Source organism: Cajanus cajan, chromosome 4, assembly GCF_000230855.2.
Source record: "Cajanus cajan strain Asha chromosome 4, NIPB_CcT2T_4, whole genome shotgun sequence".
NCBI classification, from domain to species: domain Eukaryota; kingdom Viridiplantae; phylum Streptophyta; class Magnoliopsida; order Fabales; family Fabaceae; genus Cajanus; species Cajanus cajan.
In genome coordinates, this window is record NC_138520.1 from 56,949,811 (window position 1) to 57,021,581 (window position 71,771).

General features: G+C 37.7%; 5 protein-coding genes across 6 annotated transcripts; 4 read left to right on the plus strand and 1 right to left on the minus strand.

Annotated features, from left to right (window-relative positions):
• Positions 1–10,651: 10,651 nt before the first annotated feature.
• Positions 10,652–11,452, plus strand: LOC145957381 (uncharacterized). The gene is made up of 2 exons (XM_083073629.1): positions 10,652–11,046; positions 11,128–11,452. Exons 1-2 carry the CDS (start codon positions 10,652–10,654, stop codon positions 11,450–11,452), a joined length of 720 nt encoding a protein of 239 aa, XP_082929755.1.
• A 6,173-nt stretch (positions 11,453–17,625) lies between these two features.
• On the plus strand, positions 17,626–20,442 carry LOC109812872 (PPPDE putative thiol peptidase family protein). Of its 2 annotated transcripts, none has more exons than XM_020376938.3 (5): positions 17,626–17,751; positions 18,422–18,520; positions 18,649–18,746; positions 19,170–19,486; positions 19,865–20,442. In XM_020376938.3, exons 2-5 carry the CDS (start codon positions 18,512–18,514, stop codon positions 20,269–20,271), a joined length of 831 nt encoding a protein of 276 aa, XP_020232527.1. In that variant the 5' UTR covers positions 17,626–17,751; positions 18,422–18,511; the 3' UTR covers positions 20,272–20,442. The 2 variants fall into 2 exon arrangements, with proteins under 2 accessions (XP_020232527.1, XP_020232526.1); XM_020376937.3 differs by lacking the exon at positions 17,626–17,751 and adding an exon at positions 17,758–17,918.
• A 3,046-nt stretch (positions 20,443–23,488) lies between these two features.
• LOC109812864 (EamA-like transporter family) lies at positions 23,489–28,427 on the plus strand. Its single transcript, XM_020376928.3, has 4 exons — positions 23,489–23,645; positions 24,006–24,694; positions 24,789–25,209; positions 27,678–28,427. The coding sequence occupies exons 2-4, from the start codon at positions 24,116–24,118 to the stop codon at positions 27,992–27,994; spliced, it is 1,317 nt and encodes a 438-aa protein (XP_020232517.1). The 5' UTR covers positions 23,489–23,645; positions 24,006–24,115; the 3' UTR covers positions 27,995–28,427.
• A 1,294-nt stretch (positions 28,428–29,721) lies between these two features.
• LOC109812867 (putative receptor protein kinase ZmPK1) lies at positions 29,722–32,590 on the minus strand. Its single transcript, XM_020376931.3, has 2 exons — positions 30,058–32,590; positions 29,722–29,935 (listed from the first exon to the last, which is right to left on the minus strand). The coding sequence occupies exon 1, from the start codon at positions 32,444–32,446 to the stop codon at positions 30,068–30,070; it is 2,379 nt and encodes a 792-aa protein (XP_020232520.1). The 5' UTR covers positions 32,447–32,590; the 3' UTR covers positions 29,722–29,935; positions 30,058–30,067.
• Positions 32,591–59,244: 26,654 nt separating this feature from the next.
• LOC145957382 (uncharacterized) lies at positions 59,245–60,380 on the plus strand. Its single transcript, XM_083073630.1, has 4 exons — positions 59,245–59,581; positions 59,663–59,853; positions 59,950–60,052; positions 60,112–60,380. Exons 1-4 carry the CDS (start codon positions 59,245–59,247, stop codon positions 60,378–60,380), a joined length of 900 nt encoding a protein of 299 aa, XP_082929756.1.
• The last annotated feature ends 11,391 nt before the right edge of the window (positions 60,381–71,771 follow it).

The following is a 71,771-nucleotide window of genomic DNA, read 5'->3' on the forward strand; positions in this document are numbered from 1 at the left end:
ATTTTAACCTCATTTATGCTTATTCAAACAGGGTTAAATAATGCGGCCTAGAAATTTATTGTAAGCGAGAAAAGAAGCAATAAGAAATGAATAAAGAATGATTTTATTATAATCATAATGGAAACATGTGCCCTATCGAGGCTCGGGGGTCGGGCTGTCCCCGAGGAGTAATCTCTAATAGTCATCAGATCTATACATCCCTATTGGAAGGAGAAGAGCACTTGATGACGACGACCGGCCTTGACGCTTGTGAACCGGCCTTCCTAAAGATCTGGCTTAAAGAACGTCGAGAAGGATCTTGGTTCCTCTTCGTCCTTTGATCTTTATTAGGGTTGTATCCTAACCCTTGTTTCCCCGGATTATCTTTGATAATGGGTAGCTCTGGAGTCCCTTGGGAATCCTTGCCAAGTCCTTGTCCTGGCAAGTATCCATTCTTGGTGAGCATATGGGCTACCTTCTTCATTTCTCGGGGAAACGTTTCAACATTGGCAATCTCCAATGCTTGGAAGGCGGTTTCTAAAGCTTCCTCAGCTGCATCCACATAAGGTATGGCAGATGGCTTGCTGATGAGTATGTCATCTTCAGCTTGTACAGTCACCAGCTTGTCATCTACTATGAACTTGACTTTCTGGTGGAGCGTAGAAGGAACAGCTTTCGCATCATGAATCCAAGGTCGGCCGAGGAGACAGCTGTATGCAGGAGTAATGTCCATCACTTGGAATTCGACATTAAAGATAGTGGGTCCAATTTGGATTGGAAGATTGATTTCTCCCACCACTTCTCTTTTAGAACCGTCGAAGGCTCGAACGATCATGTTGCTCGGGCGCATTTGGACTCCCTTGATTGCCACTTGATCAAGCGTTCTTTTGGGCATCACATTCAAGGAAGATCCGTTGTCTACCAAGACTTTTGCGATGTGATACTCCTTGCACTTTACAGAGATGTGCAAGGGCTTGTTGTGATTTGGTCCCTCGGCGGGGATCTCTTCATCGGTGAAAGTGAGGTGATCATTAGCCGTGATGTGACTAACAATCCCCTCAAACTTGTCTTGGGAGATGGTATGCGACACATATGCCTCGTTCAAAACTTTCAACAGAGCTTGCCGATGCGGTTCGGAGCTTAGGATCAACGACAACAGCGTAATCTTTGCTGGCGTCCTATGAAGTTGATCCACGATGGAGTACTCGCTTTGTCGGATAAACTTTAACAGCTCGTCTGTCTCCTCCTCGGATTCTTTTTCCTCGGTTTTCTTTTCTTCTTTTTCTTTATTCTTGGGGGCTTTATCATGAAGATCTTCGGGAGTGTAGATCCTGCCACTCCTAGTCATGCCCCCAAGTCCAGCGATGTTGGAAATATCGCTGTCGGCAGAAGAATGGATGTCGTATATCCATGGCACAGCCTTATTTGATTCGTAGGGAAAAGGCCTTGGAGCGATGATCCTTAACGGCGTCGGACATTCCCCTTTGTTTGTCTTGATTACCAACAACGGAGTTGACGTATGCTCGCTTGGCGCGGTTGTTGGTTTGCATTTAATTACCAATGGCGTGCGATCCATTCTGAACATACGCATCGATTAATTCTTTCTTTTTATTAATGTTTATTAATAAATTACTTGGAGAGATGTATGCAAATGAATGACTATGAAATGCAAAGGCAATTGAGAGATTTCATAAATCAAAGCTCGATTTTATTGATCATAGAAAGTGTACAACTTATCATACAATGCTTTGAAGCAATTTTTTACAATATGAGAAAAGCCGATAAAAACCCACAGGCGGGTTCATTTTTCTCCTCCATTCGTCTTCGGCTTCCTCTACATGGCGTGCCATTGCTTCAACTTGCGTATGGACCGCTTGGCTCATATCATCACTGATCTTCTGAGCGTCCTTCGCCTTTTGAATATGATAGTTGATCATGGCCTGCAGCTCATTAAGCTCATCTTCGGCTCGATCCTTCTCCTCTTGGAGTCTAGCCATCTGTGCTAGTCCCTCCTTTTCCTTCTTGCGGAAATCGGAAAGGCTTGCGGTTTGTTGTTGAGCAACTTCCCGCCATTGTTGTGCGTCGGATCGAGTCAAAAGCAGATCGTCTTGCATGTCCTTGATCAACTGTGCCTGCTTTGCATGCTCGGCTTCAAGGCGTGCTATTTTTGTGTTGACTTCTTGGAGTTGACTACTCGGTTCAACCTTTGGCATTTTGGATGCCCGAGTAGCCTCCTCATTGAGGTTAGCACACTCATCCTTGAGCCGCTCTATCTCGTGGTCCTTCTTCTTGCATTGCCTTTGTAGACCATCGATGACGAAACTGGATTCTTCATTTTTCTCTTCAAGAACTCTCATTTGAGCTCCCATAATTTCCAGCTTCTTGGTCAAGGCGTCGACTTGTTCTTGCATTAACCTCCTTGTGGTTGCGGTTGCGCAAGAGGTGGATGGTTGAGACACCCCCCTCTCGATCCTCCATATCTCGTAGTCGGTGGAGGCGGATACCCGAGGCTTTCCAAGCTCTCGATCTCCCTCATAGATTGGTTTCTCCCACGCTCTAATGACAGCGTGCATATCCCTCTGATGCTCGGAATCAAAGGAGAAACACAACCCTCCAAGCTCCTCTTTAGTAGGAATAATTTGAGTCCTCATTAGTTGTCTCATAACCAATCTAGGTGAGTAGGCTATGCAACCTCTGAGGCCCATCAATGGTATGCTTGGATAACTGCCGCATCTTGTCAATACATTACTTGGACGGAACCAAGGACAAACCCACGTGAAGTGCTCAATACTCCACTGTTCCATCTCTTCCTTCCACTCGGAAGCATATCGGCGGCATACGGGGATCTTCGAAAAACTCCTCAGCGGATCGGGCAAGGTCCCCATGTGACTAGAAGCATAGAAGTGTGTGATGCCCCACACATACAACAAAGAGGTGCAACATCGAATAGTCTTCCCTTGCTTCTGCTGAGATAGGTTGACAGAAAGCAAGGTGTCAGCAAGAATGGCAGGCACGGGACTCTTCATGTGTACGTCCCAAGCGAAGAAAGCGTCCATGGCAGCGTGGTCCACTGTGTTAGCGTGAAAGGGGAATAAGATCGTCCCAAACACGGCTAACGCTAGAGTCTTGTTGAAAGCTAACCAATCTCCCTCATCAGCCAAGGAGGAAAGGTGGTCTTCAATCATAGCAAGCTTCCAACCCCTGATACTGCCGTTCCCCACTAAAGCAGATGATCGTGATGGCAGTTTGACTTGAGTTGCGACCCTCTCTACGGCCACATGATTTTCATGGAAGATATAGACCCCGGCTGATTTGGGCCATCGAAGCATGAGCTCGTACTCCTCGAGAGTAGGAACTAAGTCAAACTGAGGGAACTCGAAACAATGCAGATCGAGACTCCAAAAATGGACCAATGCTCTCAGAAAAGCTGGATCCACACAAATCTTCATCAAGTCGAGGACTCGTCCATAAGATTTTTCGAACTCCAAACGAGCCTCTCGCGGCATCAAGGAACAGAGGTGATCCAACCTCTCGGCACGGTACAATAAGAAGTCCACTTTCTTCAATTGCCCTTGTATTCCCCTAGATCCCTCCATAATCTACAATAAAATGCATGATATGAAATGGTGATGTTGAATATGCATGCATAGTGTTTATTTAACTAAGCATTATCATGTTTTCGGGATATTCCTAAAATGATGCATGATATTGCTTGGTTTGGATAAATAACCCTTTTTTTTCTTCTTTTTTTTTTTTGGGTATTTTGTTTTTTGTATTTTTTTGGGTGAAAAGGGAAACTACCTATATGAATGTGATGAAGGTAGATGTTAACACCATGTAATGGAAGATTCTTATTCCTATTTATTCTTATTTTAAAAAGGAATGTTGTATGTTTAAAGAAATGCAATGTATGCTCAAACAATGTCACATAAACAATGCACAAACAATTCACTCATCCACGAACAGTCACGAGCGAATCACGAGGTAGGGGTATCCTGCAGAAAAGTGCATATTCAAGGAGGTTCTAACTGTTCTCACTGGTCTGAGGCCCCCAAGGTGCCCCCATTATAGGGACCCAATTCCTCTTGTCGTAAGTCGATGGAAAGCTCCAACGCACTGTCGGACTTGAGTTCATGGTTATCACCTTGAGTGATGCTTTCCGACAACGGTCTACGGGCACCTATAGACCCATTCGACAACCGGTCGTACTAACATCCACTCCCTATGGCTTACCACTCATGCCCCCAGGTATAGAGGGAACTGTTGTGTGCAAAGGTTCGTGTGCAGTTTGTATTTCAAACAATTGCGAGAATTTAAAAATACAACAGTTATTAAAGCCAAATAGATAAAGCATGTTATCATACAAGTAAGGGGTAATAAAGTAATTTTAAACTATTATTTTGAAAAGAATCCATCACTAAATGGGATTGACTCTCGAGGCTTCCCCAGTGGAGTCGCCATCTGTCGCCACCCGCCGAAAGGGACCTTGGCAATCGCGACGATGGTTGGACTCTTTTTAAAGTTTTGAAAAGTGGTGGATTGATAGAACGACTTATTCTCAAACTGAGACCTTGTCGAGCTACCAATTTTATTAAATGATTCACCAATCCATATTAATCCCAAGCGGGACCCTCTATGGATTAGTGGTTTTCGCAAAAATTAGGGTTCTTGGAGTCGCCACCAATATTTTACTCAAAACATTGGAAAAAGATTTAAGGCAATTGATTTTATAAATCAACTTTGGCCATTACAACCAGAGTTGGGTAAGGGAGTCGGTTACGTGTGGGGAAGGTGTTAGCACCCCCACAGCGCCCCATTAGGGTTCCCTATGACGGATTATTTATTAAATAATAGCGCAAAATTACTAAATTACCCCTATTTATTATAAGCGATTGTAAATTAAATATCTACATGATGATAAATTTAAATATGCAACAATCAGAAAGCGGTAAAAGAAGGGATTTTTAGAAAAGAAACCTCTTGAAGCGTGCTTTTTATATATCAATGAAGTCTAGGAGGCTTTTTGGCACTCCCTCCCTCTACAAGCTCGCTCGCTCCTTCCTAAAAAATAATTTTTGACTATGGAAATCCAAAAGATTTCCCTTCGACTAAGTTCGAATCTCCAAGCTAAATGCTTGGAATTCCAGAACTTCGTCGGATCGACTCCCAGAGAGATTTCTAGGGCAGAACACTGCTCAAAAACCCCAGAATACTCAAGGAGGGAGTCAAAACTGTGTGGAAAAGTGTGGAATGACGTCCAAATGACGTCCTATTTATAGGGATGAGGCGCAGTACGGCCCCTGGGTTCAATACGGCCCGTATTGAGTTTTTGTACTTCAATACGGCCGTATTGAATTCAGTACGGCCGTATTGAAATACAGAAACTTCAATACGGCCGTATTGGTTTCAGTACGGCCGTATTGTAGTACAAAATGTGCAGTACGGCCGTACTGAACTCCAAGGAGGCCGTATTGAGCTCCAAACCTCCCACTTTCTTATTTTTGGCTACTCTAAGACCTCTAAACCTACAGATAGTCATCCTATGGTCTTCTGGGAGTCCTTCTGGCTGACTTTCCTTTGATCTTTGAGAGTCTTCGAGTCTTATTTCCGACTCGGACAATTTTAGGGGTCTACACTCGGCACACCGAGATGACGTGGCTTAACCGCCAATAACCTTCAGACAATAACCAAACAACAGTTACACGGTTACACGAGGACAACAACAGGTAATAATATAAGCAGTACATGACATGGGAGAAGGAGAACTAACTTGATCGTCGGAGTCCTTTTTGCAGGTACATCCGAGGACCTCAAGAAGAAGATTGGAGATCGCAAAGAGAATTGAACCTGGGGAAGAAGGCATCCCATACCAAAAGACGAGTTGATATCGGTGACATCGGTAAGAACACAAAGTTTTATATATTAAATAGTTGGCGGCCAAAAAATTGTCAAGGCCAAAAGCTTATAACCCCTCGGTTAAAAATTTACCAAGTTCCCTTGTGATAATCATGACTCCTCGGCCAAAAGCTTATTAATCAATTTTTATTCTCATTTATTTATTCAATAATAAATTAAGCTCCATTTGAAAGCACACTTTGTCACTTTGGCCTTCGATGCCTTGGCCTCACCTAACTTCTCTTGAAAATTGCTTACTAAGTCATGCAGTTCTGCGCGCTCGGCCTTAAGCTTGTCAAGTTCAGCAGAAAACTCTTTATTTTTGTTGAGAGCCAAGGCAAGGGCAACTTCCAAATTCTTCAAGCTGGTGCAAAGCTTGTCCGTCTCAATGATCGGTTCCATGAAGAAGGTTTGAGCTATTGCCATGGAACGACTCATCAACTCACACAAGAGAGACCACTTTGTCAACGAGTTCTCTTGAGACAAAAAGTTACGACCTTCTGGGGAAATGAACCCTTGGTCGAAGACTTCACGAGTATTGATCGTCGGCTTCAACAAACTGCTCGAAGCCAAAGGAGGTGGCAAGGTGCATGGACCAATAAAGGAAGGGGTCAAATGTTTCTGTTTCTTAGCCCTCATTTCAGCCTCAACCTCGGTCTCCATGCATTCAGTGGTTTTACGCTTAGGGCCCTTGCCCTTATCTTTTGAAGGATTCTTCTTCTCAGCCCAAGGAGGGACCACATCCACCAAAGGCTCAACAAGACGAACCCCGATTGTAGGAGTAGTAGCAGCGGCCTCAGCCTTGGCACGTTCTTTTCGGACTTGGCGGAAGGAAGGGACATTGGCACCAAAAGAAGCCATAATACTTACGAAAATGAAGAGATGCCTCACATTAATGGAAAGACAACACTGTCAGAAAAGGCAACAAAATGACATACTTGCCCTCTAGGATTTCTCACACGAAGCGACGCACTTGTCTTTTAGGTTTTTTTCACTTTTTATTAATTAATAATTATTAAAAAGTTTTGAAATCCCGGGGGCATGTATACTAGATAAAGGTATGAGTACTAAGTCAAATATAAGAAAAGGACTGAGGACTCCTCGATATGATTATACCGAAGAGTCCTCGACTCATTACAATAACCTACTTAACCTGTTTATTACGGATAAGCACTAATGGATCCTCTTATGGGCCTACATATGGGCCTAGGCCCATTAAAGTTAGTATAAATAAGTGTGATTAGTGACAAAGAAAAGTACTTTTTCATAATTACGAGTTTAATTAGCATTGATATCTTTGAGACCGAGGACTGACTTAAGCATTGGAGTGCCTTTTGCAGGTACCCCTCTCTTTCCCTAGGACACATCATGGAAGACGAAAACCCGGCAAGAGTAGCAAAATTACCGGAGTACCCTCGTGCAGGTACATAATTGAATCTATTTAATTATTTTTTTTCATATTACTAAAATGCAAAAGGTGATTTTGATATGGTTATTTATTACAAACTTTTTGTTAAATTGACTCTTCTACTATACTCATTGTTACATGTGAGGTAGAGAGTGTCACATGCTTAATTATCTCACTATTTTGAATTTAAGTGCTCATTTTTTAATTTAATCATTTTTATTTTATTTTACTTTTGTTTTTTTTTTTATGATGAGGCTCATTTTCACTAGTGTAAATAATCACCTTAATAATTTAATTATAGGTGCAATTAAATCCTTTTAATTATTCTTTTTCTATATTACTAAAATGTAAAAGGTGATTTTGATATGATTATTTATGTACAAACTTTTTATTAAATTAATAATCTATTATACTTATTGTTACAAGTGAGATAAAGAGTGTCACATGCTTAATTATCTCACTACTTTGAACATAGTTATACACTTTTTTAATTTTATCATTTCTATTTTATTTATTATTATTATTTTATAAAAAGACTCATTTTTACTAGTGTAAATAATCATTTTAATAATTTAATTATAAGTATAATTAAATCCTTTTAATTAATTTTTTCATATTACTTGTACTAACCGTACTTCGCACCCGGGCTCCGAGCCCGGATCAGCAACAAAAAACAATCCCGGGAACGCGCTGCGCGACGTCAGCCCGGTATTTGAGCAAATCACACTCGAACCCGAGGATCTCGCCCCGGACCTAATCCGCCCTTCAACTATATCATATCATAACATACCTTATCTCAAGCCCAAGGCCCAAGGCAAATCTAAACCACCCTAAGGTACGTGCATTATATATATGAGACTATTATTCATGCAAACCCTAACTTTGGCATCAGAGTCTCTTTTGCAGGTACGTCCCCCATCTTGGAGCACCAATACATCAAGTAAAGGAGGCTCATCGATCTTACTGGACAGATCACCCCTACGACCAAATTCTGGTAAGAACATTTGGCGCCCACCGTGGGGCCGATCAAGACAGCTCTTATCGGCCACCTGTACGGTCCCTACCAGAAACCGTACCAGACAAGCACTCAATCACCATGAACGGCGACGATACAACCTTAAGAAGCCCGACCAGCAAAGTCGACCTACAAACCTCACACGCAGAAAACTCAAGAGCTCGCATTCAAACTCGATGGCGACACCCTGATCGCCCCTCCGACCCTCAACTCGACCCCAGCGGGATCGCGCGAGATGAGGCAGGCCAGGAAGCGGGGTCAACTCCCCTAAGCCGATTAGTCGGTACAATCGTAGGAGGCTTCGCAGGAGGCGGCGCCAGCAGCTCGTCCCGGAAAAAACACCTGCGCAAGGTCAACCGCGTACACTCCGCCACCGACGCTTTATGCCGGAACTCGCCGGTGATAACTTTCACCTACGATGACTATGCCGGGGTCAGCCGAAATCAAGACGATCCCATGGTCATAGCTGTGGCATTGGCCAATTGGGAAGTTCGCAAGACTTTGGTCGACCAAGGAAGCTCGGCCAACATCCTATACTGGCCAACATTCCTCAGGTTAGACATCCCCCACTCTCTCATACAACCTCATACCGAACCTCTAGTCGGTTTTGCAGGGACAAGCATTCACACTCGGGGATATGTAGACCTACTGACGACTTTCGGAGCACCCCCGGTTTCCAGACAGGTCTTGGTACGATACCTACTCGTGGAAGCCGACACCTCCTATAACGTCATCATCGGCAGACCAACCCTAAATCAGCTCGGGACGGTGGTGTCCACTCCACACCTCACCATGAAATTTCTAGGGCACGATGGGAAGATCATCTCCATCAGAGCAAATCAACAGGTAGCGCGACAATGCTACGCAGAAAGCCTGGAAACCGTTTCACCGAGCGAACAGCGCAAGAACGACCTTATCGCTCTGGCTCACACCGACCACGAAGAAATCACCGATCTCGACCCGAGATCCGACGCTCATGACGAACGACCCAGCCCCGTCGATGAGCTCGACGACCTTCAAATCGGGAAACTCCCCGGACAGACCACAAAGATCAGCCGGCAAATAACCCATGAACTACGACAGCAACTCTAAGCGGAGATCCTCAAGAACGCCGACCTCTTCGCCTGGTCTAGCGCTGACATGCCCGGTATAGACGCCGACTTCATCTGCCACAGATTAGCAATACACAAGGAGGCAAAACCAGTCGCCCAGAGAAAGAGGAAGGTCGGTGGCGAAAGACGGGAAGCCGTCATCGTCGAAACGCAGAAGTTGCTCAACGCCGGCTTCATCCGTGAAGTCAGGTACACCACATGGCTGGAAAACGTGGTCTTAGTAAAGAAGCACTCGGGAAAGTGGCGTATGTGCGTCGACTATACCGACCTCAACAAAGCATGCCCCAAGGACTCATACCCCTTGCCGAGCATCGAAAGGTTAGTCGACGGAGCCTCCGGACATACCCTCCTCGGCTTCCTTGACGCTTACTCCGGGTACAACTAGATAATGATGTACCCGCCTGATGAGGTGCACACGTCCTTCATCACTGACCACGCCAACTACTGTTACCGGGTGATGCCCTTCAGCCTCAAAAATGCGGGAGCAACATACCAACGGCTGATGGACAAAGTATTCCACCACCAAATTGGACGAAACTTAGAAGTTTATGTGGAAGACATGGTGGTTAAGACCATCTCAGCAACGGACCACGCCTCCGATCTCGCCGAGGTGTTCGCCCAGATCAGGAAGCACAACATGCGCCTCAACCCGGAGAAGTGTGTCTTCGGCGTCCAGGGGGGTAAGTTCCTCGGGTTCATGATCACCAGCAGAGGAATCGAGGCCAACCCCGAGAGAAGTGCAAAGCCATCATACAAATGCAAAGCCCATAAACGATAAAAGAGGTTCAACGCTTGTCCGGACGGCTAGTCTCGCTATCCCGCTTCATCCCCAAACTTGTAGAGAAAGCAGGGCCAATCTTTACCCTGCTAAAGAAGCCAAAAAACTTCCTTTGGACAGATCAATGCGAAGAAGCTTTCCAAAGCTTCAAAAACTTCCTCACAACTCTGCCAGTCTTACAGAGGCCGGATCACAATACCGACCTCCTTCTCTACCTGGCGGTGGCAGAAAACGCCATCAGCGCTGTCATTGTACAAGAACACCAAAAGACACAGACGCCCATCTACTTCATCAGCTGAGTCCTCCAAGACGCGAAAAGAAGGTACCAGATGATCGAGAAACTGGCGTTGGCACTGGTCACCGCAGCCCGGCAACTCTGACCCTACTTCCAGAGCCACCAGGTGGTAGTTAAAACTGACTACCCCACCAAACAAATCCTACGAAAACTTGAGCTCGCCGAACGTATGATTGCCTGGTCGATAGAACTGTCCGAGTTCGGCATCCAGTACGAAAGCCGTGGACCCCTGAAAGCCCAGTGCTTAGCCAATTTCGTAGCCGAGCTCACGCCAGCTACTACTGAGGAATCCCAGGCATGGACCCTACATGTTGACGGGTCCTTCAACTCCAAAGGTGGGGGTGCAGGCATCATTCTGGAAGGGCCAAACCAAGTCACCCTGGAGCAATCCCTCAAGTTCAGCTTCAAAGTAACCAATAACCAGGCAGAGTACGAGGCGCTCCTCGCCGGACTAAGGTTAGCCCACGATCTCGGAGCTCGAAGGGTGAACTGCAACAGCGACTCGAAACTCATGGTGGAACAGCTCAGTGGGACATACCAGGCAAAAGACACCCTTCTACAGCGGTACTTCCACACCGCATCCCAACAGATCTCGTCCTTCGATGAATTCTCCATAAAACATGTACCACGAGAATAAAATGCCAGAGCAGACCTCCTATCAAAACTCGCCAGCACCAAAAGGCCCGGTCAACACCGAACCATCATCCAGGAAACTCTGCACTCACCTAGCCTGGATGACAAAATCGTCAACGTCAACGACAATGAAGAACTGGGATGGATGGCAGATATCTGGAACTACCTGAAAGAGGGCACCCTGCCCAAAGACAAAGACGAAGCACGAAAGGTGAGAATGAGATCATCCAAATTCATCATCATCGATGATGAATTATTCAAACGTGGGATTTCCACTCCGCTGCTCAAATGCCTGACCACGTCTCAAGCAGCCTACGTCGTCAAGGAAATCCACTAGGGGGTATGCGGAATGCACTCTGGAGCACGCTCAATGGCAGCCAGGGTACTCCGAGCTGGATACTACTGGCCCACTCTAAAGTCGGACTGCCAAAGCTACATCCAGAAATGCAAGGAGTGCCAACAATTTGGCAACGTGCACCGACAACCCCCTGAGGCCCTTCACCACATGATGTCAGCATGGCCTTTCTCCCAATGGGGAATGGACATCCCCGGGCCTTTCCCCCCCGCGAAGGGCCAATTGAAATTCCTCCTGGTAGCAATCGACTATTTCACCAAGTGGATTGAGGCATGCCCACTCGCCAAAATCACCACTGAGAACGTGCGGAAATTCACATTGAAAAACATTGTTTGCAGATTCGGGATTCCCCATGCCATCGTCACCGACAATGGGCGACAGTTCATCGCAGAAGAATTCGAGGACTTCCTCCGAGAGCTCGGAGTCAAGCACTTCCCGACCTTGGTGGTCATCCTCCGAGAACTCAAAAAACGGCTGGGGAACGCAAAAGGGCAGTGGCCCGACATGCTTCCCAGCATCCTTTGGGCATATCACTGCACCCCCCAGTCAACCACGCAAGAAACACCTTACAGGCTAACTTACGGGGCCGACGCAATGATCCCAGTCGAAGTCGGACAAACGTCCCACCGACGCCAAGTCTTCAACAACGAGCAAAACAACCACGAACTGGCAACCGACCTCGACTTGTTGGACGAGCTCTGAGACGAAGCCCAAATTCATGAAGAGGCCTGCAAACTCTGAGCTTCCCGAAGATACAATTCCCGGGTGAGACCCCGTTCTTTCCGAACAGGCGACCTGGTATGGCGACTACTGGGAGAAGCACGAAAAGACATGTCGGATGGGAAGCTCGCACCCACTTGGGACGGCCCTTTTCGAGTCGCAGAAAACCTGGAAAACGGAGCCTACCGATTAGAGGAGCTCAGCGGAAGGCCCATACCGCGAACTTGGAATGCCACCCATTACTTCAGTTAAGTCTTGTAGAAATAAACGGTGCACTCTTTTCCCACCTCAGGAAAAACATATTGGCTGAGAGGGTTTTTAACGAGGCACACAGTTTCTGTCAATAAAATGACTCACTCCTTTTTACTCGCACTCTCTTACTTTCATAACCTCATCACGTCCATTAGAGATCGAGAACGAACCTCGTGACGTTTATTAGAGGTCGAGAACGAACCTCATTACATTCATTAGAGGTCGAAAACGAATCTCACTACAGAGGTCGAGAACGAATCTCATTACATTTATTAGAGGTCGAAAAAGAACCTCATCACGTCCATCAAAGGTCGAGAACGAACCTCATTACATTTATTAGAGGTCGAAAACGAACCTCATCACGTCCATGAGAGGTCGAGAACGAACCTTATTACATTTATCAGAGGTCGAAAACGAACCTCATTACGCCCATCAGAGGTCGAGAACGAACCTCATTACGTTTATTAGAGGTCGAAAACAAACCTCGTTACGTCTATTAGAGGGCTACAACGAACCTCGTGACACTCATTAGAGGTCGATAACGAACCTCGCCGCAGTTATTAAAAGTCGAAAATAAACCTGACCACGATTACTAGAAGCTGGGTACAAACCCCGACACGCTCACCCGAGGTTGAATTCGAACCCTGACATCACGAAAGACAAGCCCAAACGCCTGAAACATGCCTTCAAACAAAAAGACAACTTCGAGTCTCGGCACAACCAATTCAAGGTGAAATACCAAAACCAAACACAGGTGCAGAATAACGCTCACATGTACAAAAGTCATGATTCATACATAAACACAGATACAAAAGATTATGCACAACAAAATTGTCCTATACAGAGGCGTTGTCGCTAGAACTCTCCTCGACATCGTCCTCCCGGACTAACTGTTCGAAGCGAACAACCTTTTCCAAATGCATGTCGGAAAAGTCGAACCCTGGCGCGAGAAACCTAGCCTGCCGAGCAGCCTTGAGGAAGCCCCTCTTGTGTTCCACCACGGCGGAACGCTCAACTTCCTCAAGCCTCCTCTTCAACGCTGCATTCTCGGCCTCCAGAGCCGAAAGACTTGCACTCTGGGCGGCCACTTCCTCCTCCTTACTACTGAGGACCACCTCGTCGCGAAGACGCTCCTCGGTCACGGATACCAGCTCGCCCTTCAAGAAAGCTACCTCCTCCTTCAAGGAGCGAATCTGGCTAGCATAACCATCATTACTGCGCAGAGCGGTCCCCAACGATTGCCGGACCTCGGCAAGATCCCCCCGGGTCGCCTGGAGCTCGGCCCCCTGCATCTTCGCCTCAGACAGGGCAACAACCAAAACCTTATTCTCCTCCACCAAAGGCTGCATCCGGTCTCTCAGCTTCGCTAGATTCTACTGCCGTGACCACTTGTGCTTCCAGTAATCCACAATGGTTGTGCCCCTCTGCAGGAAGATCTGAGCGGCATCAAAAGTCCCCATAGGCCCGGCAGACTCGAGCATCGCCTGGTCGGCCGCGCTCAGTGACCCCCTCGGAAAAAATTTATCGGGTGTCAACGAAGCACTCCACAAGGAGTCAATCTCCTCCGACGCGCTCAGATGCTCCAATCGCGTCGGGGAACCCTCCTGCGCGTAGCGTACGCAAGATAGGGACATTTTGGAGGCCCCCTCGCCGCCGGTGCAGAGGCCGGGACCCCAGAGCTAGGACCCTCCCCACGAAGACCGACCGAAGTAGAAGTAGGAGCCCCGGCTCTGCCCCAGGGACATCGGCCCCCGCTGCTGTCGACCTCGGAACTCTCAGAACCTCGGTGGCCCTGCCCACCTGCAAAAGAAGTATAAAAAAAGGTATAAGTCCCGCAAAACGACGGACAACCCAGAAATAGCAAATCAAAAGGTCGCAAACACTAACGTGTAAACGAAGTACCAAACACTCACCCTCCAAATCCCTTTCCCTGTGCGCCGAACGCTCGAGCGACAGGATGAGCTTGCAGTCTAGCGGGCGAGGAAGCGCTTTCAAAGCATCAACAGCAGCCGTCTCCGACGGCATCAGCTGCGAGAAGTCCACCCCATGAAATCCAGATGGGTCATGGCACCAGTAGAAGGGAAACGTCGGCAGCCCGCCAAAGTAGAACCCCCCATCCTCCAAAGGGTCGACATCGACAAGAGTAACCTGGAAAAACTCTTGCCTATAGTTTTTATACGATTGGGAATAAGGGGTGAACAAACCCCCCTCCTTACCCCCATTCAAAGAAAGAGTCCCATACGGCGGGGCACTCGCCTTCAATTGGTAGAAAGAGAGGAAAACCCGAAGGGACACCTCCATCCCTAGAATCGTGCATAAAACCTCGAACGCCCTCAAAAAGCCCCAATTGTTGGGATGCAACTGACTGGGGGCCGCATTAACGTAGTTCAAAAAGTCGCATTTGAACTGCGTGAAAGGAAGGCAGACACCCAAGTCCCTGAAAAAACTCTGATACACATAAAAGGAAGGAGAACCAACGGACCTCTTCATATACACACCTTCACTAGCCGAACAAGGCTCCAATCGGATCATTTGAGAAATAGAAGGGTCACAAATCCTATGCGTCTCCCAGAGCGCATCAACCTCCAAACTCGAGTCAAAAACGCTTGCAAACTTGGCCATTTCGCGTTTTACCCATTCGTAGCCAGGGACACCCAACTCTAAGTCCCCGGGCGGAGGCACCTCCTTTCCCTCAGCGGCGCCCCTTCCGGTAACCACCGCCTTACCGCGTGCTTTACCCCTAGCAGGGCAGAAGAACCAGCGCCATGACTACCAGCCATCAAGAAAGACAAAGGAAACAGAGGCGGAGAACAAGCGAAGACGAAGCGTGCACAAGAAGTTGAAGGACGCAAAAAGAGTAAAATGAAAAGGAGAAGAGGCGCGAGAAAAAGCAAAACCTCTCCCCAAAATTCAAAACGGCTAGGTCACGTGTCGACCAAAGGGCATGCCTGATGGTATATTAATTGCAAACCATCATCGCGTAACCATCACTTCCTTTAGTGCGTCACTTGCACGGTTCCAGAAATGAACAGTCGCGACACATTGGCACCTCCCCAGCGTATGTGAAAAGCCACTGGCGAGCCCGGTCTCAGCTCCTTGACCTACGGTCTTTGGAGCTCGGGGGGCTAGTGTACTAACCGTACTTCGCACCCGGGCTCCGAGCCCGGATCAGCAACACAAAACAACCCCGGGAACGCGTTGCGCGACGTCAGCCCGGTATTTGAGCAAATCACACTCGAACCCGAGGATCTCGCCTCGGACCGGATCCGCCCTTCAACTATATCATATCATAACATACCTTATCTCAGGCCCAAGGCCCAAGACAAATCTAAACCACCCTAAGGTACGTGCATTATATATATGAGACTATTATTCATGCAAACCCTAACTTTGGCATCAGAGTCTCTCTTGCAGATACCTCCCCCATCTTGGAGCACCAATACATCAAGCAAAGGAGGTTCACCGATCTTACTGGACGGATCACCCCTACGACCAAATTCCGGTAAGAACATTACTAAAATGAAAAAGGTGATTTTGATTGGTTATAAATAATTTAATTATAAAAAACTCTTAAAAATATTTTTATGATAAAAATTTATTTTTATATATAGAAGTTTATATCAATTTTTAATTATAAGAAATAATAGCTGTTTGTTATAAATTTAAAGCATTTAAGTCGGTGATACAAATATTCTTATCGCTTATAAATAATTTAATTATTTAAAATAAGTTATATATCAGAAAAACAGTAAGTAAATTGAATAGAAAAATTAAAAAAAATTTAATTCTAAAATATTCTCATCGGAATTTTTTTATAGTTATTATTTATTATTTATCAATATAATGACAAAGATTTTTATTTAAAATAAATAATTTAATTATTAAATTAATAGTCAAGTACAAGCATAAAAAAAAATCAATAGTTAAAAATAAATAAATTTTAATCTATACTAATATGTATAAAGAAATATTTTTTTTAACAATTACCTTTAATTCATATTTGATAAATTAATATATTCATTAGTAATGTTGAGATATTTTTTACTTTTATTTAGTTAAAAATATTTAAAAATTATTAATATTTATTGAATCAACTGATATGTAATTTTTAAATTTTAAGATTTTGAATTCAAATCATGATAATTTAATTAATTTTTAATATTATTTTTTATTATTTAAAAATTTAAAAATAAGATAATCTAAAAATTATTTACATTAAAATGAGATATTTCCTATATAACAGGTATGGATTTATTAACTACTTTTAACCGTTCAAATTCTTGATTCTTAATTATCTATATTAATATATAAATTGATTTAATAACTATCTTTATTTTCACATTTTGTTAATCAATATATTTTTTAATTTTAAAAATTAGAAAAAAAATGAATTTCTTTTATCAAATTCAAAACTTTGAAACTAATAAAGGTCACGGCGAGACGAGCCGTTTCTAATTAACGATAGGTGTCAAGTGGAAGTGCAGTGATGTATGCAGCTGAGGCATCCTAACAGACCGGTAGACTTGAACCTTGTTCCTACATGATCCGATCAATTGGATCAGGCACTCGCCATCTATTTTCATTGTTCAACTCTTTGACAACATGAAAAAACCAAAAACTCTGCCCCTTCTCTCTATCTATCCAAGGGATGGAAGGGCAGGTACATTGGGAACGTAGATAATTGTAACTATATACATATAAAATGACAGCAATAGAATGCCAATCTTCAGGCTTTATTTGTAAAGTCTCTATTCACAACATCAATTATACTAAATACTTTTATTACTTAATTTTATTTTATCTTTAATAAAAATATAAAATACTTCGACTTCATTAATTATTATTTAACTAGAGAAATCGATATACTTTATCTCTAACCATTATATAGATAATTACATTTAATCACATTATATATATATATATAGATTATCTTTTATTCATAAATAATTACTGCATAACAAATAGATAAGAATGTAAAAAAAAAAAAATGGAGACGAAAATTTTTGAAATTTAAAAATAAAATATAAACACTATCTCACTAGTTATGACGTAATGTCAAACGTGCTTGCGGGCCATGCCGCGTTGCAAGATACATTAACAAAATTCAAATTGGAAACAGAAAAAAAAATGAATAAATAAATAAATTTGTTGGCCAAAAAACGTGGATGTGAAATTAGCGGTGGTAGGTTCTAGAAAGTCCTGGAGGCTTACGGCAAGGTAAAATGTGGTGTTCGCAGAGAATCTAGATCTCTGATACAATACAATAACAATAATTCCTCTCTTTGTTATTATATAAAGACTTCTCTGAGGTTAGTTTCTTGTGCAGCGGAACCATACTCTCTTATATTCTAATCTTCTGCGTTGCTTCGTCTTTCTCTCTCCTTGTAACCTCTCTCCTTTCTGGGATTGTTGTGTTTGTTACGACCCCCCCGTGGTTTATGAATTGATTCTGATCTTAGGAGAGATTTTTCTTAAGGTACCGCTTGAATTCGGGGTGCCTATGTTGTGTTGGATCTGCAAATGTTTGAAAGTTTGAATTTTGGGGTTGGGTTCTCAATTGGGTCGTACCACATTTTGGAAAAAAAAAAACTAATTTTTTTGGGAGAGGGAACAGGAGGTCAGATTGTGAAAATTTTTAGGCGTGTTTTGGGAAAAGGGTCGTATGTAGATGTTGGATTGTTGTTTTGTTGTTTTATTTTTATGAAATGTTTTTTATTCAGTTTCTCTTTGTTGGGATATGATTCTCTGTTTGACAACGATTCATTTGTTTTGGAGTGTGGTTTAATATGGTTATGATAAAGTTGAAAATATTGAGGATATGGAGGGTGTGTTTCTGTGTATGAGAAAGTGGGGTTGGAGCAGTGAAAGGAATTGACATGTCTTGATGTGCTTGTTGTTTTTGTTACATGTTTAGTCCATAAGGGTGTTTCTCTTTTGTGGTGTTTTTGCTAAGATTCTCATCGAGCTTCACTGTTTTAGGTTCTTTGATCGGCTCAATTGGAGTAGTTACAACACTCCTTTTTTAAGTGTACGTACGAGGCTAATTAATTTTGCGTTGGACTGCAGAAGATGGCTGAGGTACGTAAATGTAACTAATGATGTTTGCTAAATGTCTCTTTTGTTCATAATTTTCTATGTCCTATGTAACGTCCTAGTGCTTTGCAATTGTTTTGACAATTATAATTACATTGGATATGTGATTACAGGAGGAACACAGGGTTACCCTAAATGTTTATGACTTAAGCCAAGGACTTGCACGACAGCTTTCAATGTCGTTTTTGGGGAAAGCAATTGAAGGCATATGGTGAGTGCTTCTCTTTGGTTTTAATCCAGATACAGAGAAAAATGTTCTTTGTATGATGCTATAGTTAGTTGTATTCCAAAAGAAAATGGGTTTGTTTCGGAGGGTTTGTTTTACATGTGTTGTTGGGGTGTTGATGCTATGATCTGTGGATATGTAGTGTTTAATTAAGTATTCGACTAGTATAGAAACGGATGAATCAGAAAACAATATAACACCTAGGTTTGCCACTTTTTTCCTCTTTGTATTTTTGGTTGTACATGCCAATATCCGACTCAAACATTACATTACCAAAAACTTAGGTTTGCCACTTTTTTCCTCTTTGCATTTTTGGATGTACATGCCAATATCTTATATCTTTATGGTGCCATTCATTTGTTGGAATGTTGAGAGTTTACAATTTTGTATATTCTGGTTGTATCTTAGGCACACAGGAGTTGTGGTTTATGGTAACGAGTATTACTTTGGTGGGGGCATACAGCACTCTCCTGCTGGATCATCACCATATGGAACTCCACTTAGAGTGGTAGACTTAGGTGTCACACATGTGCCCAAGGATGTCTTTGAAATGTATTTGCAGGAAATCAGTCCGCGTTATCTGCCTGAAACATATAGTCTTCTTACTCACAATTGCAACAACTTCAGCAATGAGGTTGCTCAATTTTTGGTTGGTGCATCCATTCCTACATATATTCTCCAGCTCCCTAATGAGGTCATGAGCAGCCCAATGGGAGCTCTTATATGTGAGTTATCACCTTTTACCCTTCAAATAAGTTGTTCTGGATTGTTCACTTGCAAATATGGTTATTATTTTCAACTATAGTATAATGTTGAACAAAGTGGAAGTATGTTATATACAATTTTAGTGAAATGGAATTATTTGGGACTGCCCGAGTTTTAGTAACCTTTCAATTTAACTTTGTATATCCATATCGCTTATCTGCATGTCTAATCATTTTCATTTTCTTCTACATTTAACAAATGTAAATTTTAAAGCACAATGTAGAGAAATATTTGGTTGCAACCTTTTGCAAAAGATGCCTATTTAAGAGGAGTTGTTCTCTATTTGTGTTTATGTGCTTATTTTTCTTTATCTTATATATCTTACTATCGTTTTACAGTGCCTATGATTCAAAATTTGGAGACAACATTGAAATCTGGTGGAGTTCCTCAAGTACCACAATTTAGGCCTTCAGCTAATGTGAATACTTCTGCCAACACCCAAAAGAGCTCAAGTGGTACCAATTCATCCACTGAGAATGGTTTGAAGGGAGAGGTGGATAAGGAAGTGAAGGGCGAAGATGATAACACTAAGACAGCATCACCTTCTGGGGAACCACAGAAGCCATCACCAAATGGGGTTAATGCAGATCCTCTGGGAGATGCTCGCAACAAGGTTCAAGATGAGATAATCAAAGAGTTTGCTGCAATCATGGCAACTGGAACAATGCGAGCTAGTGAGGCTGCAGCTCTAGCAACCAAAAGAGTCATGCAAAGATATGGTCAAACCGCTGTCTCACAAAACTAGCAACTTTTAGTTTATCATTGACAATTTGTGGGTCTAAAGCCCCTATTATACCATCGCTGCAATGCAACAACAATAGCAGTGTTTTCATATTATTGATTATTGTTTTATCTTGGTAGAACTTGATTAACTTATATCATTTATTCTATCAAAAGATTCTGTTTTTGGTTTCAAGTTAGTGTATGGAAATTATTTTTAGTGATATCAAATGAAATGCTGATTAGGCGAAGCGTTACGATATTTTAGTATACAATTCTTGGATTATAATCAAAGTTAAGTGATCTTTTTAAGAAAACACTTTCTCTGTGGCATAATAGAAGTATATTAAATACGTGGCTAAAATCTTGGCAAATCAGCATAAATGACTTCCTTTTCGAAGCTTTCTGTAGAGTGCAACGTTTTGTCTTTAAATTTTGTTTCTTAAAGGTAACGGGTATCTGTATCCTAAATTTTGTTTCTTAAAGGTAACGGGTATCTGTATCCTATCGATCAAAACAATTTCAATCTCAAGACTTTAAATGGCTAAGAATCAAGTCTTTAAAAGGCGAAGAGATTATAAATTCTCAATAAATTTTAATAATTCATAAATTTTGTCATGTAAAGAAATCTATAAACAAGCTTTGAGTGGTAAAACGCTCATATCCTAACGTTGACTAACTGACTTTTTCTTTTATGCTTTCATTTTTTGAATAACTGATCTTTCTATTTGAGCAGTAAAACGTTCCCAAAATTTTGCCTTGTGTTGAATGATAATAAGAAAAATGGTGTTTTGTTGAATAACATATCTCTCAGTCTTTGATCTTGTGATTTTTCACAAGTCTGACAAACTTCAAGTTGTGTTGATCATTTGATTTTTCAGAGGTCATGAAATTCTGAGTCGATCTGATATGATATTCTTTTACTAGTTAGGAAGTTTAAGGAGTTAGTTTTGTATTTTTTTTTTCATAGGATGAGAGATGAAAATGGAGTTACATGTAGCGAAATTTGAGTTGAGTTGATCTTGTATATTTTTACATGTTAAGAAATTCTAAGTAGAATCAATCTTATGACTTCTTGTGGGTAAAAAAAGTTGAGTCGGACTGATCTTGTAATTTTTCACAGGTGAGGAAATTTGAGTAAAGTAAATTTTGTATTTTAGGTCAGAAAACTCCGAATCAATTTAATTGTGTATTTTTTCATAGGTCAAAAAATTATGAGTTGACCTAATTTTGAATTTTTTTTACCTATAATTGGAAATATTATTTTTACAAGTGATAAATTTCAAGCCAAGTTGATCTTGTATTTTTTCACAAATTGAAAAATTCAAGTCAAGTTGATCATGTGATTTTTCACTAAATTCCGAATCGAAACATTATTATACGCTTTTACTGTGTTATCAATTTTTTGCTTTATCTATTAGTTTAAATTTTCTTAATTTTATTTTATCTTTTTGTTTTGTGTTATTAATTTGTTACTTTATCGGTTAGTTTGGTTATCTTTTAATTGAGTTTAATTTAATTTTTTTTCTCTGTTATCAATTTTTATCTTATCTTTTAGTTTTAATTTCCTTTAATTTGTTTATGCTATGTGTTATTAATTTTTGTGTTATCTATTAGTTTGAATTTCCTCCAATTTTATTTTATCTTTCTGTTATGCGTTATCAATTTGTTATTTTTGGTGGTGGTTGATATATGATAATTTTTTTCAAATTTTAGGAACCATAATTTTTTAGAATGATAAAAATATGTTAGATTCTTTATAAATGTTTCTAAAAATATTTATAAATATTACTTAATAATCAATGTTTTTACTATTTAAAGAATAAAAGTAACATGACATTTTAGGGTATAAAAATTTTATCTAAAAGTTATTTTTTAAAAAGTAACTAATATCTTAATTTGTGTAATGTATATTATATAAAATTAAAATTATATATAAATAAATACTTTTTGGTCTCGTTTTTTTTTTACAATCTTGCATTTTTATCTATTTATTATGTTCTTTTCGAGGAACTTATATATACATAAAGTTTGTTCAAATGCAAGCAATAAGGTAATATTTACTTAAATTTTGTTTATTTAATAAAAATTATTTTATTTTTTTATAATTGGTTTTAATTAATTTAAATTGTCTAATCATTCATTTTATATAGACATGAAAAATTAGCATTTGCTAGAATATGGAGAAGTTCATTCCAATGATGAGATTAAATGTCTACATATTTGTTTTTTTTTAATTTATATTATATAATTTAATTTATAATTGTAATTTAACTAATTTTTATATAATTTTCTTTCACAGGTTTTAGAGAATATTTTTAACATATGATCACACGATGTTGGAAGTTTAATTACAACTTTATTATGTTCAATTTTTTTTTAAAGTTTATTTACAAGAATTGAATGTTTTATAATATTTATTTATAAGAATTGTTATGTTAGATCCTTGTAATGTTAAAGACTTGACAAATTAAAATTGTGTTTGTTTGTATAAAATATTATCTCTTTATTGATTTAATTATTTTATGCATAAGTAAAGTCCGGGTCATAGGAGTGTATATGGGTACATAGGTATTCAACTAGTATAGAAATGACAATTAAAGTTGTTACCTTGTGGGTATGAGACTAGGTACAAGTATTATTTTTAAACTCGGGTATAAGACGAATACTATAAGATTTTATCCAAATCTTATCTATTGTCATTTCTAACTTTAATTTTATAAAACAAACTCAACATGTATATTTAAAGTTTGGCTTGACCTATTCTCATTTCTAATCACCATCTCTATTTGCTATAAACAATGAATTTTCATCATAATCATTTTCCAATCTCATAATATTGTATTGAGTTCACTTCCTTAAAGAATAATAAATACAAGAGTGAAGAATAGAGTTTAAAATTAAAATTTTAGAATTAAAAAATTAAAGTGTAGATAAAATTTAAAGTATAATTAACATAGGGTGAAAATATATAATTTATGGAGGTATATTTAATATTAAAAATATAAATAAAAAAGAGAGAGAAAGTAAATAAATAATCTGAAAATATATTTACTTAATAAATACGAGGGGTGTAAATAGTAAAAGTAAGGTAAATAAAATTTGACAAAACGGAGCGAATGTGAGTTTAGCAGAAAAGAGAGGATAAAAAAATATTAAAAAAAGAGCCAAAAATGGAGATGGGCCACAACATTCGGATCCAATCCACCAAACTGCTCGCATGTTCCGTTGGCGCATGGATTCAATTTCAACACGGTTTGACTTCAACCCAAAACCAAAAATAAAATAAAATAAAAAAAATAAGCATCACAAGTTCGCTTCACACAGAACATAGAAAGTCCATTTCTACGAATCTTGGGTGTTTCTTCTTTCGATTAATCACCACGGATTCTCATACAGGTATAATGAGATTATTTAGCAAGATATATATATATATATATATATATATATATATATATATATTTTTTTTTTTTATATTTGTATATAATCAATCGGTAAATCAAATCGAATTTTAGGAATTTTTTTTAAAGAGATCCTTATAGATTTTTGAGAGATTTTGAGATATCATTAATGTATATATATTCATGTGTATTTGTAAAGAGAGATACAACAGAACAAGATTGTTGTTTTCCAAAATTAGAGTTCTTTCACTTGTGTCAAATTGTGAAATTTTCCCTTTCAAATATTGCTTCATTTTTTTTTATTGTTTATTTTAATGAGTGTTTGATCCAATTTATTGTTTTTTGTTGTTGTTTTTAGGTGATATTTTGCTAGAATTGCAAGATGAATATTGGTAATTTTCCCATTAGATAGGGTTTTGCTTTCTGGGTATTCTAGACTTGGAGTTTGGTTTTGGGTGATGCATAGAAATGAGTTCAAAAGATGTGAATAGTAAAACATGGAAATGGGCTTTGGGTTTAGCATACATATTTGCTGTGGCAACAATTTGGATTGCTGCTAGCTTTGTAGTGCAGTCTGTTGTAGATGCCGGTGTGTCACCATTCTTTGTTACTTATATCTGCAATTCGTTGTTTTTGGTGTTGATCCCAATTGTTGAAATTGGGAGGTATTTGGAGGATTCTTATGGGGGTTTATGTTTTTGGAGGAGTGAGAAGGGTAATCCATGTTTGAAAGGAGGGGTAGGGGAATCAGAGAAGGCTATTCTTCTCAAAGACAATGATGCAGGCAATGAAGCTGGTGAAGCCTTGGTTATTGAAGAGGATGATGTCAGTCAAGAAAATAAAAATGGTTCCGAATTGCTGCCAGAAGATGCGGTGGTAGGTGTTTTGGTTGATGAAGTTAATGTGATTGAAAATGTTGATAAAGAGATCAATGACAAAGGGAGGTGGAGTCGGTCCCGAGTGGCCAAAGTTAGTCTATTGATCTGCCCGGTTTGGTTTTTAGCTCAACTCACTTTTAACTTGTCATTGAAGTATACCACAGTTACAGTAAGTAAATATGTATTTAACCTTTTGAATTTTAAGTTCTGCTTCACTTAACTATTTGGCTTAAATTAGTTCCCTCTTTTTATGTGATGTGCAGTCAAATACAATCTTAAGCAGTGCATCCAGTCTTTTTACCTTCTTGGTCTCGCTGGTGTTCTTGGGTGAGAGGTTTACTTGGTTAAAGCTCTTTAGTGTTTTTCTTTGTATGGGAGGAACAATAATTGTAAGCCTAGGTGATTCACAATCTGGTTTAAGAACAGTTGCATCAAATCCTCTTCTTGGAGATTTTTTCGCACTTGCTTCTGCAGGACTATATGCAGTGTATATAACTCTTATTCGCAAGAAATTACCTGATGATGATGGAAAGAACGGTGAAGCCAGTACAGCTGAGTTTCTTGGATATCTTGGGCTTTTCAATGTTGTCATATTTCTTCCAGTTGCCCTTATACTAAATTTTACCAAGAAGGAACCTTTTAGTACACTTACCTGGAAGCAGCTTGGTCTGATAATTGGTAAAGGTTAGTATCCAATATTTTTTTACAGTTCGTTTTGAATTTTACAATGTAGCTAAGTTGTGTTTTGCTGCTAAACTGGCTGTCTTCTAATCCTGTTTTACCTTTTTCCTCTGTGTGCTCTTTTCATTTGGTGTTCAACAAATAGCCAACATATACCAGGCCCTTCCTTTCAGACTTAAGTTGTTTATATGCATAATTTTATGTGCCATCCAATTAATGTTGAACTTGAGAAGTTCTTTCTGCCTCAACAATAATTTATATTATTAGTGGAGAATGATTTTAGGGGATTGCAATCAATCTAGTATAGATTAAATTTCTAAATTATTTAAAGTTGCAAATTTGCATATATCAAAGGGAAAAAAGTATAGGAAGTTTATTAGTATTTCTCACTATTGTTTTCTTAAATTGTTGGGTAATAAAAGATTTCTCCTAATTTTTTTCCCCATTCTGGGTAAAAAGTTTCTCCTAACCAGAACAGGATTCGTATTTTGTGCCAATCATTGTCAAGGCTCTTAATTCAATTCATTGTCAGTATAAAGAGTTATGCACTATCAGTAAAATCTATTAAAAAGATTATTAAATTATATATTTTTTGAACCGACAAAAAATTATATTCGGTAAAATTTATATATCTACCCTCATAGATCTCATTAAGGGAGACTAGTGAACTGAATCACTTACCTGTGAATAACCACAGCATTTTAAGCATTTTTAGAGAGTTGGAAATAAACTAATGTGAACTTGGATTAAACTCATTTGTCTGATTTTATAGCTCTACGTGAGAAGAATGCCATTGTTAGAAATATAGAAGTATAAAACCATTCTGTTATTTCGCCTAATGCTGAAGTTATTGGGATAGTGTTAATGTCATGGTATCAAAGCTTTTATGACCAAGGTGTCTCTACTCTAGAGTTCAGTCCTTGACGCCTTCCATTCTTTTAAAAAAAAGTTAATTTCATTTCAATGAAGGGTTGTTATGTATGTATTTTCTGGAGAGATATTTTTCAAGAGGAACATGATATTTCTACAAAAAAGTTATTCATGAGCTCTTTATATGTAGAGAAAAATCATATTAAAAAAATTCAAATATCAATGGCATATCTTATTCTAAAAAATTAGGAAATAAATCCTAAAATAAAAAAAACAAATTAAATTTAAATATTTGAAACATAAATAACATATTCCTAAATAAACTAAATTATTCTTTTCTTTTTAGGCTAAAGATATTTAGACATATTCCCAGCATTCAACACAAGATAAGGTTGGCTTGTGCATTGTTCAAGCATCAAGCCCATTTTTAGAAATATAGACGTATAAAACCATTCATGTATCACCTAACCTAACAACTTAAGCCTTCTGGGTAGTTAGCGCATGATAGGTTTCTTGTTGACTTATCGTGCCACTGATTGTAAAATTATCTTTAGCTTTCTTTATCTAGAGTTTCTATAACTTACCTGGATCTACCACCACCCTAGAGTAGCCAAAGAAAGTAAAATTAAACCTTGTTCATACATGGGTTTCTGGGATATGAAATGAGCCACTTTAAAAAGGTTCATTGCTTCAGCCCAGAGTACTATTACCAGCCAGATAAATTGATATGTCGGACATTCCCGACCCACAAAGCAAAACCGGTAGTTTTTTGATCATGATTAGTTAAAGTTAAAGTTCCATTGAAGAGCATTTCCACATGGTAACGCATAATTACTTTAAGCATAAGAATTATTTCATGGTAAATTAACCTGCTTTTTTAGTTGAGAACTCATATATGGTAATTGTAAAACTTCTTAGAGCCAGAATTTAAGAAGCAGTAAAGGATGGCTAAAGAGATATTAAACAACTTAGTATATGTCAAGAGCATGATCATTAGTTAAATACATATATTGCAAAATATGGCTAAAGAAATTGAGTAAAATTTCCATAAAATATCAATACTATTCACTCTTAGAATTGTCAAACTTCAAAACAGAATTGTCCATTACTTCACTGTTGACATTCATATTACACCATGCTTATGAGAAACTAGAAAACCATTTGAATCATTATATTTTGCCTCGAGTTTCCTATTCGTTGTACCATGTTGTATGGATCTTTGTTATTGACAGTGAATATTATATTTTCTCTCATTTAATGGTTACTTCAATCACTTTATCTTCCGGTGATAAAGTGAGCATAGTCTTTGAAGCAAGCCGTTTATTGCTACTTCCAAAAGCATATTCCAGAGTTTTTTTTTTTTTTTTTTTTTTTTCAAAATGTGGAAATTAAATAAGCATTTACTAAACATTTAACCTTCTATGTAACGTGTCCAGCACTCCACTTCCTCTAAGACAACATAAAATTTTTATTGGTTTCACTTGGTCTCTTTTACTCATGGATCTTGTTTTGGAAGTTGGAACTGTTATGAATGACTTTCCTGGCTCCATTTGACTTATAAATTTCATAATGTATGGATTCTTTTTCCTGATGAAAACTAGGATTACTGGATAATGTGCTGAGTGATTACTTGTGGGCGAAGGCTGTTATGCTTACGTCTACCACAGTTGCTACAGCTGGTCTTTCAATTCAGGTCCCATTGGCTGCCATTGTGGATACCTTGACTGGCCATGCTCCGCGCTTTATGGATTACCTTGGAGCAACAGCTGTCATGATTGGCTTCACTGGAATCAACATTCCTTCTGACACTTTTAGCAAATCCAGCGAAACTACTGTGGAATTGGAAACTGAGAACTTTAATATAAACACTGAAGAGCTTACTTTGTCTAGAAGTCATGATTCAGTTGCCATATCATAGCACTGTACATTGCATTCATTTCATGAGTTTGTTGATAGGTGGTCTTTTTGTAATCATACCAAATTAGTTGCAATAACCAAAATGTGTTGCTATACCAAACATGGAAATAGAAAATCTAGAACAAGAAAGAGGGTTCACTGGATACCAGACATGAAAATAGTAAATGTAGAACAAGAAAGATGGTTTACTAGAGGAACACCCGAGATTACACCTGGAGAGACATGTAAGCTGCCATGTGGTTCAGAAAATTGCTACTTGGTTGAGATCTTCATTGATGGTATGGGTGCCTAAGTGCCCTAGACCTTAGTAAAGAAAGGGTTCATCCATGAACCACATGTAATGACAAATTTGGTGTAATAATTTCTATCAATTTTGGGATATTTTGTAAATGTTTAGTTCTATATCTTAAATCTGATGAGAAGGTTTCAAGTCATAGTCATTCATTTGATGATACTATATGTAAACTAATATTCCCAACTGTAAATGTAGCAGTTTAATTATATAATTTATGCAACCGACTAATTTTCTGAAAAAAAATAAAATAAAATTGAAATGTCTGATTTAACAATATTTTTGTTTCTTCATTTGTTTATTATAAATTTGTGAAGGAATTGATTTTTACTTATATTATTATGTTTAGTTGCTTGTAATTGAGTGCAGTGTTTGGTGCACAAATGGAACACGATGGTCTAGTACACAACTAGTTCTATTCTCGTTGGTTCTTAAATTGTTCTTTTTTTTTTTTTTTAATTTATAGTTTTATCTTTTTAATTAAATCAAAATTTATCATTTTTTAAAAACTTTATGCTTTGTGTTATTCTATTTTTAATATGCACCAAGCATAAAATAAAGCGTGTTCTACTCTACTACCAAATTTTAGTTGTACTAAGTGAGTTCAATCTTCGTCCTAAGGTTCAGATTGAGCACGTCCCATCATCACCATTAGCGACTGCAGTGAACCCGAAGCACTTTTACACGGGCAATGGAGCAGGAAAGGCATAAGAAAATGGAAAACGATGAATAGTCTATGTTTCTCGACATTTAAACATAAAGATAAAAAATATTTGTCAATTTAATTTAATGAGATGAAGTATTAAATATTTTTTTTTAAATTATTAATTTAATTTATATATTAAGAATTTTTATTAACAATTAAATAATTAAATTTTAATATAAAATATAAGTTATTTGAATATGATAAGTTTAAGTAAATTTATTTTTTAATAAATGAATTCTTCTTATATATATATATATAAATATAATATAATATAATATAAGTATGATAAGTAATATGGTGTGATAAAAAATATCACTATTAATGAAGTATTTGTAATAGACGGAGTGTTCACATATCATGCAAGAGTCGCTCAAGACAAGTATTTTGCTTCATGTTCTTCATTAATAGTCCAATGTCTCGGTACTACTTGATTTTTTAACTAATTTCTTTCTCTATTATTTTCCATAACTTGGTTTTATTTCATTTCGCTTGAAATTCTCTTAATACCATTTGCTTTTATTTATCTCTAGTCTCATATATTTGTACCTTTATGCTGCATTCAAATTCAGTTCCTTATTACTTAATAATTGAAATTTATAGAACTTTATGCAAGTTTTTCCTCATTTTAGGTCTCCTCTTCAAGTTTGTTGCTTTTAAATTTGAGTATATTCACCGACTTCAACAATTACACACCGGCAAGTACATTAGGAGAAGTGGTTGCTCTCTGAGATTAATAACCAGAATCGAAATTTTCTCAAATTGAAAGTACAATTTTTGTTTCTTTTACTGAAATTTTGGGGAAATGGAATACATACTTAAAATTTCTTGAGGAAGTCCTAGATAAACCTTAGGTGGTCAACAATCATTCAAGTCTTTACGAGGGAGATGCTCACTATTAGTGCTTGACGATGCCTCAAATATAATTTTCTTTTGAAGAAGGATGCCTATAAAAAACAAAAAAAAATACATAAAGAGGTTATATGTAATTGCAGAACAATGAAATTTAAGTAAAAAAAAGTCTACAGCTATGATATGATGAAAATAATCATGAAAAAGGAGACTGTACCGGATCAACACTAATGATCACTTCCATGACATTGAAGCACCTCAACTACTTGTCTCATGGTGGGTCTTGAATCTTTGTCTTCCAGCACACAGTTCAAAGCTACTCTGATCAAAATTTCCATCTTAATGCTATCATAATGTGGTCCAACAGCAGGATCAATTATTTGCTCTACCCAAGATGCATTGGTGTTGCTACTTTTTTCTCTCACCCATGCAACCAATCTCCCATCATATGTCTCTTCACCATCAATGTTTTGGACACTTGTGGTTGGACTTTTCCCAGTTATCATTTCCAAAACAACAATTCCATAGCTATAAACATCCACCTTGGATGTGATAGCCAAGTTGAAAACCCACTCAGGTGCCATATATCCTCTGGTGCCTCTGATCATAGAGATGCTTGGATTGTTGGGGTTGTTTCTGTTGAGGAGCTTAGACAAGCCAAAGTCTGCTAACTTGGGCTGATAATTGGAATCTAGGAGTATGTTTTGTGGCTTTATATCACAGTGCAAAATCCACTCCAAGCATTCCTCATGTAAATATGCAAGAACTCTTGCCATACCAAGAGCAATTTTATATCTCTTGCTCCAATCAAGTGTGTTGGATGCAAGATTTTGAGCCAAAGAACCATTCTCCATGTACTCATACACCAACAACCTATGCTTTCCCTCAGCACAATACCCCCACATTTCAATCAAGTTCATGTGGTTAAGCCTCCCAATGATGCCTACTTCAGCAAGAAATTCCCCTTCTCCTTGTTTAGCATTGTAGAGTCTCTTTATTGCTGCATTTCTTTGATCTGATAAAATACCTTTGTACACAACCCCTCCTGCACCTCTTCCAATCTCATACCTGAACCCCTTTGTAGCCTTTTTCAGCTCAGAGTAACTAAATTTTCTGAAACCTGTTGCTGCAAGATAGTAGCCCTGCAGATCCGCATTAGTCCTTTGGTTGGTCCTAATTAAGAACCAAACCACAAAAATGCTAACCATTTCCAATGCTCCAAATGCCGTAGCAAACCACTGGAAAACCGTCGCAACATGGCTTACACGTGCTTTGATATAATCTCTTCGAAGTTGAACCGAACAAACATGATCATGAACAGTTTCAACAGCAGATTGTTTGACAGAGAAGCTACTATTTTTAGGCAATCTCAAGTATGTTGATCCTGTGAATTTCGGGGAACGCCGTCCATTGAGCAGTTGTGTCTTTGTATAGCACCTGAAAAAGCCTTTTTTATCGCTATAGGAGTACTGAAACCCCTTGCATGTGCAATCTCGCAAGCACAAACTCTCACAAGAACTATAATTACTCACTTCCACATAGTGATTATCATAGCCATAAAGCTCAACACCGCGCATCTCCAAGAAGCTAGACTCATTCCCATCACAAGTGAGATCAAACATGGGTTCACACCCATAAGACCAATCACTGAAATTGTTCAACCTATGCCCCGGAAGACACAAACATGTTTTCCCAATCATAGGATCATAGCCACATGTACTATAGGCTCCACAAATCCCATGAACCAAGCAACCATTAGAAATCCCTTGCCACGAAACATACCATTTCTCCAACACACTCATTCGACTATACACTCTCACATTCCCATCACAATCCAGTTTCAACCTTCTTTGCAGCACCGCGCCATAGTCAGATGTCACAAAAGTGAAGTTATCCGAAGAGTTGAAAAGGCCAAGAGAATCAAACGCTGCAATCTTGCTACTATTGAAATAAGTCCTACCAACATCCCAACTCAGCAACCAAGGCTTTGGCCAGTAAGAGCTTGAAACAGAAGGACCATCATAGTGAAGACTAAGAACGTTTTCATCATCAAACAAGAGCTTATAGAACCCCGAGGAGTGATTACTCTCGCTTCTCGAAGACACAAGCTGCGTGTGTCTAGTGAGAGGTTGACCCGGAAGAAGAGTATCCGTTGGAAAATCAAAACTTTGCCACAGAATGGTTCCTCTCGAGTCATGCAACACGAGGTTGCCATCATCTCCGAGATGCAACTCTGATGGGGCGAAAGAAACGGTGTTTGAAGACCAAACGGTGTTGAAAGAAGCATCCACCAAGACTACGTTACCGGAGTGTGTGAGGGAAAGTTTGGAGCGTTTCCCGTTAACGGGGTGGTCACGGTTTGCGATCCACGTGGCGGTGTTGGGGGCGTGGAAGTGAGGCTCCGTGAACCATATTGCGAAGGAATATGCGTTTTCGCCGATGCCAACGAAGCCTGCGGAGAAGGTGCGGTTTGGTGAGATGAGAACGTCTTGTGGATTTTCCACTGAGAGGGAAGAGCCCTTTCTGAGTGACGAAGAAGATGATGAACATTGCGAAGAGAATAAGGATGATACAAGAAAGAGTGTGGTTGACAAAACTAGTCTCATTTTCAATGCAAGTTCTTGCGTTAGTTCGTGTTTCGTGTTGGTTTTTAGCACGGGAATGGACGAGTATCCAGCGTCATTAATCTCCTTAAAGGTAGGATAGCTACTTGCATATCCACATTCACAAAATTCGAATCCCTAATGTTAAGTGTTAAGTGTGGATCAACCTCAATCACTAAACCATCAATCACTAAACCACACATCAATCACTAAACCACACGCTTGGAGTTAATGTACGTGTATATGTATAATAAGGATGACTAGTTTGTAAAATCACAAGAGTAATTTTAGAAAAAGATAAAAAATTAAATTACTAGGACAAGTGGTTTGATATTTTAATGAGTAATAGTTTTGTTTAGTTAAAGATCATAGTATATATATAAAAGATGCGTGATAGTTTTCTTTTTAGAAAAGATGTGTCATGTGTTACAACTAGCAATATATTGTTGTATATATGAGTACCCATAAAAAAAATTATTAAGACAAACATCATTAACACTTGCAAAAATAAACATGAGTAATTAGTTTCAAAGTATTTTCTCGCATTGATATATTTATACATACTTAAGATCGAAATTTAATATCTTATTCTGATGTCTTAACTAGAAATATTCTTTTTTTTTAGGATTTATTCTATAAAATATAGGATTGTGTCTAGAAAAATGAGAACTTAAGTAATTTTTATGAGTTATATTCTTTTTTGGTAAACTAAGACATCTCTTAATTAAAATTAAGAATTAATCTTTTAAAATACTGAGATTCATTTAAAAAGTTGACCTCTCTCAACAAATATTTTTTTTATGCATGTCGTATATTGTTTATTATATTATGAGTCATACTCTAATATAAATAATCATATTTATTTTTTATTTTTTTTAACTTTTTAAGCAATACAAATTTATTAATTAAGATTTAATCAACAAATAACTTTAACATTTTAATTAATGATAATTCATTTAATCATTATACTATAACATAGATAATTCATCTCAATTAAATTTAAAAAAGTTATTTTGATAATGACTCTAATTTCAAAATATTTTTAGTACTATTTTATAAATATCATATGTAAAAAATTATTTTTAATATAATTTTATGTTTTGAGTAAGAGATTAAATTATTTTATCAGTATTTATTTTAATATGAAAATAAGTTAATATCACTAATACTAAATTAATTTTGATTAAAACTTAAATTTATTTTAAATTAATATAATATACTATTTTTTAATTTATTTTCTTTTTAAATTTTCATTTATTAAGATTGGTGTAAAAAACTTAAATTGATTTCATATTTTGATATTTGTTCAAATAATTGAAGTATAAGAAAATAAATAACATTTAATAATTTAAATTAAATTAAACTTTTTAAATAATATATGTACCTGTCTGAGGGTACACTCATAATTTTCTGGGGTGTGAGAGGGTCAGACGGAAGCTTCAGGTAGATTCTTCAGAGGGGGGGGAGGTACCTGCAAAAGGCACTCCGACGCTCAAGTCAGGATAAACACGATTTTCTAGGGTAATAAATGAACAATGACATACCTCGTTACGTGTGACCTATTTATAAGACCTGAAATGGGCCTGAACGTGGTGGGCCTTCTCTGACACTTACCAAATTAGGTAATACGATGTTAATCGGCGGGTTATGCCTTAATTGTGCTTTGTCCCTTGTTAATCATGATCGCCGTTCTAATTATTGTCTCTGTTGACCTTCAGCTAAGCCGATACGAAACGGTCGAGACGTCGTCTTCGGCGTCTGGCCGAGCCGACAGGGGAAGGATGTGGTTCTCGGTCCCTTGCCGAGCCGAAGTGATATCTGATCTGATAGGACATGATGTACCGGTCCACGTGGCCGATCCACGTGGCCGATCTACGAGCCGAAGTAATGTCTGAGCTGCGTCAATATCTGATAGGACATGACGTGCCGGTCCACGTGGCCAATCCATGTGGCCGATAGGACCCTTCCGGTACACAAGCCCCCCAGCCTTGAGGAGTGTAACGACGCAAAGGGTAGAGTTGTCTTTTCAGTTGTGACGGTTGATGTGAAAGGGGCAGTTGTAACTGTTAAGTATTAATTGTAGGAATGGGGAAAGTCGTAACCGTTGAGTAATGATCGTGGGACTATGAAAGGTTATAACCGTTGGGAATACACGTTGGAATATGGAAGGTTATAACCGTTGGGTAATAATGAGGGAGATTTGAAGAGTTGGAGCTTGTGGGTCGTTAGATCAATATGATCCAATGGTTCTAATGAGAGCAGCAGTTATCCATTTTTTTGAAAGTACTATAAATAGGGGTGGTGGGGACCAAGTCTTAGCGTGTTTACTTAGTTGTAGTGTGCAAGTGCTCCGAGTCGACGCAAAGATCAACTTTGGGTGCGAGTTACCGACCGAGGCCGACATCCGATTAAGGTACGTTTCGATGGCTGATTTAAATATAGATGTAGAGGATAGGGTTTCCGAGGCAGGTTCCACTGGAAGTAGTAAAGCTATCTCTGTCGAGGTGGGTTCGCGTGAGTCTTCTCACCGAGAAGCTTCGGATTCGGCAACACAGAAATCGGCTAGTATAGAAATTATCGAGGGGTTTGAGCAGTCGCCAAGTGCGGAGGAAGCTTCTTCCCTCGAGATGATTGAGGGCCGACCGAATACTCGCCGAGCCGGTCCAGCTTCGTGTCAATTCAGCCCTATAGAAGTTCCTGGTTATAGATGGGTACATGGGGAGGTCGGCAGTGTATTTTCTCGGTATACCGATAAGAGTTTGATTGCTGTGCTATTCGACGCGGAGAACTTTGTTACTCTTCCTGAGAATGAGGTTCCATCCGGTTTCTTCTTCGATCCATGCCGAAACGACGGATCGTGGGAATCGGATTTGGTGTTTCTTGGCCGAGGGCGGTGTAAATACCACTTCTTTTTTGTGTATGATTACTTGTTTCATGATTTGGGGGTGACTCTTCCTTTTGATAAGTTTTTTATGGGTGTGCTCCGTTTGCTCAATGTTGCGCCGACCTAGTTGCATCCGAACAGCTGGGCCGCAATGCAAGGGTTTCGGCAATTGTGTTTGACACTTGGTATCGAGCCGACTCCCCATCTGTTCTTGTATTTTTACTCGTCTCGGCCTACGAAGAAGGCAAAATGGTTGTCGTTGGTTCGGGCGGAGCATTGTTTACTTCAGCCGTTCACGACCTCCTATAAAGGATTCAAAGTGGGATTCTTTAAGGTGATGATTCGGCCAGAAAACGGCAACAAGTACTTTTTTGATGATGCAGGAAATGCCTTGTTTCCTTTATATTGGACTCGGGCGCCGAGAAAATATGACGTGGTGTCGAAGTCCAAGATGTCTACTGAGGAGAAAGCTAACTTGGAAGTGTTGGAGACGCTGCCACGGCCGTTGCCATGCCGAGATCTCGTTCGTCTTATGAAATCAGCCCAACCTGTTGATGATTTAATTGGTATAGTGTCTGTCCTTTATTTGAATTCCTGCGTTGCCATTGATTTTGACTAGTGTTTGTGCAGGTATCATGGCGAACTACAACGATGACTTGGATATTCGTGCCCTGATCCAAGGCCGAGTTGCAAAGCAATCGGCTTCACATGGAAAGAACCGGGCTCTGGCCCGTGAGACAGTTCGGCCTCAATCGCAGCCGAGGGAGAAGAGCAACCAGGATGCTCACAGGGTGAAATTGAACAAGAGAAGGGTTGAGGCCGAGGCTGAGGCGCGCCGACAAAAGCAACAGAGGCTGCCCGCGCTTGTGGCCCCTTAGGGGCTTGTGAGTCCCAGCTTCTTGGCCTCGAATGTCAGTGCCCAAGACTACTTGAGTCAGGATCTGACTTCAGAGATGGGACAATCCATACTGGGGTAGATGACTTCGTCCCACAAGTGGACATTTTTCTGCGAGTTGCAGGCTCGGGCCTTGGCTTTGGCTCAAAGTATTATGATGCAACTGAACGCCGAGGTCGACGGGCTGCGCCGACAGCTGGCCGAGTCAGAAAAGTCCGTGCAGGAAACCTTGGCAGCTTTATCTGAGGCACAAGGGCACGGTAAGAAATGTGAAGCGGAGCTGGACCGTCAGAGCCGTCAGAATGATGACCTGACCTTGAAGGTTCAACGATTGGAGAATCTTCTGAAGGCCGAGGCTGAGAAGTTGGCTACGCTGCTAACGGCGCTAGAAGCCGAGAAGAAGGACTTCGGCGGATACCGGGAGAGGGCCAGGAGCATGGTTCTCTCTCAGCATGAAGCCGGCTTCGCCCAAGCGGCTCGGCAAGCCTGGAATTTTGGAAGTTTGCCTCTGGACTTTCAATTTGATATGACCATGGACTTCTATCGGGGGAAATATGTCAATCTGACCCAAATCTCGCCGAATGAGCAGCCGGACACTGAAGTTCCTGTTCGCCCTGAGGCCGAACCGAGTGGCGACGACCATGTGCAGGAGGAAGTGGCCGAGCAGGAGCCTTCGACCCAAGGGGAGTCCGAGGCACAGGCTTAGGGTTATTTTATAAATTTGTATGTTGGGGCCGATAGTGCCCTGTTAATCTTTTGTAATTCCGGGCCGTTAGAGCCCTTATGTCTTTTCAATGCAATTTATTGCGTTTATCAAAGTGTTTCTGAGCGAACATCGATATAACAAATTTGCCGAACGTAATTTAATTTATATGGATTTAACGCGTGGAAGGCTTGAAATAGTCATACCCTTAACCGAGAGGATTTCTCGGGAGGGAAGGCTTGTAGAAGTCACATCCTTGGCCGAGAGACGTCTCGGGAGGAGAGATGTAATTAGGAAGTCACATCCTTGACCGAGAGACATCTCGGGAGGGAAGACTTGTAAATTGAAGTCACATCCTTGGCCGAGAGACATCTCGGGAGGGAAGACTTGTGATTTGAAATAAAAGCCACATCCTTGGCTGAGAGACATCTCGGGAGGGAAGGCTTGTAAATTGAAGTCACATCCTTGGCCGAGAGACATCTTGGGAGGGAAGACTTGTAAATTGAAGTCACATCCTTGGCTGAGAGACATCTCGAGAGGGAAGACTTGTAAATTGAAGTCACATCCTTAGCCGAGAGACATCTCGGGAGGGAAGACTTGTAATTTGAAATAAAAGCCACATCCTTGGCCGAGAGACATCTCGGGAGGGAAGACGTAAATTTTGCGAAAATATAAAACAAGTCATAGATATCTGAATTGTATTGTTATTGATGAATGGATGCCTCGTTAAAAACCTTGCCGGCCAAAACCTCTTTTCACAATTTTTTAAGAGGAGAAAAGACCGGTTCAAGGAAAAGAGTGCATCCTAAGACATTTACACATGTATATGAAACGGAATCCTAGCTGTAATAAGTCTTCAAGTGGGTAGAATTCCATGTCCGAGGGATGACCTTGCCGGACAGTTCTTCTAATTTGTACGAGCCGTTATTGAGAGAGTGTCAGACTCTGAATGGGCCGTCCCAGTTTGCTGCTAGCTTCCCCTCAGTCGGACTTCGTCGTGCCGAGCCGGTTGACCTCCAAACAAGATCACCTTCTTGAAAATTTCTTGGTTTTAACTTTGAGTTAAATCACTGAGTCATTCGTTGTTTACATGCTTCAGCTATGACTTGGGATTTCTCTCGGACTTCCTCTACGACATCCAGTTCGGCTCGGATTGCGCCGTCGTTGGACTCCTCGTGAAAGTGTGTCCGTTAGAATGAAGGTTCGTCGACTTCGACTGAAATCATAGCGTCCGTGCCGTATGCCAACCGGAACGGAGTCTCCTTTGTGCTTGATTGGGGCATGCACCTGTACCCCCAAAGAACTTCAGGAAGCTCTTCGGCCCATGCTCCTTTGGTCGTGCCAAGCCGTTTCTTCAACTCGGTGAGGACAACCTTGTTAGCGGCTTCGGCTTGACCATTGGACTGTGGGTGTTCGACGGACGTGAACCGGTGTCGAATGCCGAACCGGGTGATAATGCTTTTCCATACGAATTTTTGGATATTTGCGGCCGTTATAGTTGCAAGCGGTTCGACTTCTATCCACTTGATAAAATAATCCACAGCTATCACCAAGAATTTGCACTGGCCTTTGGCGAGTGGGAATGGGCCGAGAATGTCGATACCCCATAGAGCAAACGGCCAAGGGGCACTAACCGCGTGAAGCTTCTCGGCCCAGGCGTGTATCAAGTTACCGTGTTGCTGACATTGCTTGCATTTCTTCACGTACTCGGCACAGTCGGTTTTCAAGGTCGGCCAGTAGTAACCGGCCCTCAGCAGTTTAGCAGCTAAGGTTCTTGCACCTGAGTGTGATCCGCAGATTCCTTTGTGAATTTCTCGTAGAACATAGTCGGCTTGCTGCTGGTCGATGCTCTTTAACAAGGGTGTGGAGAACCCTCGTCGGTATAACTCTCCGGCCACCACAGAGTAACGTGTTGCTTGAGTTTGGATCATCTTAGCTTCAATCGGATCGGTCGGTTCGGAGCCGTTAACAATGTAGTTTGTGATGTCGGTCTTCCACGGAGTTGACGGTTCTTCGACCGGCATGCACTCTTGTGGAATACTTGACGTGGGTACTTCCAAGTGGATGGTTGACCGGAGTTGTCCTGGCTTCTGACTGTTGGCTAGTCGAGCTAGCTGGTCAGCTCTTTCATTGTTACAACTTGGTGTGTGTCGGACTTGTACACCCTGAAACTGATCCTTCATCCCTTTGAACAGATGGTAATACTTCAACAGGTTCTCGTCCTTGACTTGAAAGTTATCATTGACCTGTTCGGCCACCACTTTCGAGTCGATCCAGCATACGATTTGTGTGGCTCCCATCTCGGCAGCTAGCCTCATGCCGGCAAGCAAAGCTTCATATTCTGCTTGATTGTTTGACGTTTTGAAGTCGAAGCGTAGTGATTGCTCAAGGGTAATACCAGATGGGCTTTTCAAGATTATGCTGGCACCACTTCCTTGTTGATTGGACGATCCGTCGACATGCATGGTTCAATCATTATCTTCAAAATGGCCAAGTGCCAAAAGTTCATTGATGAAATCGGCCAGACTTTGTGCTTTTATGGCTCCCCGAGGTTCGAAATGGAGGTCGAATTTGGACAGCTCAATCGACCATGCCATCATTCGGCCGGCTAGTTCTGGCTTTCGTAGTACTTTGGCGATCAGGCAATCTGTTCGGACCACCACAGTGTGGCTCTGGAAGTACTGCCGAAGGCGCCTAGCTGCGTATATGAGTCCTAGCGCTACCTTCTCCAACAGTTGGTATCGGCGCTCGGCATCTTGAAGCACTCAGCTGATAAAATATATGGGTTGCTGTTGGCCGTCTTGTTTTTGTATCAGACCGGCGCTTATGGCCTCGCCAGAAACTGCCAAGTATAGGATTAGTTCTCGGTCGGGTGTCGGCTTGGTTAGCACTGGTGGAGTGCCGAGGCGCTTCTTGAAGAGTTGAAAAGATGTTTCACATTCGTCCGTCCATTGAAACCGATTTGCTTTGTTCAAGAGGCTAAGTGATGGAATCATGCTTTGGAGTGCAAGAGGTGACATACTCAAAGATCCAAGAGGAGTGGGCTAGACATGGAAGATTGGGCCAGTCCAGGCCCTATGGGCTTGGAAGGCCCAAACCAAGTTTCAACATGGGCCTATCTTGTTATTAACATCCTTATTATATTTTTGTTAACCTAGTTTGAATATATTTTGGTCTTGTATTTTGGACCATATAGAGTAGCATTTTAGGTTATAGGCTAGTTGGGCCTAGTTTTGGGCTTCATGGGCCTTTGGGCTTTTGGTACCTAATATTGGGCTCATTTTCATTCTTGTAATTTTTCCTTTCCATTGTATTTGTTTGACCATTGTATTTAGGTCATTAGATTAAGAATATACAAGAATTACTTAAATAGGTAAATTAGGTTAAACTAGGTTTAATTTGGAAGTCATTTAAGTTACATTTGAGTCACATGTTTAGCACCATGGGTGGCTGAACATGTGATAGACCATGGGCCAAGGGCCCAGTGACCAGAGCTATGGCTAGGAGGATACAGGAAGAGCTGGATCTTGAGAAGACTAATGGGCTTGTTAGGCCCAAGGTAATCTTCACTTGGAATGCTCTATCATGAAGAGAAGGCCTTAGTTCTACTTGTTTATATTGTACAGTTCATGCATAGTATTTTGTATAGGTTATTTTTGCCTTTGTATTGTGAGGCACTTTATTTGCTTTTTCCTAGTGATTGCATATTGTTTTTAAGGTAGGTTACTTGGAGAGTTTAACTCCATTTAACCTCCCTAGATGATACATTCATTTTATATTTTTTCAGTAGGGAAAAGGGGGTGACATTTAGCAAAGCTTGAGGTGTGACTAGAAATTGGGCCTGAGTTGGGCCTAGGCTAAATTTTGCATATTGGACTCATTTTGCTCCTAATTTTTCATAGATTTGATTTAGCTAGGTCTCATCATCATATGATGAACCTAACTAAACCAAATCAAGATTTTTCAAATTAATTCAAGGAGCAAAATGTGTTCAAGGCCGCCTAGCTCTCTTAAGTCTCCTTGGCCGAATTTCCTAGTTGTTCTTCTTGAGTTTTGAAGCTTGCCTTGCAAGCTTCTAAACTCAAGTAAGGTAAGCTTACCTTACCATGGTTCTTAAGTGAACCATGGTCAAGGTTAGCTTCCCTTGTAAGCTTGCTAAACCGTAGGGAGTTAAGTAAACCTTACCATGGTTCCTAGTGAACCATGGTTAAGGTTAGCTTCTCCTAGAAGCTACCTTTTCTCTATATATTTGTAAATACTTCCTATGTACTCACTTTTTGATATTTTGAGAAATAATATTCAGATTTCTCTCTCAAGAGTCCCTCTCCAAAACCGAATGAGAATTCTCTCTTCTAGGTTTTCTAGCAAAGCATTTCAACTTTGCTTTGGTTCCTCAAGCTTCCTTCACAAGCTTTAGGAAGTGACCGAATCACCTACAAGATTTCTCCTCCATTGAAGATCCTTCAAAGGAGTATTCAGAGGTCTCAAGGTGTCAACCTCAAGTAGCATCACGGTCCAAGCATGGAACTACTTGGAGAACTTCAATCTCTTCAAACTAGCTCCATCATTTTTGGTATCTAGAGCCTAGTGCTCTTGAGGTTTTTGTTTCTAACTTTTTGTTCTTGAATCCGTGTTGTATCTTCCTCCTTTTACATGTCTCTTTGTGTTGCTGCATGGATCTAGTTTTAATAAATATATTGATGGATCCTAATTGTCACATGAGAATTAATTGATTCATTTTGTGCTTGTTCCTTATTCTTGAATCAATTTGTGGTGTGCCTAGGTTTCTATACTTGTGCGTTTTGATTTTTGCTTGAGTCTTCTCCATTCCTATAACATGAGTCCGTGATTGGACATTGATAATGTTTAGTGTATGTTTTTGTTTTTGAATCATATGTTTTGTCTAGAGTTATGTGTAGTCCTTTTACATGTTGAAAATTCCTAGACTAGCTTGTTTGACCTAATTTTTGTTATGTGTTTGTTGAGTCCGAATTTGTGAATCTTTTCCTTATTAAATCTGAACCTTACTATAAGTGCTTTTGATTTACATGTTTGAGTTCCTAATTTGCTATTAGTTCTAGCAAATTTCCTAGAGTTAGGTTTCCTTTATGTCATATTAAAAGTTTTGTCAAGAAAAGTTCATAAACACTCTCCTATTAGGTTCCTTTGTTAATTGTGGTGTGGCTGAACCTTGTTGAAATTTTTTTTGAGCTATAAAACAGAGGCAAAACAGAGGTGTATGTGTCCTAATTTCATGAGAAAAACAAAGAAAAATAGTGCTTAAAAATTTTACCTAAAATTCCTACAAAATAGTGAAGCACTAGTGAAAACATGCTTGTTGACATATCTTGTTTTGTGTAAAATTTTTGCTGCAGTTTTTCTACCTTGAAACCGAGATTCCTAAGTGTCCAAAAGGCATTAAAAACTCCTGAACATCAAAAGAAAAATAAGTGAAAAATATTTTGCTAAAAAGAAAAGAAAGAAAAAGCAAAAGAAAAAGCCAAATAGGAGTGAAAACTTGTTTGTATTGCTCTCGGTTTTGGTATAGTTTTTACATGTAATTCTTTGTGACCAGCCACATTTTTGAGTCTTATTTTGTTTTTTTAATCTTAGCTTTAAATTTTGTAATCCATTCTAGTGCCTTTCCTAGGTTAATCTTTGTGTGCTAGCCTTCAAAATTTCCTTTAATTGTTGCTTGTCTTTTTGTGGAATTCTTTCTAGTCTTGTCTCATTTGTTTTCCACCAATTGGTGTAGCCATTCTAAATTGTTCATTTTCAGTTTTAGCACTAATATTCTAGTCTTGAAGGTGGTTGAGTGCTTCTTAAAAGGTGTAGGAGGCCAAGGCAAGGGATATCTACTTGAAGGCTTTGGTGGTTGCTTAGGGAGTTTGTTCTCTCTTGGTGGCAAGGCTCTTGAACACACCTAGAAGGGACCAAAGCCAAGGTTGCTTCTAAAAGAAGAGTGAAACACCTTGTGAGGTAGAAGTATTGGTGGCTGGAGTGAATCAACAAGGAGCAAATTGTTTGTGAAATTTTTGTGAAAAGTTAGCAACAAATTTAGTGACGGAAATTTTTGTCTTTAAAATTTTCAATACTAAATCCGTCACTAACATTTGTCACTAAATTAGTGGCTGAATATTTTTGGTTCTAAACTCTTGGTGCAGCCACTAATTTCATTTGAAAGTAAATTTACATTTCATTTGGAGTGTGAATTTACATTTCATTTGAAACAAATTTGAATTTCATTTGATTTGTAATTTTTTGTTTTCCAAATTTTTGTACAAGGCCTTTATTAAGGAGTGTCTTGGAGTGCCTTTGGTGTATCTCCATCTCTCCTTAAGAACTCTTATAGTAGTTCACGTGTAGTACTTGTGAGAGTGGTCCTTGAAGGTCTTTGGTGCCTTTCAAGCTCTCACTTAGGTTTATTTGCTTTCAACGTCTAGTTTATGTTTTTTTTTGTCTTTAAGTTTTCAAGCAATTTATGTTTTAAGCAATTTATGTTTTCAGTCATTTAAGTTTTCAAGCAATTTATGTTTTCATGCTCTTTATGTTTTCAATCATCTTATAAACTGTACACATAGGCACTTGTTTGTTATTTTTCTTTAAGAAAAGTTCTTTGTGAAAATTGTTTTGTGCAAGACAAAAGTACAAGGGGGTTTAGAGATTTTTACTTGAAGAGACTTGGTTATTAAGTGGCTCTTTAGTAGCTCACCTCCCTCCAAAGTTCAATTTGTACTCTTAGACCTCTAAGTGCCAAGTCTAAAGCACTCCAAAACCTTATTTTCATAAAAACTATTTTTGTGTGAAAAAAAAAATCTTCTTGATTTAAAATGTCTCAAAATTCCTCCCAAAGTGAAAGTGATGGCTCTCCAAAAAGTCTTTCTTATATTACTAAAGAGCTTAAATCACTTAAACTATGGAAAAAGCAAGAGTCTATTCAAAGAGAGAAGGAAAGAATTGAAAGAGAAGGACAACTTGCTTATCTTGAGGAAGAATTGAGAATTTTAAGGCAAGAGGAAGAAAAATTGAAAGAAGATATGAAGAAACATAGAAAAAAGAGTAGGAGCTCACATTCCCACTACACATCCCCTAGTGAAAGCATGAATCAAGGGGATCACTACCAACCTCCACCTAGAAGGACACCCAAGCCTAGGGAAGTCAAAGTTGACCTCCCACAATTTTTTGGAAAAGATGATGTGGAGGCATATTTAGATTGGGAAATGAAGGTTGAGCAACTCTTTGCTTGCCACAAGGTAAGTGAAGAGAGAAAAGTCTCTTTGGCTGCCCTTAGCTTTCAAGGGCATGCCATGTATTGGTGGACAGCCCTAGAAAGAGAGAGACGCCTCCACAATGATCCTCCAATTCAATATTGGAATGATCTCAAAAGTGCAATGAGAAGGAGGCACATTCCCACCTACTATGGGAGGGAGCTTATGAATAAGCTCCAAAGGCTCCAACAAAGAGATATGTCTGTAGAACAGTACAGGCAACAAATGGAGCTTTTAATGATGAGGGCTTGTATTAGGGAAGAGGAAGCTACTACTGTAGCTAGATTCTTAAGTGGTCTTAATTTAGAAATAAGAGACCAAGTGGAGCTACTACCCTACAGGGACCTAAATGACTTGGTCCAACTTTGTGTAAGGGTAGAACAACAAAGAATGAGAAAATCTTATAAAAAAGATAGCTCCCACTCTTCATTTCTAAAGAAAGATTCAAAGAAGGAGGGAAAGACTTTTGAAAAGAAGAAAACTTTTGAACCCTCCAAGAATCTAGCCACAGAAAAAGACAAAGGAAAGGGAAAGGACACTACACACACTAGTTCTAGGACTAGTGACATTAAGTGCTTTAAATGTTTAGGGAGAGGCCACATTGCCTCCCAATGCCCCACAAAGAAGGTCATGATCATGAGGGGGCATGACATTTATAGTAGCCAAGATGAGGCTACTACTTCCTCTAGTAATAGTGAGGAAGAAGCAAGTGATCAAGAGGAAGGTATAAAGTCTACTTTTCCTTATGAAAGGGAGCTCTTAATGCTTAGGAGACTCCTCAACAACCAACCTAGTGATACTCTATCACAAAGAGAGAACATATTTCATACTAGATGCAAAGTTTCTAACAGTGCATGTTCTCTCATTGTTGATAGTGGCTCATGGTGCAATTGTTGTAGCACTAGGCTGGTTGAGAAGTTGGGTTTAACTACTAATCCCCATCCTAAACCTTATCAACTCCATTGGATTAATGAGGATGGTGATTTAGCAGTTGACCAACAAGTAAAGGTCAAACTTTCCATTGGGAACTATGAAGATGAGGTGCTATGTGATGTAGTACCAATGGAAGCTTGTCACATCTTATTAGGAAGGCCATGGCAATTTGATAAGAAAACCATGCACAATGGCCTTACTAAAGAGATTACCTTTACTCATAAGGAAAGAAAGTTTGTGCTTCATCCTCTTTCTCCTCAACAGGTGGCTGAGGATCAAGCACAAATGAAACTCAAAAGAGATAGTGAAAAGAGATTTAAAAAAAAAGAAGAAAAGAGAGAAAGAAAAAAAAGTCTGTGAAACTTAAGGATAGAGAGGAATCTAGGGAGAAAGGAGTTCCCTCCCTAGAGGTCGTTAATCAAGAGAATAAAATTTCCAAACAAACCCTCTTGATTCAACAACCCTCTTATTTCCTTCTCTGTAAAGGAACTCTTTCTTGCACTGCCACATCTAGTGGACATGAGACTTTACCTAAGGGGGTAAAAACACTTTTAAAGGAATTTGATGATTTATTTCCTCCCGAGGGTCCACTAGGCCTTCCTCCTTCTAGAGGAATAGAACATCAAATTGATTTGGTGCCTGGGGCTAGCCTACCTAATAGGCATGCCTATAGGACCAACCCCCAAGAAACTAAAGAAATTAAGTCTCAGGTCCAAGAGTTGTTGGAGAAGGGTTGGGTTCGAAAGAGCTTAAGTCCTTGTGTTGTTCCAGTGTTGTTGGTTCCAAAGAAAGATGGCAAGTGGAGAATGTGTTCTGATAGTAGAGCCATCAACAACATCACTGTGAAGTATAGACATCCCATTCCTAGGCTTGATGACATGTTAGATGAGCTTCATGGAGCCATCATATTTTCTAAAGTTGATCTTAAAAGCGGATACAATCAAATTAGAATCAAAGAAGGAGATGAATGGAAAACCGCTTTCAAGACCAAGTTTGGATTATATGAGTGGTTAGTGATGCCCTTTGGGCTCACCAATGCTCCTAGTACATTCATGCGTCTCATGAATCATGTCCTTAGGGATTGTATAGGTAGATTTGTTGTAGTTTATTTTGATGACATACTCATATATAGTAGGATCCTAAGTGATCACATAGGACACTTAAGGCAAGTTTTTGACATTCTTAGGAAAAATCAACTTTTTGGAAATTTAGAAAAATGTACTTTTTGTGTAGATAGTGTTGTTTTCCTAGGGTTTATAATTAGTAAAAAAGGGGTTCATGTAGACCCCGAGAAAATCAAGGCCATCCAAGAATGGCCCACTCCTAAAAGTGTTGGAGATATTAGGAGCTTCCATGGTTTGGCAAGCTTCTATAGGAGGTTTGTTCCTAATTTCTCCACACTAGCCTCCCCATTGAATGATCTAGTAAAAAAGAATGTGGAATTTATATGGGGAGAGAAACAAGAACATGCCTTCATAACCTTGAAGCATAAGCTTACCCATGCACCACTTCTAGCTCTACCAAATTTTTCAAAAACTTTTGAGTTAGAATGTGATGCCTCTGGAGTTGGCATAGGGGCGGTTTTGTTACAGGGTGGGCACCCTATTGCATATTTCAGTGAAAAACTCAAAGGTGCCTCCCTTAACTATCCTACCTATGACAAAGAGCTCTATGCTTTGGTTAGGGCCCTTCAAACTTGGGAACATTACCTTATTCCCAAAGAGTTTGTCATTCATAGTGACCATGAGTCACTTAAATATTTGAGGGGCCAAGGCAAGCTAAACAAAAGGCATGCTAAGTGGGTAGAGTTCTTAGAACAATTCCCATATGTGATTAAATACAAGAAAAGGAAAAATAATGTTGTGGTTGATGCCCTTTCTAGGAGACACACTTTGTTAGTCTCCCTTGGATCTCAAATCTTGGGATTTAATCACATTAAGGAATTGTATACTAATGATCTCGAATTCAAAGAAAACTATACCCAATGCTTAGCAAAGCCTCAAGGAGGTTTCTATATTTGAGGGGTATTTGTATAAAGAGGGAAGAATTTGTATACCTCAAGGATCTATAAGAAAACTCCTTGTTCAAGAAAGTCATGAGGGTGGTCTCATGGGGCACTTTGGAGTTGAAAAGACTCTAAGTTTTCTAAAAGAAAAATTCTTTTGGCCCCATATGAGAAGGGATGTTGAGAGGTTTTGCTCTAGATGTATAGCTTGTTTACAAGCAAAGTCTAAAGTAATGCCTCATGGCATCTATACACCCTTGCCTGTTGCTAACTCTTCCATGGGTTGATATCAGCATGGATTCTATTTTTGTGGTAGTAGACAGATTTAGTAAAATGACCCACTTTATACCCTGCCACAAAATAGATGATGCAAGCAACATAGCAAGACTCTTCTTCAAGGAAGTGGTTAGACTTCATGGTCTACCCAAAAATGGCCTCGCCAGAAACTGCCAAGTATAGGATTAGTTCTCGGTCGGGTGTCGGCTTGGTTAGCACTGGTGGAGTGCCGAGGCGCTTCTTGAAGAGTTGAAAAGATGTTTCACATTCGTCCGTCCATTGAAACCGATTTGCTTTGTTCAAGAGGCTAAGTGATGGAATCATGCTTTGGAGTGCAAGAGGTGACATACTCAAAGATCCAAGAGGAGTGGGCTAGACATGGAAGATTGGGCCAATCCAGGCCCTATGGGCTTGGAAGGCCCAAACCAAGTTTCAACATGGGCCTATCTTGTTATTAATATCCTTATTATATTTTTGTTAACCTAGTTTGAATATATTTTGGTCTTGTATTTTGGACCATATAGAGTAGCATTTTAGGTTATAGGCTAGTTGGGCCTAGTTTTGGGCTTCATGGGCCTTTGGGCTTTTGGTACCCAATATTGGGCTCATTTTCATTCTTGTAATTTTTTCTTTCCATTGTATTTGTTTGACCATTGTATTTAGGTCATTATATTAGGAATATACAAGAATTACTTAAATAGGTAAATTAGGTTAAACTAGGTTTAATTTGGAAGTCATTTAAGTTACATTTGAGTCACATGTTTAGCACCATGGGTGGCTGAACATGTGCCACTCAAATTAACCCTAAATAACTCTCAAATCAAACCTAAATGCATCTAGGCACCTAAATTTTCGGACTAGCACATGGGAGCCAAAATTTGAATTCAAATTTCAAGTTTGAATTCAAATTTTGGGCGCCACATGTAGCCTTGGATTTAGGCGCCCAAAGTTGCACACTTGGAACCCTTCTTAAGTGATTCTTCCACTCTTTGTATTCACTTTTGAGAATAATGAAATTTGAGAGCTTATTCAGCCAAATTTCGTTCAAGAGTCACCATGAGAGAAAGCTTCACCTTAGGAACCCTTCTAGGATTTCCTCCTCTTTGAAGTGAGCTTTCCCTTGCACCTTAAGCTTGGATGCTTCCATCCAAGGCTTAAGCCTTCTTCCTATCCGAGAATCTCCTCCATCTAGTGTTCATCATGTTGGTTTCTATTTCCTTGAAGAAGATCCGTGCATAAGGAGAGCTAAGGAGAAGAACATTCATCACTCCTCCTTATCTTCTCCATCACTAAGGATCGGCCTAGAAGTCTCGGCCATACATGGTACGAAACGAGACAATGCTGTCAGTCGGCCAGCCAACTTTTGGACCTCTTTCATGTTCGTCGGGCTTCTTATGTCGATGATAGCTTGGCATTTGTCCGGGTTAGCCTCGATGCCCAGGCTTGACAGAATGAAACCTAAGAATTTGCTGCCTGAGACGCCGAATACACACTTATCAGGATTAAGTCGCATCTGGTGCTTCCGAAGTGCATGGAAGACTTCGGCCAGATCCGTTACATGGGAAGGTGTGTCGGCCATTTGACCACCATATCGTCTACATAAACTTCTATGTTTTTCCCAATCTGATTGTCGAAAATCTTGTCCATGAGTCGTTGATACGTGGCACCGACATTCTTCAGGCCGAATGACATTACTTGATAGTAGTAATTGGCAGATTCTGTGACAAACGCCGTTTTGTCCTCGTCTCGGGGGTGCATACGGATTTGATTATAACCTGAGTAGGCGTCGAGAAAAGTTAAGAACTTATGGCCGGCCGCTCCATCAACCAATTGGTCTATATTCGGCAACGGATAGGCATCCTTGGTACATGCCATGTTCAAATCCGTGTAATTGGTGCACATTCGCCACTTGCCGTTTGACTTTTTGACCATCACAACGTTGGCCAACCAGGTTGTGTACTGGATTTCTCGAATGAAACCTGCTCCCAAGAGCTTGGAAGCCTCTGCTTCGACTGCCTTTTTCCTTTCTTCCCCCATTTTTCTTTTTCGTTGGGCAACCGGTTTAGCCTCTCGGCTTACTGAGAGTTTGTGACACAAGAAGTTTGGGTCGATCCCTGGCATGTCGGTCGGCTGCCACGCGAAGAGGTCTTTGTTCTTCCTAACAACTTTTCTAATTTCACATTTTTCGGTCTCGGACAGGTTAGAGCCGAGGTAGGTTACGTGTAGGTCGGTGGGCCCGATGACAATTGGATGTCGGTCCTCAATCGGCTCGACCCTCTCGTCCTGCTCCATTCAAGGGTCAAAGTCCACTATCATTTCATGGTTTTGCGCTACCGTATGGACACGTTTCACTCCGCGCGGCTCGGCCGTTTCGAGATGAGGCAACCGAAGACTAGCGAAATAACATTCCTTAGTCGCTTTCTGGTCTGCATAGACCGTAAGATCCGGCCTGATTCGGAAGGGAATTTTATGGCTAAGTGCGGAGTTGACACGATCGCACCTAGCTTGTTGAGAGAGGGCCTGCCGAGAAGTATGTTATATGAAGTGTTGGCGTGCACAACCACGTACTTGACCGAGATATCTTGGGCTTCGGCTCAATCGAAACAGAAGCGAGTGGATAACTTAATGTACCCTTTAGTTTGGACACGTTCACCGAAGAATCCAACCAAGGGCTCATTGTAGGGGATCAGCTTGGCCTCCGGGATACCGAGTTGTTTGAAGGTGCTCCAGTAGAGGATATCGGTCGAACTGCCCTGATCAACCAACGTTTTTCGAACAATGCAGTTGTGGATCTCGACGCTGATGACCATGGGGTCGTGTTGGTCAGGATCAATGCCCTTGAAGTCAGCCTCGGTGAATGTGATGGTTGGCAGTCTCTATCGGGTGCGCTCAACCGCGTGGACAGTTTGGACAGCTCGCAAATGTCTCTTCTGTGCTGAGGAGGTGGGGCCTTCGCCTGCGAATCCGCCGGCGATAGTATTAATGACTTTTCGGGGTTGGGTTGTCGGTTCATCTTCCTTTCGATCCCTCGACCGGTTTCGTTCCCTGTAGTGACGCCTGTCGGATCTGTCTCGGTCAGGCTGATCTTGGCGATATCGATGATCATTGTATTGGGGAGAACAAGGTCGGTCGACAAAACGTTGGAGTTGCCCCTGCTTTATTAAGTCTTCAATCTTATCTTTTAGAGCCGCGCACTCTTCGGTCGAGTGACCCCGGTTGCGGTGATATTTGCAGGACTTGCTTGTGTCAGCACGCGGGGGGGTCGAAGCTCGTTTTGGTACTACCAGGACTTTCGAAGCAAGTGCTTGGTCCAGTACAGCCGATCGGCTAATGTTTAATGGAGTGTAGTGATTGTATCTTGGTCCGCGAACGGGTTTTTCTCTTGGGACGAGGTCCTTGGGACGGCTTCAGAAAGAGCTCTCGGCCGGCTTCTCGACTTTGGCCGCTACCTCCGCCCTAGCCTGATTGCGGAATTCCGCAAGCTCCTCCATTTGCATGTATTTGTCGGCGCGGCGTCTCAAATCATCCATGTCGGACGGGGTTTTTTTGCAAATGCTGTTAGCAAATGGTCCCGGCTTCAAAGCTGTAGTTAAATGATGAAGGGCGACGGCCGGATTGAGGTCTCGGATTTCAAGAGCCGCTTTGTTGAATTGGCTCATGAAGGTCCGAAGGGATTCTTTCTTCTCTTGCCTTATGCTCACCCGCGCGAGGGAAGTCAGATGGTGGGGTCGGCTGGTGGCAAACTGGATGGTGAATTGGGATGCTAGGGTGTTGAAAGAGTCGATCGAGTTGGCCGGGAGATGAGTGAACCAGCTCAATGCCCTTCCTTTCAAAGATGTTGGGAATATACGACATAGGGCGGCGTCGTCGGAGGTGCTGAGAGTGACTTGGGTGAGAAAAATGTCAACGTGCTCGTCGGGGTCAGTGGTCCCGTCATACTTATCTATCGGAAGGGACTTCCAGTGGTCGAGAAGGGAGGATTGCATGATGTTGGGGGTGAAAGGGTGTCGGTGTGCCCCGGTCGGCGGGGCGTACACGGGTCGGCCGGTTACCTGGGCAGCCGAGGCGTGGTTCCCCGGGGCGATAGTGGAAGTGTGAGGGAGAGAAGTATGATGCCCGAGCGAGTGGAACGACCCCTGGGTGTGAGTCGGCTCGGAGGGTTTCCACGTGGGATCTTTGTTTTGGTTTTTCAGGGTGGCATTCTCTTCCCTCAAGGCGGCCATCTCGCGAGCATCTTTCTCTCGTTGTTGTTTCATGGCGACCATTTCCTCCTTCAGTTGTCGTACCATCTCGGCCATGTTGGTCTCGTCAACCGTCTCGGCGTTGTCTACCTCAGATTGGTGCTCATCTTTGGATCGATGGTCTTCAGTATGTGTTCTCCTTGTCTTTGCCATGATGTCTCTTTGAAATAGTACTCAGTCTGACTTCTTCAAAAGCTATCGGTTCGGCCCCACGGTAGGCGCCAAAATGTACCTGTCTGAGGGCACACTCATAATCTTTTGGGGTGTGAGAGGGCCGAACGGGAGCTTCAGGTAGATTCTTCAGAGGGGGGGGAGGTACCTGCAAAAGGCACTCCGACGCTCAAGTCAGGATAAACACGATTTTCTAGGGTAATAAATGAACAGTGACATACCTCGTTACGTGTGACCTATTTATAAGACTTGACATGGGCCTGAACGTGGTGGGCCTTCTCTAACACTTACCAAATTAGGTAATACGATGTTAATCGGCGGGTTATGCCTTAATTGTGCTTTGTCCCTTGTTAATCATGATCGCCGTTCTAATTACTGTCTCGGTTGACCTTTAGCCAAGCCGATACGAAACGATCGAGACGTCGTCTTCGGCTTCTGGCCGAGCCGACAGGGGAAGGATGTGGTTCTCGGTCCCTTACCGAGCCGAAGTGATATCTGATCTGATAGGACATGATGTACCAGTCCACGTGGTCGATCCACGTGGCCGATCTACGAGCCGAAATAATGTCTGAGCTGCGTCAATATCTGATAGGACATGACATGCCGGTCCAGGTGGCCGATCCACGTGGCCAATAGGACCCTTCTGGTACAATATATAAAAGATTTGACTTTAAAGACAATGAACTCACTCGTCTTGTCAATGCGGTGATTAAAAATTGAGTTATACTATACATATTTAAAAAAAAAAACATATATATAAAAAAGTGTATATGACTTTTTTTTTCCGGTTTTGATGATAAAATTTAGGGGGGTGTATTGGATTAGGATTTTAAAGGACTTTTTTAGTTAAAAAAAATCCTACGGATTTTAAAAGATTTTGCAGGATTTTCATGACTTTTAAGATTTTGCAGGATTCTACAAGACTTAAAATCAGGATTTTAATGGATTCTGCAAGACTTTTAAATCAGGATTTTAATGGATTCTGTGAGATTTTGTAGAATTTTCATGGATTTTTTACATTTGATAAGATTTCAAAAAAAATTTCATACATTCAAATTTAAAGAGTCAAAGACAAAAATAATAAAAAAAAATAATGTCTAGAGAATTAATAATAATAATAATAATAATAATTCTCCATAATATCTTGTCCTCTTAAATAGCATTCACTCACATATCCATATCTATACTAGTCCTCCAAGCATTAGCGTATTTTCGCTCTTGTTCCTGGATTTGAATAATAGGTTCAAAAGTATGATCTTCATTAATTGGTAACGTTGAAGATGAAGGTTCATCCACCGCTTCAATTGGAAATTCATCAGAACGACATTCTTTACGTAGAAAATTATGTAGTGTTACACATAATAACACAAGTTCTACTCGTGTCTTAAATAAAAATGGAGATGCTGACTTAAAAATTGTGAACCTTGATTTAAAAATACCAAATATTTTCTTGATCACATTCCTTAAAGACGCATGACAAAGATTGAACAATTCTTTCTCATTTTCAGGGTGATTACCCTGACCTGCAAAATCTTGTAGATGATACCTTACACCTCGAAATGGAGCTAAAAATTGGCGTCGATTAGGAAATCCACAATCCACCAAAAAAATAGTTACCTAATTACATATGCAATATATATAATATTAGTATAATAATAATAATAATAATTATTATTATTATTATTATTTAAAGAATAAGCATTTAGATATAAGGAATATATATATATATATATATATATATATATATATTATTTTAGTTATATATTATATGATAATTTTTAACGATATTTATAAATATAAATTATTCTAACAAATATTTTAACAATATTTCCTCTTTTAAAAAATAAGCTAATGAAGACATAAATTCTAAACCCTAAAAAATTAGATACTGCAACGTTTTATGTTAATTTTCTCTTTTAAAATATAAAAAAGTCCTAATTTCACAATATAAAAAGAAAAAGAAAAATTCATAGTAAAAAAAATAAAATAATTGTTGAGTCATAAAAGGAGGAGCTTAAGGGAAGAAGATAAATCGCAATTTTTATGCTAAGAGGGTTCTTCCCCCAATTAAGATCAATTTTCATCTCATTTTACTCACAGAAACCCTAACAAATTCATCTTTTATATATATATATATATATATATATATATATATATATATATATTGTAGAAATTATAATATCAATTTCATCTTTCACTTTTTTCTTTTCTTGATGTGTGTTATAAAAAAAATTACCACTTAAAAGTTAAAATTTTAAGCATTTTTTTGTGTTATATAAAGGAACAAATTCAACTACATAGAATAAAATAAAGCAAGTCAATTAAAGAGAACGAACAGAAAAATAGAACAAATCAATGACACTATCATTTATATATCAGAGTTTCACAAAATAGGAGAATGAGATGAGAACAATATTACAATATTATATATGAGCAATGAACAATAGTGCAGTATTATTAGCAAAGAAAAAATGGAGAAGACAGGAGCATAGAAAAAAAAGATAAAAAACTCACTTGAAAAGTCACTTCAAACAATCCTTCGAAATCCGATGGGTTTGGATGGGATTGTTTTATGAATTTGGTATTTATAGATAACACTAAAAAGTCCTTCAAAATCCCTCTCACACAACAATCCTTTAAAATCCTTATATTTTTGAATACCAATGAATTGTTTTTAAGTTGTAAAAAATCTCAAATGAATACCAATGGATTTTAATGGACTCTTTAAAAAATCTTGAAAATCCTGATTGAATACCACTGGATTATTTTTAAGTGACATAAAATCCTGATTGAATACCAATGGATTTTTTTACTCAAAAAAAGTCTTTTAAAATCCTACGAAATCCTAAACCAATACACCCCCCTTAATATTTAATGCTTATTCTTTTCATTATTACGTAAAAAAAAGAAGGTACTTTTACAATGTTCATCTCTATTGAGAACGTATTAAATAAGAAATCTTCTTATCATGAAATCTCTAGAAATGACGATTATAAATAGACTATAATCAACACTATAAGATTATATTTTAAGCAATTATGTAACCTCTAAGTAACAGTTAATCATGATAAATCACATTTAGTTGCATGACCAAGATTTTAATTAGTAAGACAAAGTCCTAAATAGATAATTATTAAAAAAATGTCATTTTTTATGAATTTTTTTTTAAAATATTTGCAGAAAATTTTTGTAAATTTTCTTGCAATAATAATTTCGCAATTTTTTTTTATGAATTTATTTATAAAAAATAATTTACAAATATTTCTTACAAATCTTTTTATGAAAAACAATCTACAAGAAATTTTTGCAAATTTTGCTACAATTTTAATGATCATAAATTTTTTTTTTCATGCTAAAAATTTGCAGAAAATATTATAAGAATTTTATTTTATTTCTTGCAGATTTTCTTGAAAAAATAAATTCACAAGTAATATTTATTAAATGGTAGAAAAATTTTGCAGGTAACTATTTTTAGGAATTTTCTTGCTAATTTTAATCTACAAGAAAAATCAAAAAATATTTAAATTTATAAGTTTAATATTTTAAAAAAAACTTTAAATCTCACATCGATTAAAAATAAAACAATTAAATAATATATAAGTTGGGGCAATACTTACCTTACCAGTCACAGGAAAATTTCTTAAAAAAAAATTATAAAAAAATCACATATAATAAGAGAAATTCTAGTAGTGTTAATTTCATACGACATAACGAACCAAATTTTGTGAAAATACTTCAAAGTGTTACTAGAGAACTAAAAGTTACTATAGTTATATATAAATAAATCTATATATATATATCCTTTCTAACAATTGTAGTTTTCATACACCCGTACATAATCAATTGACACAAGGATGATAAAATGTACTTGAAAAAAAAAATTAAAGGGGATAAAAAGTCGCATAATAAGAATGAGGACAAATTGTTTTTTGCGAAATTCAATGAAGATGAATATTCATGTACTATAGTGTCTAATTCACACTCGCACATTTATTTATATAAAATTACTTAAATAAAACAACTTATATTATAATATAAAATCTTATCTTAAAATCCTAAATGTATTGTTCTATTCATTCAATTAAATTAACGTAGCTCTATCTTATATTGATATTTTTAATTATTGTCTTGATTTCACTTTTTGTTAATCATGGTTTACTATATCACAATTTTGTCATCTTATTTTTCAAAATTGCATATTCTGTCTAAGTTTGGATCTTTACATTTCTTTCTCTCAATTTGTTAAATAATTTTGAATGTATAAATGACATTAAATATTAATCATAAAAAAATTAATCAAAATTTAATATCATTTATATACTCAAAATTATATAAATAGTCAAGAAATGGAGAGGATCTCAATTCATTTTATTTCTATATTTTTAAATTTTCATATATTTTATCATCCTATTAGCTAATCATTTGACATTGTTAATAATTGACTATGTTACATTAAATGTTAACGTAAATTATTCATGTGACACATTTACAATCAATTTGATATATTAATCGATATATCACATTACTAGTCAACATGTCACATTGGTAGACTAACATATGGTGAAATGTATGAAATTTTGAAAATTTAGTAACAAAATGCTTTATCTCAAAAACTAGGTGATAAAATTCACAAAATCATGAAATATGAGCGATAAAAACTATAATTAAGTCATTATTATTTTATATAGTCTAATCCTTAATCTTTTTTTATTAGTATTATTGGATCAAAATAATATCTAGACTTAAAAGATAATCATCTTTTTAAATTTAAGAATTTGATTATGATAATGAGATAAATTAATCTACCTATTTGTGTTTTTTTTTTAATTTATAGTATATAACTATAAGCTAATTAATGTTAGTATACCACATATTTTATCTTAATTGGTTGAGTAGTATGCATAATTATTGTAATTCCTTGATTATGAGTTTCATTAATTTCTATTGTTCAAAATAAAATAAAATAAAATGTCATTATACCATTTTTTGGCAAGTCTTAGAGAATATTGTCACATGATAATGTTAAGCTTTTAATAATTACTGTTATTTGAATATGTTGTATAAATAGATATATTTAAACATATAAAATTATATTTTATATTTATAATAAATAATTTATAATGTAACACAAAAATATTTTTAATAATTAATAATTTATTTAAAAATTAAATAATAAAATCTATATCATAAATAAATATATAAATAAAAATTAAATTAAATAAGGAGTTAAAATAATTTTTAAAAACATTTTTATCAAAGAAAAACTCCTACAAACACTTTCACACAAAATACTCATTTGTGTTTAATATATTGGGATAGATGTTAATCATTAAAAATTATATTTAAAATATTAGGATTCTAACATTATTTGATTATACCACATGACTTATGTTAGAATGATTCAAAAGTTATGTTTGAATAGTTTTTATATTGTGTTAAGATAATTTAATAGTGAATTTTTAATTTAGTTGTAATAATTTTTTAATTAATACTTTTCATTAATTTATTAACTTATCGCATAAGTAAAGTGTAAGTAAAGAATATGAGTACAAGTATATAGAAGCTTAATAGCTACAAATATAAAAATTAAAATTGTTACTAAAAAATGAGTATATATGTGTATTTTTGTTTCAAATGTGAATATGGAAACTAGTATTGTAGTAACTCCACCCAAACCCATACAAATATTCTCAATTAAAAATAATTTTATTTGAGTTGAGAAGAAATAGTATAAATAATAAAATTTTTCTTTGAATATTTAACACACAATTATATTAAGTTTCGAAGTTGGTAATATTTTATTTAAATGATATTTAAAATGTTTTTATTTTCAATAGCCATCTCATATCATAAATACAGCGGTTAGCTGTTAGGCTTCCGTAGACTTTCAACCTGCAATTCATTGGCCTATTTAATGCTTATACCTAATCCAGTCTGACATGCTTGAGTGAATCAATTCGTATACATATGCAATGCAACTAAAGTTGATTAAATATTTTGATCCATATCTCATATTCTCATCATATCGGTTGGTTTAACGATATCGGTATAAGTTTTATTAAGTGTTATATTGTTCAATAATTTGATATTAAATATGAATTTTGTAAATTCAATCGTTAGATTAAAAGATTTTTACTCTTAGATCATATATATAAAATTTTATATTAATTCAAGATGATTTAATACTTCATTTTTATAAAATGTAATATATTCATTTCAAAATATACTAAAATATAAATACTTTGATTACCTTTAAATTGTTATTTAATTTTAACAAAATTTGATATACACGTATAAAATGATATAAACTTTTAATCTAACGGTTAGATTTATAAAATTCATAATTAATATAAAGTTGTTGAGTGGTGTAGTGTAACACTTAATAAAAGTTACACCAGTGTAATTATAACCCCCTCTTATTTTAATATTATATAATTTTCATATATAAAATATATACGTAAAAGTTTATTCACCTTGCCATTTTCTCCCACAACATTTAGTTATTTTTTCTTATATATTTGAATACGGAGAGAATACATATTAAACATAAAATAAAGAACGAAAGATTGGTGAGGCCTCATCGGGGATTGGCAATGACGATAGTGGTGGGAATTGTGGTGATGGGGTAGAGAAAACGGAGGAACAAAAGGTGGAAGGGGCAACAGAATCCACTATGGTAGTAGCTAAAATTACAAATTTGGTAATGGAAGGTTTTAAAGCAATTGAAGGGGCTGTTAACGAAGTCTCTAAGAATATTCAAAATGGGGCAGAGGGGAATATCCATAATGATATGGTGAGCCCTATGAGGGAGGTAGGCGATGATCACTTTGTGACATTGGATGATGGTGATGGTTTGATTAGTAAAGGGAGTAGGGTGGGTAGTAAAAAGAAAGGAGTGTTTAGAAAAGGGGGTCGTGTGAAGGGTGATGAGGGAGGGGTGCGAACAGAGGTGGAAATGGAGGTTCCAAATGTGGTGACTACTGATGGTGTTGATCCAGATGAAGTGGAGAGGTGTATTGAGCCTAGGGAGGGGGTGGTGTCAATAGACTCCCTTCAAGCCAAAAGTGATGAGCCTATTGTCAGAAATAATATGAGAAGTGTACTAAAAAAAGCTAGAAAGAAAAAGCAAAATAAAGGAGCTTCCCAAGATTCAGTGTCAATGTCGGAAGATTTCGTGTCTACAATGACTGTTGTAGAGGGTGGGACCTCAACAGTGGTCCCGTCGATTGAGACTAAAGGTGTCAATTCAGGTGCAGAGTTAGAACGGTGTTGTGATGAAGCCATGGCTGATCGTATTCTCTCTATCTGCAAGAGTATTGGAATGGAGGTGCGTGGGAATGAAGAGGAGGTGCGACAGAAACTTATTTCATTAGAGTTGAGGGATCGTATGGTGGTGATTGGTAATCGGGGTTCCTCAGATATGCAATGAGAATTGGTACATTCAATTGTCGTGGACTAGGGGGTAATGTGAAAAGGCGTCGTATATCTAAGCTTATTCGAGCTGAGGAGCTAGATTTTATTGCGATACAGGAGTCTAAATTGGAGAGTTATGATCGTGCTTTTTGTGCTCACTTATGGGGATCTACAGAGTTTGAGTGGTTTGCTTCTCCTTCTCAAGGTAGGAGTGGCAGTCTACTTTCTATTTGGAACTCCAACCGAGGTAAATTGGTGTTTACATTTTCTAGTTCTGGTTTCCATGGTGTTTGCTTGAGATGGGGTGTGAATGCGAATAGGTGTGTGGTGGTGAATGTCTATTCTCTTTGTTAGTTGGTGGATAAGCAGCGGTTGTGGGAAGAGATAATTATGTCTAAGCGTGGTTTTGGGAGTTTTTTATGGTGTATAGTTGGGGATTTCAACACGGTGAGAAGACAAGATGAGAGAAAAGGGGTGATTGGTGAATACGGTGTACGAGATATGGAGGAATTCAATTTGATTATAAGAGATATGGAGTTGATTGATTTACCACTAGTTGGGAAGCGATTTACTTGGTTTAAAAGTGATGGTTCTATGATGAGTAGGTTGGATAGGGTGTTGGTCTCAGAAAGTTGGAGTGCTCACTAGGATGCAGGATATGTGGAGGTGATCCCACGTGATGTATCTGATCATTGTCCATTGATTTTGAACCACAAGGTACTAAACTGGGGTCCTAAACCGTTTCGCTTTAATAATTGTTGGCTTTCACATAGTGGTATAGAGGGTGTGGTGAGGTCTGCATGGGAGAAACAGGTCCAAGGTACATGGGCCGCCCAGAGATTAAGAGGAAAGCTCTTGAATGTTAAAAATACTCTAAAGAAGTGGACGTCGAAGTGTTTGGTAATGTGGATACCAAGATAAAAAGTCTAACCAAGGAATTAAAGGAGCTGGATGCGAAGAATGAGGATTACTTTCTTGTAGAATCAGAAAGGATTAGGCAAAAGGAGCTAGTGGATGCTATTTGGTGTGCTCGGAGGAACAAACTAAGCTTGTTATCTCAAAAGGCGCGAGTTCGTTGTGGTAAATATGGTGATTTAAATTCCAAATATTTTCATGCTTGTATCACGGGAAGGCAGCGACGTAACTAGATTATTGCTTTGAAGATAGGTGAGCAAATGGTAGAGGAGATTTATGAGATGAAAGAGGTTGTGAGGTCATATTTTGAGGAGCATTTCAAAGCTAGAAGTTGGCTTAGACCACGATTGTCAGTTGTTGGTTTTCCTGTGTTGTCTAATGCACAAAATGCAAGATTGGTTGGTGACTTTACTGAGGAGGAAGTGTGTTGTTTGATTAGGGAGAGTGATGGCGACAAAAGTCCAGGACCTGATGGGTTTAATTTTGCTTTCTTGAAGAGATTTTGGCCTCTTGTCAAGGTGGATGTGATGGATTTTCTTGCTGAGTTTCATACTAACTTGAAGGTTCCAAAGGCTCTTTTGTCTTATTTTGTGGCCTTGGTCCCCAAGGTTCCCTGCCCTCAAGGTATGACTGATTTTCGTCCTATTTCGTTGCTTGGGTGCTTGTATAAAATTATTTTTAAGGTATTGGCGAATAGATTGCGTGGTATTCTTCCATCAATTATCTCAGAGAATTAGTCTGCTTTTATTCCTGGTAGACATATGTTGGATAGTGTTCTAGTTGCGGCCGAGGCTATTGATTATGCTCAGAAATATAAGAAGCCAATTTTTGTTTTGAAGATTGATTATGAAAAGGCATATGACTCTGTGGAGTGGGATTACTTGTTGTTCATGCTCCGAGGGTGTGGTTTTGATGAGATATGGGTTCGGTGGATGGAAGGTTGTGTATGTGGGGTAGTCTATCAGCCCTTGTGAATGGGAGTCCCACGGCGGAAGTAACTATTGGTAGGGGATTAATGCAGGGAGATCCATTAGCACCATCTTTATTCCTAATTGCTGCAGAAGGTCTCAGATTGTTGATGACCAGGGCCTTAGATATGAATCTATTTACGGGATTACACTTGGGTGGTGAAAGTCCACCAATTTCTCTTTTGCAGTTCGCTGATGATACTTTGATAATTGGAGAAGCTAATATGCAGAATTTGTGGTGCTTAAAGGCCATATTGCGTTGTTTTGAGTTAATTTCAAGAATGAAAATTAACTTTCACAAGAGTTGGGTGGTTGGCATTCACTCAGGGGTAGATTTTATTGATTTGGCGGCTTCTTTTTTGCATTGTAAGGTGGGTCAACTACCGTTTAAGCATTTGGGTTTACCTCATGGTGCAAATCCTAGGAAGTTGGCTACTTGGAGACCAATACTTGATGGCTTACGTAAGCATCTATCCTTTTGGAAGCATAGGCATTTGTCCATTGGGGGGAGGGTGACCTTAATTAATTCAGTTTTGAATGCAATGCCCATCCATTTTTTATCATTTTTTAAAGCACCGAATTCGGTGATTAAGGAAATTGTGGCCATCCAACGTGATTTCTTGTGGAGAGGTGTCAAGGATGGCTCAAAGATTCCTTGGGTAAAATGGGAAACGGTATGTAAGTCAAAGGATGAGGGTGGACTAGGCATCAAGGATGTCAGATTGTTCAATTGGGCACTACTGGGGAAATGGGTGTGGAGGTGTATGTTATCTCCAGGTATGATGTGGGCTAAGGTTCTTCATGGTAGGTATGGGCACATTGAGTCCTTTTCTAAGTGCTCAAATGTGGATAAGAGGGCTTCTTGGTGGTGGAAGGATATAGTGTGGGTGCTACAACAAGGAAATTTTTGGTTGGATGAAAAGATTGAACGTTGTATTGGCAATGGCACTACGACCCGATTTTGGGAGGATAAGTGGATAGGTGGTTTGCGCTTGTTGGATGTCTTTCCTCATTTGTACTCCTTTGCCTTTGACTCGTTGTCAATGGTGGGGCAGAATGGAAAGTGGGAGGGATCTAGGTGGGTGTGGCAGGTTAATTGGAGAAGTCCATGAAGTAAGGAGTGTGAATACCTTGTTGGAAATGCTTCAGGGTCTGCAAATTTTCTCTTCTAAGCAAGATCATTGGAGATGGATTTGTGATAAGGATGGTGTATTCTCAGTGAAAAGTGTGTACCTTTGCCTGCAGCGCTCGCTGGGTGGAGAACTTAGATATTCCTCAGATTTTCACCTAGTCATAAAAAGTCTTTGGAAATGCAAAGCTCCGATCAAGTGCTTGGTGTTCTGTTGGCAGGTGTTCATGAATGCATTCCCATGTAAATCATTGTTACAAGTACGTGGTGTGGAGTTAGATAACAATTTATGTTCTCTTTGCTCTCTATTTGTCGAAGACCCTCTTCATCTCTTTCTAATGTGTCCAATGGCTTTTAATACTTGCTTAGCGGTTGCTAATTGGTTGGAGGTTGCGGTGGTCCTTCCAAATTCTTTAATTTCTCTCTACCTATATTGGACGAATCTTGGTATATATAAAAAATGCTCTCAGTGTTTTCAAGTGGTTTGGGTGTCTGTAATCTGGTCACTATGGCTTCATCGGAATATTATTATCTTTCAGCAAGGTGTTATGGATTGCAAGGAAGTGTTGGACAGCATTAAACTGCGTTCATGGAAATGGATTACTAGTTATGTCCCCGGTTGTTCTTTTAGTTACATTAGTTGATATTATAATCCGAGTTTGTGTATCTCATAATTTTTGCTTTGATTTTGAACTCTATTGTTACGGGTTAGAGTACCCCTTGTACTCCCAATAATTTAAATCTTGTTTGCTTATAAAAAAAAAAAAACATAAACTTCATATATGCGACGCCATTAAAAAAATAAAGTGAAATAAAATAATTAAGTTAGATATGTAAAATGTGCATAAATAAATTGTTTTTTTACCCTGTTTTGATATATAATTTGGCCATAGCAATTTTATATCGTGAATAAATAAAAAATAACGAAAGAAACTAAATTCATATAGTATCTCTAAGTCAAAAATCATTAACCAATGGCTCTTACTTGCTGCTCTAGAAATCTAGTCATTATCTCTCGTATCATCAAACACATAAAAATAAGAATAAGGTTTATATATATAGGAATCTTCACAACTTTCTTGCTTAGCACCACCACACTTTTGCTTAGTGTCACCACACTCTCATTTAGAGTATCTATAATGAGAGTTGCTTATAAGCAACTCCCAATCACTTTAAATGGGTCCCACTATGCCACATCACTCATAAGTAACTCATATTATATTTTTACAACTTTTGCTCCAATAAGAATTGCTTATAAGCACCTCAACTTTTTTACAACTCATACTACACTTTTTGTCACCTTACATTATATTTTATGGTAAATTTTTATAAAATTAATTATTATGATTAATATATAAATATGAATAACTAATAATTAAAACAAATTACATAATTAAAAATTTTCAGTAAATTACATAATAAAAAAATACCAAAAATTACAATAATAAAAATAATTTATTAATAAAAAGAAATACCAAAAATTAAAATAATAAAAAAAATTTACATCTCTTTTTTTTTTTTTTTTTTTTTATTTCTATCAACTCTCTCACTCTCTATTAACGTCTCACTTTCTCTACACTCTCTTCACTCTCGGTTCACTCTCCCTTCACTCTCCCTTCACTATTCATTCTCTCTTCTCCGATCGGCGCGCGGAGGTGGTCGGGGCGGAGGGGTCGCGCGCGGAGGGGTCGTGGGGGGTTCTGGCGGAGGTGGTCGCACACGGAGGGGTCGCGGGGGGTTCTGGCAGAGGTGGTCGCACGCGGAGGGGTTGCGACCGGAGGTGGTCGCACGCGGGGCGGAGGGGTTCAGTTGGGTGGTTCTGGCGCTCGCGGGCCAAAGGTGGTTCCCGTCTGGCCGGTCAGATTCGCGCGCTGGCCGACCGTTCTGGTCATGCGATGGTCCGTCGTGCGGAGGGTGTCGCACGGAGGAGACGAAGATGAGGTGGTGAACATGTTTTTTTCGATTTTTTTTATTTTCATAAATCTGATCCATATTCCACGTAGATGTATTTTAGCCAATGAAATTTATCTCCTCAGTGCTAAGCACCGTGCCTTGTACAAGCAACGCAGAAATTTTTTTAAGAAACTCATGTGCCATGTAGGATCGCTCCAATGGGGGTTTTTAATAAGCTCCGTTGCTTAAGAATAAGCAACCCATTAAGCACCTCCCATTGGAGGTGCTCTTAGTGTTGAGAACACATAGGGTATAATGGTGTGTTTGGATGAAGAATTTTACAAATTCAAGAAATTTTAAATTTTTTGTATTTGAATTACTTTGATTTCAATTTCTATCATTCTTAAAATATTTTGTTTGGATATAAATCAATTCAAATTTCTCAAATTTTAAATTGTTGGGTTGGATATGATCATTTGATTCCACGATGGTAAAATTAATTTTAAAAATATATTTATATATTGAGATTTTTAAATTAAATTTTATAAAAATAAATATTAACCAATTTTTAAATATTTAATAATTTTAAAAATTAATATTAGATAACATTTAATAATTTTAAAAATATTTTTGAATATTCAATAATTTAAAACATGAAGAGATAAGAGATAAGATAAAATATATAAGTAAAATAAGAAGAAAAAAAATATGAGAAATTTTAAATTCTTACTTTTTTGAGAGAATTTAAAATTTTACTATTTCAAAGAATTTCACAAATACTTGAATTTCAAATTCTTTATAAATTCTCCATCCAAACAAAATATTTCACCTAAAAGAATTTAAAATTTTTCAAAAAAATAAATTATTTTATTTAAATTTCCCATCCAAACACACTATAAGAGTTTTATTTTAGAGCTCTTATATCATTGCTTAAGTTATTATATAAGAAAAACACAGTTAGTTTCTTGTTTACCATTTCTTTTTTAATCACAAAACAAATTGATGGTTTAAATTTGGTTACAGAAAGTATTATGAAAAATCATAGAAGAAGATACACTACATGACAAATAGACGCACTCAATCACATAAGAAGACTTCAATGTTTTCAATCACATATATTACTTTTAATAATATTAATGACTTCTGTAGTTAATGCTTCAGTTAAATATTAGGTTGAGTTATTCAATTCAACTAAAAAAAATATTCTTAGAATTAAATTTGCGTGAATAAAATCAATTTTCAAAAAGTAAATAAATTAAATTTTCAGACTAATGAGACACATACTTCTTTTACTATATATATTTATATTTATCATTGAAAAGTAATTCTCTGTTAATTCTAAAATAAATAATTTTTCAAAAAACAATTTTTTAATATTAATTCTGTTAAAGTTATTATTCCGAAATTCAAAATAAAATTTAGAGTAAAAATATATTTCTATCTCTCTAAAAATTTGTAAGTTCAGTTTTAGTATTTCTAAAAAAAATTATTATATTTAAAATTTTCTAATTTAAAAGTATATTACTTTTTATCTTTAAAGTAGTTTAAATATAGCAGCTACAAAAATGACAACGAAACATATATTATTTAAACCACTTTAAAGATTAAAAGTGAAAGTTTTTAAATTAGAAAGAAAAAACTAAAATTGAATTAAAAGTATTTTAAAAGACTAAAGTCATATTATTGTATAAACTAGAATCCACTTACAGAGAAGAAAAGAAAAAGAATGTATATATAGCCTGCACTGCATGCTAGGGCGTTGCCATGATATACAAGCAAACAAGTGAAGCTGATATCATAAATACTGAGAGTGACTGTTCATGGAAAATCAACATCGACAAAGTTCATTGTATTTGTGATCGCACTTGTACGTCATCTCAAATCAAATTGCATCTTCTTCGCTGTCTTTTCTCTACCACAAATCAAATTAAAAAGAGACTCAAGCAACGAGTTTTTTTTATTATCATAATATATATATATATATATATATATATATATATATATATATATATACACCCAAATGTACCCTCACTTCTTTATTTACCGGAATAGACCTGATCATTGTGCAGAGTTAAACTCTGACCTTTTTTGTTCTGCATTTTTGTCGAAATTCTGGGTGATTGACCATACTGGGTCACTTTTAAAAACATTTTATCAAAATGGGGTTGTTTTTAACAAATTATGCCTTTGAGGTAGTTTATAACGGTGTCGTTATGGACACTTATGACACGTGGCATTTTCGTAATTCCAGCAAAGCCATGAAAGCCATATTGATACCGTCGCTACAACCTATAGCGACACAAAACAGCTTGAATGAAGTCGCTATAGCCTACAGTGCCACATAAAAAAATGAATTTAAAAAACAAACAAACAGTTTTAAAAAAAATAATAAGTAAATAATTAAAAAAAAAACGAATTTTTGAAAGTGACGCTATGGCCTATAGCAACACAGTGTCGCTATAGGCCACAGCGCCAGTTATTTAAAAATTAAAAAACAAAAAAAAACAAAAAAAAACAAAAAAAATATATACAACATAAAGAAAAAAACAGAAAAGATAAATATATAAATATAGATTTATATGAAATTCATAAAATAAATTAAAATGTGGAAAAAATTAATTTAGTTAATAATTAAAAAAAACGTTAAAAATAGTGGCGCTATGGCCTATAGCGACACAATGTCGCTATAGGTCATGGCGCCACCCAGTTAAAAATAAAAAAATGATAAAAAGAAAAAATATATATATAACATAAAGAAAAAATAGAAAAGAAAAATATATAAATATAAATTTATATGAAATTGATAAAATAAATTAAAATGTGGAAAAAAAATAATTTAGTTAATAATATATAAAAAATAAAACGTGAAAAATAGTGGAGCTATATCGCTATAGTCCATAGCAACACTGGTGGTGGTTGAAAAAATTGCCCCACCCACGTGTCAAATTACCGCGGATTGAGCCAATAGTAATTTGACACGTGGCGTAAAATAGTAAAAAAAGATATTTTAACCCCTGTATAAGGGTATTTTCACCTGCTGGTCCCCATTCACGCAAGCCTCCTTCACCTCCCAGCATCCGAATCAGGTAAGCATTTTGTTTTTTTGTGATTAATTTCATTTTAAATTATTTAGTTATTTACAAATTTTTAGTTACTTTTATTTATATATTATAATTATTATTTCAGGTTATTTGTATTTTATTGATATAGGCAGAGCCGCAGAGGTATTTTTTGTTAGAGAGGTAATTTCTTTTTTTTTTTTGTTTCTGTAATTGAATTAATTATATTTATTTTTTTAGTTTGTGTAATTTAATTACTTATATTTATATTTTTTTCTGTAATTATTCTAAAGTTGCTATGGGTTATATCATTTTAAATAAATTATATAATAACTGACTTTATTTATATTTTATATATTATAATTTGTTTTTGTGTAATTATTTAATTTTAAGTATATTTTTTTCTGATCGTAAAGTCGCTATAGCTTATACCATTTTAAAAAATTTAATTTTAAAAAAAAATTATTAAAATTTTTAATTTATTGAATTTAATTTTATTTATATAATGTTTTTATTTTTCTGTAATGATTTTAAACTCTTTATAAATTAATTGAACAAATAATTGTATTTAAAAAATTAAAATAAAAAAGAAATTTATTTAAAATTAAAATTGATTTAATTTGATTCTGTGTAACAAATAAAAAAATTTATTTTAAAATGTATGTTTTCTGTAATTTCTTAATTTTATACTTTTGTTATTCCTTTTTATATATTTTTGTTATTTTTTAAAGTGGCGCTATGGCCTATAGCGACACAATGTCGCTATAGGCCATAGCGTCACTTTTAAAAATAAGAAAAATACATAAAAAGGAATAAAAAATGTATAAAATTAAGAAATTACAGAAAACATACATTTATAAATATAATGCTATGTGAAATGAATAATAAAAAATAAAATTTGTAAAAAAGAATTTAAGTTAATAATTTAAAAAAAAACAAAACAAAAAACGCTGGTGGCGCTATGGCCTATAGCGACACTGTGTCGCTATAGGCCATAGCGTCACTTTAAAAAATAACAATAATACATAAAAAGGAATAACAAAAGTATAAAATTAAGAAATTACAGAAAGCATATATTTATAAATATAATGTTATGTGAAATGAATAATAAAAAATAAAATTTGTAAAAAAGAATTTAAGTTAATAATTTAAATATAAAAAAAAAAACAAAAAACGCTAGTGGCGCTATGGCCTATAGCGACACTGTGTCGCTATAGGCCATAACGCCACTTTTAAAAATAACAAAAATACATAAAAAGGAATAACAAAAGTATAAAATTAAGAAATTACAGAAAACATACATTTATAAATATAATGTTATGAGAAATGAATAATAAAAAATAAAATTTGTAAAAAAGAATTTAAGTTAATAATTATAAAAAAAAACGCTGGTGGCGCTATGGCCTATAGCGACACTGTGTCGCTATAGGCCATAATGCCACTTTTAAAATACATATAATTTAATTTAAAATTACATTTTTATAGAACTTAATTTTAATTTTTATAAATATATAATAAATAACTCAGTTTATTATTTTTATTTTACATTTCTATTATTTTTGTTTTTATTTTTATTTTTTTCTTATAGAGTGTCGTTATGGGCTATATTATTTTTGTTAGTCCATCAACTGTGGTGGCCCAGCCTATAACGACACCAATGTGGCTCATTCCAGTCCAACCTAGACAAAAAAAAAATTTCCACGTGTCACGAGTGTCGCTATGGCCCATAGCGACACCGTTGTAAACAACCTCAAAGGCGTAAATACTTACAAAACAGCCCCACTTGCGTAATAAACTTTTAAAATAACCCTACTTTGGTCAAAAAGCCCAAAATTCTTGTTGAAATTTGATGCTCGGAGTCGAATTCTGAGCATGATTTTTATTTTTTTATTTAAAAAATGAATTTTTAAAAATAACAATTTAAAATTTTAGTTAATTATATAATTAAAATTAAAAATATTATTATTACAATATAATAAAATTTTATATAAAATAATAAATATTATTATGTTTATATATTTATTTAAATATGTAAAAATTTGTTAATAATTTTTAATATTAATATGATAAAATAATTATGAATAAATTTTTTTAACATTAAATATAAGTATTTAAAACACATTTAATAATAATTTTTAAAAATTATTGATGATAACATTAGATTGATTTTAAAAGTTTATTAAAAATTAGATTAGATAATTGTATCACTAATTGAAAAAAAAAATAGTAATTAAATTGTAATTATAAGTTGCAAGAAAGTGGTTAAATAAAAGTTAAATAATAATATTCTTTTGGACATGATACATTGAAGAAAATAAGTGCTAAGCAACATAAATCATTGATGAGCAATAAATGCATGAACATTGTTTGGACATAGTTTCCTTGTGTGACTAGGAGTGTGATAATAGGAACAATATTTTGCACAACTTTATTGTTCTCTAATATCCATCTCTCTTTTTATTCTACTTAACTTGAGTCAAACTCTGGAAGTTCTTTTCAATTTTGGATTTAGGCACAAAGTAGGGCCAATGTAAGTTGACCAATAGTCTTCGTGTCTGAGTTCTCCACATTGTCCTTCATATATCTTAGAAACTTGTTGTAAGGTATAGACTAGAGATATGTAGATGTTAAAGTTGTGGTGTGCGTGAGCATGAAGCAAGTACATGCGATTCCCTTCTCAGTCACACCTTCTCCCAAGTAAGGTACCATCAGATTCCCTTCTTATTCACGCCTTCACCTACTTTCAACCAAACTTTCTCTACTCCCAAGCAATAAACATGCCTTCTGACATCCACGTTCTTCAAGTGATAGTGATTTCTCAGTCACACCTTCTCCTAAGTGTGGTAGGCTTGGATTCCCTTCTCGGTCACACCTTCTCCAAGTGTGGTAGCATTGGATTCCCTTCTCATTCACACCTTCACCTAATATAAATAAGCATGCTACAAGTTTTCGTTCTAACTTGCATCCATCTTTGTTTTTCGTTTCTCTCCATCTTTCAAACTTGATCAATCACATTACTAAAATATCACCAACCAAAAATGTTGTTGTGGAAGTGTTTGTGGAGGATTTCGTTTGTAGGTTCTTTTTGTTCAAACTAGCACGAGTTCACGTTTCAATTTATGTGTGTTCGTGACATGACAGAATTGAAGACTTTCAGTAGAAAAATAAAATCGTACAAGCAACAAATAGAGTTAAATTAGGGTGTTGTTCCAGCACCTCAGAAGATCTATTCTCTTTGTCCGAGCACGCCAGAAGATCTATGCTGATTTTAGCACTTCAGAAGATCTATGCTCATTGTTCGAGCACGTCAGAAGATCTATGCTATTTTTAGCACGTCAGAAGATCTATGTTTGTTTCAGCACATCAGAAGATCTATGCTAATTATACAATCAAATTCATGCATGTAAGAATTAACGTGAATCGAACAGATGACATGTATATTGACTGCAGAAATCATATCCTTCATTAAATGGTAATAGAATTACAATTCGTAAGGATAACGAAATATGTTCAGAATGACTACACTACACTAGGCTAGATTATGCTATGTTATGCTATGCTACGTTACTCCTAAAAAAGGAAAAGAAAAGTGGTCGAGAAATCGTACCCAAAGCTGCCTCGTACGCACAGTATGCCTTATGCGCAGGTCGAGGAGTGCATGTGAGAATTGTGGGTTTAGGGACCAAAGCTACCTCATATGCACAGTATGCCTTATGCGCAGGCTGCGGAGTGCATGTGAGAATTGTGGGTTTAGGGACCAAAGCTGCCTCGTATGCACGATGTGCCTTTTGCGCAGGCAAGGAGTGCGTGTGAAGTATTGTGGGAATTTGCTTTCTGACCCTTTGCTACGAGCCTGGCTCGTTTAATTTATAGACAAAGATTTGGGAAAGGTAACTGTTTCTAACGTGCCCCGGAAGTGCATAATCGTTCTAAACTTCCACGTAGTGGCCTACTCCCGGGCCCGTCTCTAGATAATTCTTGGAACTGCTCGTTAACTTCCCCTAAACCGTTCTGCAGCCTTTGACACTTATCCCATGTTACTTCAACTGCTCCTAAATCGTGTCTCCTTTAAGTTCTCCATTCTGAGAGGCTATGAAGTGTATTCGTATATGTCCGGATTCTTGGGATTTCGAGTAACCAATGAAAACTATACTTGAATGTTTCCTGATTCTGCTTGTACTTTGAGAGATTGCGAGGCCGTGAGCCCCTTTTCCTGGGCAGCATCCTTCCTGGTTCAAGGATTTCAAGAGTTTCACGAAAAATGTCTTCGCGTATCTCTTGATTCTCTTCAAGTTTCGTATGCCTTCTTTAGAAACTTCTCTGCCATTTCTCGATCATCTAGGATTTTCAAGCACCCTTGTGTTTCGAGTTTCTCCGAATTCATTTTCTGGTACTAACAGGAAGCAAAATGAACACAAGTTTGCCTTCATTGGTAGAACGATAAGTTTTACACATTATCGTTATTTACTTAAAATGTAAATTAATATCTATGCATAATGTGCCTAATTTGTTAATCACTATAAGACACTGAATGTAACAGCCCATTTTTCGTGGGCCAAAGGCCCAATTCGTGGC

What these genes read in the sequence shown, in the direction of transcription:
- LOC145957382 (XM_083073630.1), top strand. Translation starts at nt 59,245, where the DNA reads ATGAGAATTGGTACATTCAATTGTCGTGGACTAGGGGGTAATGTGAAA. An exon ending in GGTGAATGTCTATTCTCTTT is followed by an intron (nt 59,582 to 59,662) that starts GTTAGTTGGTGG and finishes TATGGTGTATAG; the next exon opens with TTGGGGATTTCAACACGGTG. An exon ending in ATGGGAGAAACAGGTCCAAG is followed by an intron (nt 60,053 to 60,111) that starts GTACATGGGCCG and finishes AATACTCTAAAG; the next exon opens with AAGTGGACGTCGAAGTGTTT.
- LOC145957381 (XM_083073629.1), top strand. Translation starts at nt 10,652, where the DNA reads ATGATTGCCTGGTCGATAGAACTGTCCGAGTTCGGCATCCAGTACGAA. An exon ending in AAAGACACCCTTCTACAGCG is followed by an intron (nt 11,047 to 11,127) that starts GTACTTCCACAC and finishes ATAAAATGCCAG; the next exon opens with AGCAGACCTCCTATCAAAAC.
- LOC109812867 (XM_020376931.3), bottom strand. Translation starts at nt 32,446, where the DNA reads ATGAGACTAGTTTTGTCAACCACACTCTTTCTTGTATCATCCTTATTC.
- LOC109812864 (XM_020376928.3), top strand. Translation starts at nt 24,116, where the DNA reads ATGAGTTCAAAAGATGTGAATAGTAAAACATGGAAATGGGCTTTGGGT. An exon ending in TGAAGTATACCACAGTTACA is followed by an intron (nt 24,695 to 24,788) that starts GTAAGTAAATAT and finishes TGTGATGTGCAG; the next exon opens with TCAAATACAATCTTAAGCAG. An exon ending in TGGTCTGATAATTGGTAAAG is followed by an intron (nt 25,210 to 27,677) that starts GTTAGTATCCAA and finishes GATGAAAACTAG; the next exon opens with GATTACTGGATAATGTGCTG.
- LOC109812872 (XM_020376938.3), top strand. An exon ending in AAAGCAATTGAAGGCATATG is followed by an intron (nt 18,747 to 19,169) that starts GTGAGTGCTTCT and finishes GTTGTATCTTAG; the next exon opens with GCACACAGGAGTTGTGGTTT. An exon ending in CCCAATGGGAGCTCTTATAT is followed by an intron (nt 19,487 to 19,864) that starts GTGAGTTATCAC and finishes ATCGTTTTACAG; the next exon opens with TGCCTATGATTCAAAATTTG.